Source organism: Staurois parvus, unplaced genomic scaffold (genome assembly GCF_062004578.1).
Source record: "Staurois parvus isolate SC_StPar_1 unplaced genomic scaffold, SC_StPar_1.0 ptg000006l, whole genome shotgun sequence".
In the NCBI taxonomy this organism is placed as follows: domain Eukaryota; kingdom Metazoa; phylum Chordata; class Amphibia; order Anura; family Ranidae; genus Staurois; species Staurois parvus.
The window spans coordinates 18553576-18625664 of record NW_028317802.1 but is presented as its reverse complement, the minus strand read 5'-3'; positions in this window follow the sequence as shown (position 1 = coordinate 18625664).

Sequence of the window (72089 nt, the reverse complement as noted above, 5' to 3'; positions counted from 1 at the left end):
ATTGGGCAAAATTTATTCCGTTATCTTTTTAGTAAAAAAAATAACCCAAATTAGTTTATAACCAAAAATCATAATTTTTAAACATTGTTTTTTATTTTTTTATATTATTATTTGTTTTTTTTTTACATACTCTCACCCTAGCAGTACAGTGTCACCATGGTGACACTGTACTACTTGTGGGGGGTGACGAAGATTTTTTTTTTTACGCTGATTGCTTTTACACCCATAAAGGCTGTAAAAGCAATCATTTCTCCTTCTCTCTGGCTGCATTCTTGCAGCCATTGAGAACTACTGTGTGAGCTGTGATTGGTCACAGCTTGTCACATGGTACAAGGCTGTTGTGAATAGCCTTGTACCATGTGAGCTCTGTGATCAGTCACAGATTTCACACGTAGTAAGCAATGATGTCAGAAGTGACATCTTGCTTATTACTTTGCATGTGATCACTGATTGGCCAATCAGTGATCACATGACCGGGACCTCTCACAGAGGACACAGCGGGCACCGGAACGCGGTGCTGCGCTCTCCCAGGGAGCACGCACAAGCAGGGCGGGGAGGCCATTTATAAACAACCATCCAACCCTGCACTGCTACCCTCTGGGCGTTTATATACATGGGCCAGACAAGAGGTGGTTAATGACATGATCTCAAGCAATTTATACTTCCTATACATATGTTGGACATTTTAAAGAATAACTGATTTAAATAATTCTAAATTTGTCTGTATAAAGTGATATATTTAAAAAAATTCAAACAGGCATTGACTTCACCTAGTTCAAACATCTCAGTAGTGACATGACTGAGCATACCCAGACTAGGAAACCTAAAAAGTGCCTTCACTCTGTTGTTTTTTAGGAAGTAATAAAGTAAATGCTTTTGTTCGCAAGCCTGGAAATGTCGTTGAAAAGAGTGAGCCTGTTTTTGTGAAAGCGTGATTAATGAACTAACATTATATATATATATATATATATATATATATATTTAATGGTGTACATCAATACTTGTAACTAGAGATGAGCGAATCGAACCAGGCGAACCGGAATTCGAGTCGAATTTCAGGAAATATTCGATTCGCGGCGAAACCGAAATTTTGCCTACTTCGGGTGCGCGAATCGAACATTTCCCGATCAGCCGGCAAAAGTGTCCCTGCAGTGAGCTCCGCTATTTCTGACAGTTCTCTGACAGAAGGAACACATGTTTAGCGGTTGAAACATTGTATCTATTAGTTTACATTTAGGATACAGATGTTTCAACCACTGTACATGTGAAGAAGCTGTGAGAGAACTGTCAGAAATAGAGGAACTCTGCACATACACTTTTTGCCGGCTTGGAATTATTCTTCTTTTCATCCTACTTCTTCTTCTTCTTCTTCTTCTTCTTCATCCTCATCCTCTTCTTCTGAGGATGAGGATGAGGATGAAGAAGAAGAAGAAGTAGGATGAAAAGAAGAATAATTCCAAGCCGGCAAAAAGTGTATGTGCAGAGTTCCTCTATTCTGCAGATACACTTAGAGGAGCTCTGCAGATACACTTAGAGGAGCTCTGCACATACACTTTTTGCCTGTTTGGAATTAATCTTATTTTCATCCTACATCTTCTTCTTCTTCTTCATCTTCTTTATCCTCATCCTCAGAAGAAGAAGAAGAGGATGAAGAAGAAGAAGAAGAAGAAGAAGAAGTAGTAGGATGAAAATAAGAATAATTGCAAGCCGGCAAAAAGTGTATGTGCAGAGTTCCTCTATTCTGCAGATACACTTAGAGGAGCTCTGCAGATACACTTAGAGGAGCTCTGCACATACACTTTTTGCCGGCTTGGAATTAATCTTATTTTCATCCTACTTCTTCTTCTTCTTCTTCTTCTTCATCCTCATCCTCAGAAGAAGAAGAAGAGGATGAGGATGAAGAAGAAGAAGAAGTAGGATGAAAATAAGAATAATTCCAAGCCGGCAAAAAGTGTATGTGCAGAGCTCCTCTAAGTGTATCTGCAGAGCTCCTCTAAGTGTATCTGCAGAATAGAGGAACTCTGCATATACACTTTTTGCCGGAAACCGCTGTATGGAGGGAATGTCCCAGAACTGTCATAAATAGTCTATTTCTGACAGTTCTGGGACATTCACTCCATACAGCTGTTTCAACCGCTGTATGGAGGGAATGTCATAGAACTGTCAGAAATAGACTATTAATGACAGTTCTGGGACTGTCCTTCCATACAGCGGTTGAAACATTGTATCTATTTGTTTCCATAAATGGATCCATTTATGGAAACAAATAGATACAATGTTTCAACCGCTGTATGGAAGGACAGTCCCAGAACTGTCATTAATAGTCTATTTCTGACAGTTCTATGACATTCCCTCCATACAGCGGTTGAAACAGCTGTATGGAGTGAATGTCCCAGAACTGTCAGAAATAGACTATTTATGACAGTTCTGGGACATTCACTCCATACAGGGGTTGAAACATTGTATCTATTTTTTTCCATAAATGACATTCTGCAGATACAGTTAGAGGAGCGCTGCAGATACACTTTTTGCCGGCTTGGAATTATTCTTATTTTCATCCTACTTCTTCTTTTTCTTCTTATGAGGATGAGGATGAAGAAGAAGAAGTAGGATGAAAATAAGATTAATTCCAAGCCGGCAAAAAGTGTATGTGCAGAGTTCCTCTATTCTGCAGATACACTTAGAGGAGCTCTGCAGATACACTTAGAGGAGCTCTGCACATACACTTTTTGCCTGTTTGGAATTAATCTTATTTTCATCCTACTTCTTCTTCTTCTTCTTCTTCATCTTCTTTATCCTCATCCTCAGAAGAAGAAGAAGAGGATGAAGAAGAAGAAGAAGAAGAAGAAGAAGTAGGATGAAAATAAGAATAATTGCAAGCCGGCAAAAAGTGTATGTGCAGAGTTCCTCTATTCTGCAGATACACTTAGAGGAGCTCTGCAGATACACTTAGAGGAGCTCTGCACATACACTTTTTGCCGGCTTGGAATTAATCTTATTTTCATCCTACTTCTTCTTCTTCTTCTTCATCCTCATCCTCAGAAGAAGCAGAAGAGGATGAGGATGAAGAAGAAGAAGAAGTAGGATGAAAATAAGAATAATTCCAAGCCGGCAAAAAGTGTATGTGCAGAGCTCCTCTAAGTGTATCTGCAGAGCTCCTCTAAGTGTATCTGCAGAATAGAGGAACTCTGCACATACACTTTTTGCCGGAAACCGCTGTATGGAGGGAATGTCCCAGAACTGTCATAAATAGTCTATTTCTGACAGTTCTGGGACATTCACTCCATACAGCTGTTTCAACCGCTGTATGGAGGGAATGTCATAGAACTGTCAGAAATAGACTATTAATGACAGTTCTGGGACTGTCCTTCCATACAGCGGTTGAAACATTGTATCTATTTGTTTCCATAAATGGATCCATTTATGGAAACAAATAGATACAATGTTTCAACCGCTGTATGGAAGGACAGTCCCAGAACTGTCATAAATAGTCTATTTCTGACAGTTCTGGGACATTCACTCCATACAGCTGTTTCAACCGCTGTATGGAGGGAATGTCATAGAACTGTCAGAAATAGACAGAAACTGTCACAGAACTGTCCTTCTTCTCATCCTTCTCCTTCTTCTCATCCTTCTTCTCATCCTTCTTCTCCTCCTTCGCCGAATCAGCCGAATCGAATTTTTGAGAAATTCGCTCATCTCTACTTGTAACTACTGTTACTATGCACAGAAACACCAACATAGATATTCTAAGTACTTTTTCAGTCCCTTTGTAATTTTATTTAGCTGTGTTTTTTTGCTTTGTATACAATACTTATTTTTTTGATTTTAAATAATGCAATTGCCGTGTTTTATTTAGCTGTGGTTTTTTTTGCTTCTTATACAATATTTATCTTTTCTATTTTTTTAAATAATGCTAGTACCATGTTTTATTCTTTTTTTTTGTGGAGCATATATTCTCTGCAGTGTATACACACTTATGTATGCACTGCCATGAGCATTGAGCATGCCCAGGGACTTATACTTTTAAAATATGTCAACTAATTGGTAGAAAAAACACACTTGGTGCTCAGCATCTAACAAAAATTTAAATCAAAACTCCTACAGCTGACTTCACCAACCACACACAATACCAGTGCTAAAGCAAAATTAAAAGGAACACAAACGTTGCACTGTGTTACTAAATTGGATGTGTGTTGGTTATATGTATCCCAATACAAAGGATCATAATATTATCCCAAAAAATGTGATATGCATCCCAACATCATAAATACACATAAAAATGATGAACAAAATTCAGAGGGTGATACCACTATTCCACAGTGACACATCGATAAAGAAAAAATATCAATTCATAAATCAATAAACATACATCCTGATGGAAGTCCACAACCTATATGTAAATGCCCAAATAAAATTAGTTATGTGTAGGAGGGTTCATTGCAAATCTTGCCATATGTTTTTACTTGTGAACGACAATAAGCAGCCTTATGAATTCCACACCAACACCAATTGCAGCCTCTTATCAAGTGATAAGACCCAAAATTATAGGTGGTCTTATAGCAGAATGTTTCCAGTAATCGTCCACCACCAACCTTGGAACCATATGGCATATCACAGCAACAGATTGTTTAATGGCACTCATGAACTCCAGGGTACATCAGCAGGGACTGGCTGTTTGCATCTCCACTCCCCCATGTATATTAATCCATGGCATTCCATACTGCAACCTGCAGATTTAGTGTAATAAATACTGTGCATCTACTCACATAAGTACAAAGATAATTCACATGGCTTAATGTAAATGGCAGAGCAGAGGTGACAACAGTGAATCCCTGCTTTGTTTTTTTTTGTGTCACTTTGGAATAGTGGTGTTACCCTCTGATTTTTTTTGGCCTGGGAAGGGGGGTGGGTGGATAATATTATGATTCTTTGTATTAGGATACATATAGCCAACACACATCTGATTTGATAACACAGCACCACCTTTGTACTCCATTTGAGATATATTGCTTCTTATACTGAGCATGCCCAGGGACTTAGGGCTGGTTCACACCACAGAGATGTAGTCTACATGCATGTAACGGCTTAGGCTGGTCATACATTGTACAATTTTCTTGAGCATTTTTCTTTAGATTTACTAAAAACCATATAATATGAGGTCAAACCTAAACAACACTTTTAATTGTATCCAATTAGGCAGGCCCTTGCACTACATAGCTGAAGGTAAATCTAAAGGAAATTGGGCAGAAATTGGATAGAAAATTGTATAGTGTATGGCCAGCCTCATGCAGGCCATAGACGGGTCAATTTTCAGCTGAATTTTCCACTGGAATAGATGGGAATACTGGACATGTGTTTTGGATGATGAATGTGCTTGTCAGCAATTTGGGTGAAGCATCTGTCACAAATGTGAGATTTCCTGCTCTGTACCCTGCACATGCCCAAAGACATAAAACTTGCATTTTTTTTTTTTAGCACCGAGCATGCCCAGGGACTTGGACATTTCACATTTTATGTTACACTGTACAGGTACATATGTTTAGATAACTGTTGCTTTCTTTCTATGCATGCTAATTGACTTATATCTTTGGCCTTCAGTCTAATTGATGCACATAGCCAAGGGCTAACACATTTGGAAGGAGTATTTGCCTGCTAATCAGGTGCAATCACTTAAGGCATTCATGAAGAAACTGATTGAATGGGCATGTTGAGTTGTTTGGTGTGCTAACAAGACAACCTATGTTATATAAAGGACTGCAGTAGTGGGATTTATCCGGTCTGAGAAGAGGGGGTCAGATTATGAATCAGTGGTTGCTTTATGAATGCACTGTAGCCTTACATTGTTTTGGCAATGCCTATTCTCCCCATCCTCTATCTGTAATTGCATCAGATGTAGTTTTTATATTTGAAAGGTCTGTGATGTCTCTAGTGCTTGCAAACAGGCTTTCAGAGTGCTGCTTGGTGATTCTAAAGCGTCTATCCTGCCAACCAGTTGCCCCACTTCTTGGTGCACCTCCTCTATCTCTTTATGCAGGGCACCCTCAATGTGGGCAGTGAAAAGGTTCACTTTAAACTTTTTTTTTTTTTTTTTTGGTCAGGGAAGATTTATTAAGTTATAGGTTCCAGCGTAAGATTAAAATAGTATATTGTAGTAATTGTTCTCAATGGAAATGATTTTATCTACCATAGAAATACACAAATTATCGATAAGGAGAAATCCGTACAGGATCATGCTGTAGTAAAAGTTAGCTGCTGATAGCTAGTTGGAAGCAGATGCAACATCGCTGCCATGTCTGTTTCACTTGCCTGTTCCAAAGTCTGAGGCCTCTGATCCTGCTGGGGTGTCCACCAAAGAAATAACAGGCATGGGTGTTAGAGAATCCAACCTTAAGTCTCATACAGTCATCTGTAGGTGCCTGCATTAGCACTGTGGCTACTTGCCATATCACCCTCCAGAGCTCCCACCATTCCCACAGTGGACAACTTTCCTTTACAAGCGCTCGGGAGGCTAGCTTTCATGTCTGTAGGGGCTAGAGATGATGTCAAGCTGATGTTTTAATAAGCAGGGATTTCCTGGTGGCTTTCGGTATTTCATGGAGGGCATGTTTCTTGAAAAGTCCTCCTGTGTATAATCTTTTTAAGCTTAAAGGAAGCAGCACTCAGAGATGGTGCACCTTCTAGACTCATGCAATGCTTGAAATAAGCAAATAGGCACTGAAACATCCTTGTTTATATGCATGCACATACAGTTCTTACTCTGGATGAGACACCAGCTGTTGTACGACAACAAACTGGTAATTCTGGGTGATATAATTGGCTAAATATCATGACCATTTTTGGACCATGACATCACCCAGGATCCTGGGCTGTTTGGTTTTTAATCAGAAACAAACAGCCAGGGATCTGTCCTCTAGTGGTCTAAGCACTACTGCTGAGCTAATGCTAGAGCTACTGCTGTGCTAGTTATTGGTAGTAGTGCTAGGAATAACATGGTGTTAGCACTAATGTTAATGCAGCATTAGTGACTTTACCATCTCCCCTTGCAAGGTACCCTCCCAATGTTGACATCATGTGGCCTGGCATCATTCAGGAGGGTGGTGCATGTTCACTTCCCCTCTTTCCTGGCCTCCCAAGCTCCATATCTGGGTAAGGGTCTTTTTATGAACTTTTAGGGGGACCACAAACCATTTCTTCTATAGGGTTAGCACACCATTAAAAGAAAAAAAAAAAGTATGGGTTACACCTGAATCTTGAATGCCCTTTTTAATTGGTTTATTTTATTGATTTTGAACATGGTTCTATTGCCAATGCAAATAAAAATGGTAAAGTGCACCCTTGTCTTGTTCCATGTTGAATCTAGAAAAAAGAATTGAGATTATTTGTGTACCTTAGCTAACATATTTTTGTACAGTCTTTTTTTCTGGTTACTGTAAATCTGAAACCTATTTTGATCAATATTATCCTTAGATATTCATATTTATTGGCATTAATAGACCTGTGTATATCTAAAGACACCACAAGGCTAAATATGTCAGCCTCCTGCACAGCTTACAGTACATGTTGAGGTACAACCTGCTGATGTTTGCATAGGTATCTTTGCCAACCATAAAGCCTGTTTGGTCCCCTATTTTCAAGACCATATTAGAATTATGGTTGGTTATCAGCTTGGATAGAATTTTGACAAAGCAATTAAGTAATATGGGATGGTAGGAATCACACAATTCCACAATGTTGTACATCTTTACTAGGTTTGTGGAGAAACCACGTGCTTTTCTCATGGATTTTGGCATGCCCTGAAAAAAGTGTTCATTGATTCAAAGAGTTCAAGTAATTGAGCAAGCATTGTCTTGATCAGTGTTTCTCAATTCTAAAAAGTAAAAAGCTGAACAAATGGTTTTACATAATGCAGCAACAACCACACATGTAGAACATAACGTTAGAAGTGATTTATTCTTTTAAGCAAACAGGAGGGACCAGCATGAATACATAGACTAAACAAGTATATGAAATCTTTATTTTCCATCAAATTTTCACACAGATAAAAATTGTAGCATGACAAACTATTTCCAAGAGATCATATTGTAACATATGGTGTATAGTGTATAATAATAATAATATCACCATCAAAAGATATTGTTTGGTTACAGAGATAACCTTGTATAAAACTGATGCGTTTCGGAGTAATTTTACTCCTTCCTCAGGGAAAAAAACTCTGTGCAAAGGTGATATGACAGAGGAGTAAAAGGACAAATTAATACATTTTCAACTGAACTTAAAAACAAGGCTCTAATTTGCCCCCACATCCCAGCCAGAGTGCAGGTGGGCCTCGACTACCTGGAACCCTCCCAAATGGAACACAAGGGCCACCCAAATCACATTGTACTTGTGAGCATCTAAATATTTCCAAAAAATGGTTCACATCTATACAGATGAACTAGAGGGCGTGTAGGTATACGTCTTCAAAAATGTACATTCGGTCAAGTCGCATGGACCATGAAGAAAACTGTGTACCACAATCTAGGAGAGTCCACACTGGCCCACAAAGAGCAAGGAGTGGAATGGTGTGGTGTTTTTTTTTTTTTTAATCTTGGCGAGTCAATATCGTCATGACAATGCTGGATGCCAAGATTGATGATGGAATACAAACCAACTTAAGGTTTTATAGACCAACACATGCAAAGGATAAGACAAAAGTATATATCTTAGATGCATACATCTTTACAAAAATAGAAATTTTTAATTCCTCATTAAAAAGTGCATATATAAAAATATACACTATATTGCCAAACAAATTGGGACACCTGCCTTTTACACGCAAATGAACTTTTAAAGTGTTACTAAACCCAGGATCCTGCATTAACTCTATCTAGTCTCCCACAGTACACGGAAATGCAAATATTTTAGTAAATAATAAAACTGCTAAATACCTTTTTCTGATCAGCAGTTAGAGCAGTCTTGTGACTTCTATCAGTGTTCAGAATACTGGTCAAAGCTTATAGGAGTAGTTTTATTTCTGCTCTAAGAGGATGCAGAGCCCCTGACCTCTGTCTGGACTGTGCTGATTGGCCCTGTACTGATCACATGCACTCTCCCAAGAGAGAAAAACACTCTCTAGCAATACACACCAAACTAAGCATGTGCAGACTGTCTCCACACGATATGTCTTATCAGGTGATAAGAGGGGGACACTGGAATAAGGGGATGATCAGAGAAGTCAGGATCAAACAGCTTTTTTCCCCCCCAAAAACAATTTTATTGAGAAATAAGGCACAGAGGTAACATATACAGGTTGCAATCGATTCATGTATACAACTTAGTGAAGGCCCGTATCTCTGATGGAGTTTACATCTGAAGCACATTTAGGCCCTGATTTACTATTGGGCGTGGGTGCATATTCGTGGGCGGACGCCCAATTTTTTTGGGCGACCGTCTATTTTTACCCTGCAACGAGATTTACTATTGAGCAGAGCCCATAAGCAGATGCCCAATCGAATTTACAAAAAGACACACGCCCGGAATCAGACTCACAAAGCAGACTTGCTAAGAAGCACGTCTAACACCATGAAAAATCACTGCAGAGACATGTTCACTTAGAAATTTGCTTTGCCAAATATCAGGACTTCACTTTAAACAATATCTGCTATTTCCAAAAAAATTAAAAATGTGTTAAAAATAGTTTTTCAAGGAAATTGACACAGTAAAAATCTAGACGCCCGTGCAGTGTCTTTGGCCGATATAACTGAGCATGTGCAGAACACATTTTAGGTGTCTGCCATGGGCGTTTTGCTTTTTAGCCACTGCCCAATAGTAAATCTTACTGTGGATTCCTCTGACAGCCGGCACTCGGTCTCGTCTACTGTGTTAAACAAACAGCACTAAGCATATCTTTATGTATTCTAATTTGATTTCCTTAGTTCTAGTGATTCTATTTTTGTTTCTTATCCTTTATAATTATTTCTGTAATGATTTTACTTATTTCGAAGGTCTAGATAATATTTATTTTGACAGCTGAATGTAAAAATAAAGGTCCGCAATAAAAAAAAAAAAAAACAACAGCGTGGGTCCCCCCTCTTATCCTTACCAAGCCCTTCAGGTCTGGTATGGATATTAAGAGGGAACTCCACGCTGAAATAAAAAAAAAAAAACAGCGTGGGTCCCACTCAATATCCATACCAGACCCTTATCCGAGCATGCAGCCCGGCAGGTCAGGAAAGGGGGGGGGGGGGACGAGCGAGCGCCCCCCCCCTCCTGAACCATACCCTGGCCGGTGGTTGTGGGGGTCTGCAGGCAGGGGGCTTATCAGAATCTGGAAGCCCCCTTTAACAAGGGGGCCCCCAGATCCCGGCCCCCCTCCACGTAAAGGAGTCTGCGGTACATGGTCCCGCTACTCCTTCACAAAAAAACAAAGTGTAGTGTAAAAAAAACACAGTACAGGGTCTTTGACAAGTCCTTTATTAAAACAATGTCCCCCAAAGTAGATCCAACGTCAATCGCGGCGGCAACCCAAAAAAAGAAAAAAAAAAGTTCCGCTCACATCGGAGGCTTCCAGCCTTGTGAAGAAAAGGATAGCTGACATTTCTTATATAGGTATAGGGCGGGGCCAGCCGGGGACATCATCCAAGTGACCCGCCCCATGTCACATGCTTGCTGTTCCCGGCTGGCCCCGCCCCATACCTATATAAGCACTGTCAGACTGTCTCCTGCATTCAGCTAGCTAGTTAGCCTCAGTGGAGAGACAAGGTGACATTTCTCAAATAGGTAAGGGGCGGGGATGATGTCCCCGGCTGGCCCCGCCCCTAACCTATTTAAGAAATGTCAGCTAGCCTTTATTTCAGACGGCTGGAAGCCTCCGACGAGACCGGAACTTTTTTCTTTTTTTTTCTTTTTTCGGTTCGCGCCGCCGCCATGATTGACGTTGGATCTACTGCAGGGGACATTGTTTTAATAAAGGACTTGTCAAAGACCCTGTACTGTTTTTTTTTTTTTTTTTTTTACACCACACCTTTTTTTTTTGAATGAGTCGCAGGACCATGTACCGCAGACTCATTCACTTAGGGGGGGGCCGGGATCTGGGGGCCCCCTTGTTAAAGGGGGCTTCCAGATTCTGATAAGCCCCCCCGCCCGGAGACCCCCACAACCGCCGGCCAGGGTTGTGGGGAAGAGGCCCTTGTCCTCATCGACATGAGGACAAGGTGCTTTGGGGGGAGGGGGAGCCCCCCCTGCTCCAAAGCACCCCCCCATGTTGAGGGCATGTAGCCTGGTATGGTTCAGGAGGGGGGGGGCGCTCGCTCGTCCCCCCCCCCCTTTCCTGACCTGCCGGGCTGCATGCTCGGATAAGGGTCTGGTATGGATATTGAGGGGGACCCACGCTGTGTTTTTTTTTTAATTTAAGCGTGGAGTTCCCCCTTAATATCCATACCAGATCCGAAGGGCTTGGTATGGATGGGAGGGGGGACCCACGCTTTTTTTTTTTTTATTATTTTGCAATAAAGGAAATTTATTTTACATTCAGCTGTCAGTGGGGAACCCCGCTGACAGTTGAAACATTAACACGTGGCTGTCGCTCCTACAATCCCGCATGAGTTATGTTATCAACTCATGCAGCATTTTAGTAGTGAAAACCAATGCAGCGCTCATGTTTCAGCTGTCGGCGGAGTTCCCCACTGACAGTTGAATGTAAAAGTATTGCAGGGAATTATAAACAATTTTTAAAAAACCCGGCATGGGGTCCCCCCTCCCATCCATACTAAGCCCTTCGGGTCTCGTATGGATGTTAAGGGGTAACTCCACGCTGAAATTAAATAAAAAACAGCATGGGGTATCCCCCAAAATCCATAACAGATACTTATCCGAGCATGCAGCCTGGCAGGTCAGGAAGGGGGGGGGGGGGCGAGCGAGCGCCTCCCCCCCTCCTGAACCATACCAGGCCACATGCCCATACCAAATTATTCAAACATTTGTAAACAGACCAATTAACTGAAATGGTTTGGCATTTGTACCCCAAATATGACGTTCCCTGAGGCGTTGGTAAACTGAGGTATGCCTGTATTAGTATTGCAATCCTTTGTATTGGGATACATAGAACCAACATACATCTGAACTGGCAACATAGCACAACATTTGTGTCACATTGGAGATATCTGGCTAGTTACACTGACCTTGCCCAGGGACCTAGGATTGATTCACAACACAGAAATACAGGCTGGGTTAGCAATGTAGCTCCGTGGATTAGTGGTTAGCACTACTGCCTCACAACTCTAGGGTTGTCGGTTTGAATCCCAACCCCGGCAAGGAAGTAGCATGATCTCCGTGTGTGGCTGTCTTCAAATAGATGTTCTGGCAACATCTTTGCTTTCTGTCTAAATGATCCCTAAAATGTGAATTAGAATGAGGCCTTGTCTGTTGAAACACCTTCAAAGCTGCACCTTATGTGAATGTCATACAATGAGATAAGATAAGGGCCTGGACCACTAATAGATTTGATAATGATGGTTTACACTCCATCCACTTTTGTGAAGGATTTGGCAAGCAAAGAGCTGACAGAGAGAGAAGAGCGAGCCAGTGAGATGAAGAAGACTGAGCGAGAGATACATACTGAAGAGTGATAAAGAGAGACATACAGAAGAGTGAGCGAGAGATACATACTGAAGAGTGATAAAGAGAGACATACAGAAGAGTGAGCGAGAGAGAAGAGTGAGCCAGTGAGACAAAGAAGAGTGAGCGAGAGATACATACTGAAGAGTGATAAAGAGACATACAGAAGAGTGAGCGAGAGAGAAAAGACTTGGTTGGTGAATCCACACATCAAACTTGTCACAAATACTGGCATGGATTTTTCCACCAAATGCAAAGCAGACCCTTATCCCAGCAGGCAGGTACCGCACGCCTTCAAAGATTTATTTCCTTTGTTGATTTACCTGCTTCGTTCACACTAGATGCAATTGAAAATTACTCTTTAAGTTGCCAATTTTACTGTGTTTTCGAGAGAATTACTAACTAGTTGTGTCTTCAATTGTGTGTAGCATTGCGATTTCTATTTGAGTCTAGATGTTAAATTGCTAGTAAATGGCCAAAATTTTCAAATACCTTTTGAACTCTCGCTGCAACAAATGGCGTATGTTAATACACTCACATTCACATTAATTGTATCCAATATCAGGTACGATGTCAATTCACAAATCGCACCTGAAATTGCACACCCTGGATGTGACTTGTCATGTGATTGGCATGGCCAGCAGCTTGCTCTTTGCATGGCAAATTGCACACAATGTTACTGGGGGCTAACACCAATGTCACATCTAATCCGATGCAGCAATTGCCCAATTTACAGTGAAGTTGCACGAGTTCACAATCCAATTGGATGTGAACAGAACCTACAGTGGCCAATAGGGTGCGACTTGGTCTACAATTTGCAAGTCGCCTGTCATGCCAATTGCATGGCAATAGCAAACAATGTTACTGGGGGCCACCCAGTCACATTAAAGCAGATTTCTAAGTGGTGTTATTGACACCACAGTCACATCATGTGACTTGCATAGAAGTTGCATGATTTCAAAGTCGGGGTACATGGTGATTTCAAGTGCAATTTGCAAGACATCCGACACCGATCTCTCAGCAAATTGCATGAAAAGTAGTGTATTCATTACTTTATTATTACTTGCGGCTCCTACCAAGTTTGAACCACAACAATATGAATGCTCCAATAACGTGCACATTGGGTGGGACTTGGCATGTGATTTGCACAACATGCAAGTTGTAAATCGTCTGCAAAGTCGCACCCTATTGTCTGCTATTAGAGCGACCATATGGGTACGTTTCAAACACTGATTTCCTAAGTAGTACATGTTCTACTTTAGTGGCAATTTGCATAGAGATCTGTGTCAGATGTCTTGAAAATTGCATTGAAATGGTCAACTTTACTGTAAGTCGCATGATTTGTAAATCAGCTTTGCCCAGAGTGTAATGTTTGGTGATGTTTGATTTCTGGAGTGTTTTGCCAATTGATGGGAAATTCACCATACTAGTCAAATCGATTTGTCATTTTCAGTATTGCATACAAGATGTGGTCATGTGACTGTCTTAACTCATGTGAGAATCTGGAGGGAATTGTGACCATAGTAGCAATAAAGGTTGCAATTGGGGTTCCCTTTCACATTCCTGTTCAATGTTCTGTTGTATGCTGCACACGTACATTTCACTGTATATATCTTTCTGATTTGTGGGGCCTGTATACCAAGGGTTAATGCAGGTAGGAAGGGGATTCATCAGGTGCAAACACTTTCACTGACCAAATTAAGGTCTGTGGTGGGTGTGGCTTTATTGGGTGTGGGGCCTTGTTTGGCATGCTCCAAATACAACCTAGCTTATATAAAGATGTGCAGTAGTGAGTGATTTGGCCTGTTACTAGGCCGGGTGGTTTTTGACTAAGTCCTTGCTTGTAGAGGAAGAGATTTTGTGCTGAATCGCCCCAGACACCACTCAGGCTGTGTTTGGAAGTGGGCTGGAAATGTTTGCATATTTTTGGCCTTGTAAAGTGTGTTTGTGTGTTATTGCACAATGATTGTGTTTTTTCTCTTTGCATTGAAAGCCTCACACATGTCAATCGTTTTGTTTAAAATCTGCTCGTTTTTTAATTTTGCTTGCTTATTTAGACTCCAATGCATTTTTCTGACAAACCTGCTGACAAATGTATGTGTAGGGGATTTGTAGAGGTGGGAGGGTTTTTTTTATTTCACATGTGTTTCGTTTTCTTGATATTTTGATCTGTAGACTTTTTTTTTGTGAATGGATCTTTATACTAAGTGATTGTGTAAGTAAATCTTATGTGCACAAAAATGTTACTTGATTCATCTTCCCCTTTGTTTCCTGCTATAACCTGTGCACGCACAGTTCATTAGAAGTATCTTTAGATTGTAAGCTCTTATGAGCAGGAGTGTTTTATTTTTGCCACATCAATCCTATTTTTGTGACTCACCAAGATATTGACTGTACCTACTTGTTCCTGCTGACCAAATAAAAGATATATTTGATCAATAAATGTTTGACCGATGTTTTTGTGTTTATTTTATGTTCAATATGTGACCAACCTTAATAGTTACTTTGTATACTTATATAATCTGCTCAAATGTAGCTTGTAAGAGCGTGAATATGCAAGTGTGTGCAAACTGGCTTTTTCAAAACCAAAAAAAAAAAAAAAAAACCCGCTTGCACCACAATATTATGTACTAATGAATATGTCACATTCACTGTGCAGCCAGCTACAGGTTTTCTACAATTTGATTTACAGTAATAAAATAGTCCACACTTTGTTGATATTTGGCCTTTGGCAACAAATATATATTAGCCAAGGTTAAAAAAACAAATCAATAAGAAACACACATTCGCGAAAGCTATCATAGCCGCGCATAGAAATGCACAATTGCAAACAAATAAGCGCCAAACAGGTGTCCCCCATGGCGCATGAACAGCTATCCTCCTGGAAGTTCGTCATCACGTGCGCGCGCACCCGGAAGTGGTTGTGGGGAGTGTAAGTGGATGAGAAGTGGTTGGAGGTTTTGTGTTGGTTGAAAATTTTGATAACTTTATTGGCATTTGGACATGGCGAGAGCACAGTTCTCAACTGAGGAGATGATCCTTATATGTAAAGTAACTGTGGCCATTGCAAATATGTTAATAACGTGAGGGACAGGTAATTGCAATTTTGTGGGTGCGGCCTAGCAGAATCTCACTTGTTGCACATGCTACTTATCTGTACATTAGCTCCTGGGTATTGATGGGTCAATGATATTAACCACTTGCCTACTGGGTACTCATACCCCGTTCCTGTCCTGGCCAATTTTCATCTTTCTGCACTGTTACCCTTTGAATGACAATTGTGCGGTCATGCCACATTGTACCCATCTGAAATTTATATCAGTTTTTTCAGACAAATAGAGCTTTCTTTGGGTGGTATTGACTTGCTGCTGTGTGTTTTACTTTTTGCTCGATAAACAACAAAATAGCTCATAATGAATAAAAGTCTGTTTATATTATAACATTTGGTAAACTGGTAATTTAGCAACACTGATGTGCGTTGATGAGGCAGCACTGGTGGGTGGCACTGCTGGCCACAGGTGGGTGGAACTGTTGGGTGACACTGGTGGGCACTGATCATCGGTGCTGACCCCTGCTCTGATAACTGCTGGTTCTCGGCAGTACTTTCCACACATTCTGACAGCGTGAGGAAAGTGCAGCCAAGACCCGGCAAATGCATTTCCCGGTGATCAGCGTGTCATTGGACATGGCTGATCACATGGTAAAAAGCCGCTGTGATTGGCCTTTTACCACATCACATGATCAGCTGTGTCCTTAGGACACAGCAATCACGGAGAGCGCGTTCTGCCAGGATGTCATATGACGCCCTCCCAGAGCTGCCTGGATGCAGTGTAGCATTATACAGCTATCTGCGGTCGCCAAATAGGTAACCAGCTAGGCCTTCATGGCTAATCTTTGAATATCTGGACATGTATACTGCGTATAATGCATTACATTCTACAATGTGTTGGTGTACATGGTATTACAGTGTGCAATGCGTTGCTGGACTCTGCATGACAGTGGACAGCGTATCACAGTGTGCAATGCGTAGCTCCAGCCTGCATGACAGTGTACAGTGCATTACAGTCTACAATGTGTGGGTGTACACGGTATTACAGTGTGCAATGCATTGCTCCATCCTGCATGACAGTGTACAGTGCATTACAGTCTACAATGTGTTGGTGTACACGGTATTACAGTGTGCAATGCGTTGCTCCATCCTGCATGACAGTGTACAGTGCATTACAGTCTACAATGTGTTGGTGTACACGGTATCACAATGTGCAATGCGTAGCTCTATCCTGCATGATAGTGTACAGTGCATTACAGTCTACAATGTGTTGGTGTACACGGTATTACATTGTACAGTGTATTACAGTGTGCACTAAAGCATTTTACACTCATGCACTGTACACACTAACGCATTTGACATTTTTAGTGTGCAATGCCTTCGACAGTACAATGCATTTGCAGTATTGGTGTATGTTTATTAAGCACAGATAATTAATCTAATTTTAGTTATCAAGGAGAAGTCTTCTCTGTCCCCCTGTTTATGAGGTGGAGGACAATTGTTTTCCGAAGAAGAGAGGAGACTTTTTTCAAGGAGATCTGTATAGATTTCCAGAGATATGTGTAGATGGTTGAGGGGCTGCATGTGATCTCCGGAGATAATTGTTATTAACGATCACCTGAGTTAAACCAGTGAATGAAAAGTGTAAAAAAACATGGATTGAAAATAATCTGCACTGACCACTGTGCTTTGTCAAGCCACATATTGGCACATTCTGGTTTCACACAGATGCGATGTGAAATTTGCAGTGTTTTCTGTGCAAGCGCTGCACCGCATCACAACCGCAACCCCTTCATGCCACCTGCTGCGGCTTTCTAGGTGAAGTTAACAACACACCAAAATTGGTATTGCGATTTGCCAAATTGGATCGCATGCCTATTCACACCCATGTGCATACCCTGAAAAAGGGACCTGCACATTTTTGGCCCGGATGCGGTGCAATTTGAGGTGTGCAAAATGTTTGTCTCTAATTGCAACACAAAACGCACACAAATTGCATGTGATTTGCCCAGGAGTGCGGTGTTATACCACAATGCATGTATGTGAAGCCAGAATAAAAGTATGTGTATTTTGTCTACTTTTACTTGCGCATGTTAACATTATGTAAGTGCATTTTTCTTCTGTTTAACATGCTATAGAAATGGAACATGCATTTGGATGTAGTGTTTTTGTATGTACATTTTGGAAGTATTCTAAACACACATTGACCCTAGGGCCACACCATATCTTAAGCCGCGTTTGTCAGAAATGCTGTATAGTACATTTAAAGCGGATTTACACTCCACCTATCAAAAAATACCAGTCATCGGCTACAAAAACGGTAGCTGCTGACTTTTAAAAAGCAGCCACTTACCTTTCCCTCGGTCCTGTGGTGTGTCCCCCGCAGCTCCTTTCACCGGCTGTCCTGGTTTCCAGGAGGACGGCATCTTCACTGTGGGAACCCGCCTGTGACAGCTTGCGGCTTCACAGCCGGCTACCCACTGTGCATGTGCGAGTAGAGTTGCGCTTCATGAATGGTCACATGTCAAATGTCCCCAAAGACTACAAGGAGGGAGGACACCTTCCGTTTCCAAACGTCTAGGCGATCGTACCAGAAGTAGGAGCGTGTACCTGTCAAATTTGGGGACCCGCTCCCCAAGGGTGCTAATCCTTAAGAGGGAATGGGGGAGCAGTCCTTAAAGCGGAACTTCCCCTTTTGGATGGAGCTCCGCTTTAAGATGATTTCCTATGGGACATGTTTACACATGTGCTTTTTCACATGGCTTGTTTTTTGGGAAAAGGTCAGAGCCTTTTTGGAACTCCAAAAGTGTCATGTTTTCGTCAAAATACTTAAATGGAAACACTGCAGACAAGAATGTATTTCATGTTGTCTGCGTTTTGCCGTTTTAAATCTGCCTAGCAACAAAAATGAAAACAGTAAGGCACAAAAAACAACTCAAAACCCAATGCAGAAACGGCTACAACACGACCTGTGTTGCCTTAGGCACTTGAGTGCACACTTGGCCACAGGTGATTTTAACAGGCGTTTTTGGGGTCAAAGCATGTGTGTTTGCATTTGTGGAAAGTGTATTTTTGATTTTATTTTTGGTGTTTTGTACATATACTTTGGCAAACTGCACATCTGCATTCAACTTTGTGGTGAAAATTAACCAAATGTCCCAGCCAAAATGACATGCATTTTGCATGTGTGGCCAGAACACACACAAAAATGCTGTTACAAAATAATCCAAAATACAGGCTCAAACAAGACAACATGCACATCCAAATTTCAAACAACGTTTTACAAAACATATCTAATGACCAAAAAGCACCAACAAAGTGGATTAAAAAATACACCACAACGAGAATTCAAATGTCCAAACAAGCAAAAATTGCCCTTTTGTGCCCATGGAGTGTTGTGTTTTTTTTCAATGCTCATTTAGGTGCGTGCCTAGCATACTTGTTAAATGCTAAAATGTGCAGCAAAATGCATGTTTGCTAACAGCACTTGGGGTGCCATTAACAATGAATGGCACACAAAAGCACAATGCGTATTTAAAGACCATTTGAGCACAATTTAGAAATGCTGCAACAATTGTGCAATTCTGCCAACAATTATGCAATTCTGCCAACAATTATGCATTGCTCAGGTGAGAATGCATTGAAAATAACAATACAATACAATTATACTGTATGTATACACACGTAGATATAGTTCATGTTTTAGCTTGCCTTTTGGGACAATTATCCCCTGCTTTGTGTCTGATATTTGGTATGTTTGATTACACAAACCTCTCACATTTAAATTGTTGACCTTTTTTTGTCACCCATAGGTTCTGCTGTTACGCAAGTATGACGGTGGCTGTTCTAATTTTGCCAAGAAGACCAACGTGCACCACATCAAACATCGGCTGTGGCAGAGATTCCACCATCGCTCCACTGTGCTGCAAGTCCAGCACAGTTGGAGCGATGTGAAGTGGCGCAACCCGCAATTTTTGAAAAGTTGCCCGCCGAATCTCTGGTAATTCAAGTTGTTATTAAAAAGTGTATTTTCAGTTTTGTATTGTGAAAAATGTTTTGCTACATTCATTCTGAATTTGTTTGGCAATAATGTTGTCTTTGTCGACTTGTTCTAGCCACAGCTGATGGGCGGTGGTCTGCTTGGCAAAAAAGCCTCACAGGAGGACAGCCACTGTCCACTTTTGCCAACCACAGGCGGGGCATCGCCTGTGGAGACTCCACATTGTGGAAGGTAAGCACAAGCTGTAGGAGCTTGGACCTCATGACTTTGCCATTGTTGGCATCTCCACACTGATATCCACTGACTGTGAATTGTACATTAATGCCACACACATTGCTTGTAAATGACATAACTGTGACGGAAACGTAGGCAGGACAGAACACACGGAGGATGCTAAACACACCAAGCGTTATTTTTATATGGAAAGCACTCAATCAGGGTAGGAATTTAGCATCCGGGTACCCAAAATGGGGAGGAGAGGGAAGTAGCTCCAAACAATTGTAATTCAGCCCATGATAGGGCAATTTGTGTAGCGATGGCCCAAGCATGTATTAATCCAAGCAGGCAGCTCCAGCAAAAGTAATAGGGAGGTTTAATGGGGCAATCCATGCAAAAAATGTATGAGAGTTCCACGGGACAGTACAGGCAGGGAAAAAAAAGGGGATCCAGGGGGTAGTTCAGACAGGAGGATTGGGGCACTCACGATTTAGGCAGGAGTATGCTCGGGCACACAGCAGGTAGCAGGCAGGAGTACCCTTGCACACAGCAGATAGCAAGCACCTCTAGCCCCCCAGGTATCAGCAGAGTACTCAGCGGGTTCTTGGAGCTGGGGAGGTCTGGCCTCAGCTCAGACCTCCCAACAGCTGCTCATGGCAACATACCGGGGACCAACAGTGGTTTGGGTCCTGCTCCGGTCTTCTTAAGCCAGAGCAGGACGCTTCCCGGTTGTCCTGGCAATGGCAGGCCCAGCGTCAGGTCGCCGGGGCAACAAGGCACGCCCCGCTCACTGGGGCCGCACTCAGGGAGCATGGCCTTTGTCTCTGGCGGGCGCAGAGTGCGGGAAGCCTCGTGGCTGCGCTGTGCCCACCGGGGGGGGACACAGGGACACCCCGGCGGCCTGTGCCATTCGGGCCCAGCGGGGTAGCCGACTCCTTGGCAACTTTGCTGAGGAGAGGTGCTACCCGCACCACAGTGGATGTTTCCTCCCCTCCTGAACAGCCTTTGATGTAGGCTTGTGCAGGACCCTAGGAATCTGCAAGGGGAAGAGAGGGGGGATGATGAAAGGAGAGGAAGGGACAGCAGGCTGGAGGGGGACTGTGACAAGAACCTTTTGTTAATCACTAATAGAGCTGTGTTTGGTGTCATTTGATCCCCAATGGCTGTTTGTTTGTTTGATGCGGGATTTTTGCCTAAAAATATTATGGCTTAGATGTTCACAAACATATCCCATCAAAATCGCAGTCATAACATTTTTGTTTTTACATTTGACAGAATTGGACTTCTTTTGACCCATTAAAATTACAATATGTGTATGTTATGTATGCTGTTTGAAAGTTGCAGAGTATACAAATTATGGAATATTTTGGACTAAAATGCAACTCCATGATGTACAGCCAATCTCATTTGGTGAGGCCCCATAAGATGACAGAACATGAGAAATATTCTACAATGCATAGTACGTTATTAACACATTAACACATAAATACAGTATTAGAGAGGGGACATCTGGGGGGATTTTTGGTTAGTTTTGGGGATGGGGGAATTTCAGAATCTTGGCTTGTCCTTACATTGGGAATCATTCTAACGGAAATGTTTAACATTGTCTTGACTTGCTTACATTACTGCCATGTGGCCTTTTTGGTGATCTGGTATATATAGTCTACAGCCAATCATATTGACCAGGGTGCTGTGATTGGTCCAAATACCATGTGATAAGTGTGGTCCAATCCCATTAGGACATCCAAGAGTTCCTAATATGTAAATTGACATTGTGATCATGTCATTGCATAGCAAATACATGATCAACAAGATTAACAAATCATCCTCCTACCATGACTTGCTATCTGCTGTAGTGCGGTGGACAAAGTTGTGGAAGAGGATGCAGTCTGCCCCAGTGGATGTACATCCAAAGTCAAAACACAACAAATTAGGGACACAAACGCATTGTGCCTGTATGTGTGGCCTGACACCAGGAAATGGACAGTTGTCATTCAGCCCTGTGGCCTTAGCTTTGGCACACAGGTTTGTGAGAAATGACTAAACTTCTGCCATGTTTTTAGGTTAGTAATGTTCCAATTCTGTGTTATTCTTTTTGTAGAACAAGAGAGTGAAGAGGAGGGCCACCGCAAGTGCCTTGAATGTGATTGGCTGTTCTCTGTGTGCATTATGTAACTTTGATGTGTGCAATGTGTTTGTTGTGTTCTATCTTGTTGTTTATGTAGCACCAGCTATGTTGGAAGAGGGGGATGAGGAGGAGGAGGGCACATCCTCTCAGGCTCACTGTAAGTGCATTGAATGTGCTTGTCTGTTCTCTGTGTTCCTTGTTGTCCTTGGCTCTCTCAAAGGGGTTATTGTTGTCCTTTCTTGTTTGTGTAGTTCAAGCAAGGTTTTCTCCAGAGGAGGCCCACCAGCCACCTCCAGAATTTGGCCCGCAGCAGGAGGCCCCCTCACCTCCAGCTCACTGTAAGTGCCTTGGATGTGCTTGCCTGTTCTCTGTGTGCATTATGTCAATTTGATGTTTGCAATGTGTTGGTTTTGTTCTTTCTTGTTGTTTGTGTAGCTCCAGCCATATTGGAAGAGGGTGAGCTGGAGGAAGAGCAGAGGGAGGAGTGATCTCCCCCTCAGGTCCACTGTAAGTACCTTCAATGTGTTTGGTGATTTTCCTTCTGTACAATCATGCTGACCATAGCTGTAGGCTAATTTGACTGCTTAATATTGGCCGGACTGTAGTTTCTTATCTAAGTCGGCCTTGTTTTTGTTTCCACTACTGCAACTTACCTAGGTGGATGAAGCATTGGTCCAATACTTCATCTGTCCCCCTTAGGTTGTAAGGGTGGTAACTGTGCTGTGATGGAGCGTAGGCAGGACCAAACACACAGAGCAGATGGTAAACACACAAAGCTTTCTTGAATTAGGACAGTCACTCAATTTGGGTATGAAGGTAGCGTCCAAGTTCTCGGGGCAGGGGAAGAGCAGGGATGGCTCCCCAAAATATTGTAATTTGGCCCCAAGAAGGGCAAACTTAGAGTCTCTGTTAAATTGTAATCCAGGCAGGGAAGGGAAAGGAGGGAGAGTTCACAGCCCTTCCATACAGGGGGGAAAACAGGGGCACAAACATTCACAGTTCCGGCAGGGGTTTTCCTGGCTCACAGCGGCCTACAACAGGGGGCGACACTTATCAGCACACAGGAGAGGGTCCACTTCTACAGCACACTGCAACACGTGCAATCCTGGCCTCACAGTATTAGGCAGTGTAGCAGCGGGTACTCCTCCTGAGCCCCGAGTATTAGCAGAGTGTTCAGCGACTAATAATCTTGGTATCCCCAGAGTATTATGCAGAGTGGCTGCGGGGGTCTCGCCTCAGCGCAGACCTCCCAGCATCTTTGCAGCAGACAAAACACCTGGGAGAATCCTGCATCGGCTCCCTGTTGCCCTGGCAACGTCCAGCCCAGCGCTGCATTGCCCGGGCAATGAGGCATGCCCTCTTGACACGGGCCTTGCTCTCTTTGTCTCCGGCAGGTGCAGGAAGCCTCGCACCCGTGCTAGAGCCGCCGGGGGGGCGCGCAGCGACAGGACGGCGGCCCTGCTCCGGAACCCCCTGGTGGGAGGCTATCCCTCTCCTGGCTATATGGCCAGGAGAGGTGTGAGTCCCACCACAGGGGGTCACCTTCCTCCCATGGGGCTTTGCAGGATGGGAGGAAGTGACAAGCAGCAGGATGGGAGGAAGTGACACTTCTCATCCTGTGCAGCCCAACTTCAAAGGCTGCTACAGGATGAGAAGGGGGTGGGTGAGGGGACACAGGCACCAGGAGGGGGTGGGGGTTTCTGGGAGATCAGGCATGCTGTGACATCTGCAATCACATGTTTGCTGGCAGCTCAACCCCCCAGCACTTACTGTGCTGTGGAGGGGGAGGCACTGGCAGGCTAAAACTCTTTGTTATTCGTGGCTAGGCTGATCCAGTTGCTGCTCCAGAGTCTGCAGTATATCATGACTTGAAAGTCGGGATCTTGATCCAGTCTGGCCATGCTGTGTGACTTCAGTGGATAGAATGCAGCTGTCCCCTGAAAATGTGTCGCAGGAGTGCCAAATGAACTACACTTCACACTACACAAAAATCTTGGGCTGGACTTCCTTTTTAATCTATGTATGTCAGGCTTAGATTGTAACTAAACCCCGAAGCCCGCATTCACTCTATCTGGTCTACGCAGACCCTGCATTGACTATATCCGCTCTCCCTGTACCCAGAATTCACTCTGGTCTCCCGCAATAAAACAGAACATGGCAGTGCAAGTATTTAAGGCCATAAAAAAGCTAAATGCCTTTTATCATTAGCAGTTAGAGCAGTCTTGTGACTTCAGCAGAGCTCTGTTAAACTTTGAGTATTTTTCTTTCTGCTCTAGGATAATGTGAATCTTCTGGCCCTCTATGCGAACAGTGCTGATTGGCCCTGTGCTGATCACATGCACCCTCCCCAAACCTACACCCAAAAAGTATAGCAATGCACAGCAAACTGAGCATGTGCATGTGATTACGGATTCAGTCTGTATCAGTTGGTCATTTCAACAAGAGGAGGGGCAGAGAAGACAGTCACAGGATCAAACAGCCTTTTTACACAAGACAGAGTATTAACCCCTTAGGTTACACAGCGAGTATAACAAGGATGCTTTACTGCATATTTACACTGCTTTGACTGTTGTGGGTTTAGTAAGACTTTAAGTAATATTGCTTGCTTCCTTATCACACATGGTCAAGCAGTTTTGAGAATACAGCTTCCAATGTGGATTCTAGTGAAGTGGCCAGGCAGTTATTAGCTCAATATGTGTAGGCCTGTACACATCCATACCTTTCGGAGACCAAGTTCTGCTCTCTAGCACAGCATGGGATGATAATTGGCAGCAGGTCAGTATTTTTAGAGCCTGAGGAGGATGCCAAGCAGTGGGGCTTTCATGCTGCGAATGCATGAAGGCAAGAAACTTTGGCCTTTTGACTAAATTTCCAATGACCATCCAACACAGGAAATGTGCCCCCAAAATACACTAGCAGAGGGGTGGGAGAGCCTATCTCTGAGGAGCTTCTCGGCTATTAGTGTTTGGGAAGTGTTGAGTTGTGTGTCTTTGAATATCCAATGGTTAAGGCCTTTCCCTTGTGTCAACCTTTGAAAAGGTTGCAGCTAAGGGCACAGTGGCTGTTAACACCACAACCCCTTACAATATCCGACATAAAGATTGGACTTTGTTCATTTTCATGTGTGCACCCTCTTCTATTTGGACGTTCATGAGCCAGAATTTCACGTTAGACTTTCTTGGACTTCCATGGCTCCCTAGGGTCATACACTATCGAAACTTATCTGGAGTTAGTGTGCACCTTGTACTTCAAGTCTGAGAGAATGTAAGGCTTGGTTTTAACAGTGTGTGTGTTTGTAGTAAACTCTTAAGTTTACAAAGCCTAGAATTATACTGACATGTGGAGCTCTTTTGCTTGTGTTTTTTTTCAAGTTAACTGACACTCAGAAAGGGAGTGGCTGCACTCCAGAGCCCCCAGGAGGCAATGGATGGAGGAGGAAGAGGTGGAGTCTTTGGAGGAGGGCCAACTCCCCTCCAGTTCCCCTGAGCCCCAGGACCCAGGTATGTCCCATTTGTGTGAATGTGATCAACTTTACAATATTTGCTTTTGGACAGTGTCTGTGTGGGGGTGTCACATGAGATGTGTTGGGTAAAGGGTGGTAAGCCTGGCCCCAGACTTATTTTTTTTTTGTGATTCCCAATCTGCTCCAAGCTGCAAATGCCACCTTGCAGTGTGCATGTGTTAACACTCGAAGGGGCATTTGTGTTTTGGCATAGGGGAGGAGAATATTGTATGGACTAAGCCCTTTTACAGCTAGACTGTCAAAGACTTAGACCTTGTGATGTCTTCCTGTGAAGCTTCAGGTCTTCTGACGACCTGTGACCTTTGCTTTGGGATGATGTAAGTCACTCTATTGTAGACCCCAAAAAGGAAAGTGGGAATGGCTGCAAGTAGAGATGAGCGAAGTATTCAAAAATTCAATTCGGCTGATTCGGCGAATTCGAGGAATAAATTTGATTCGAGGCGAATATATTCGCTGCGAAATTAACTTATAAAAAGGGTAATTCTAGGCTTCAGAGAGCCTTTATATTAGTGCAGAACACTGTACCCTTAATTTAAATGCCCTTGGAGTCTGCTGGGGAAGAGAAATAATACTGTCAGTCAGTATGACATGCAGATGAGTGCCGTCGATCTTAGAATCACCGCACACTTCACTCATTTGGGCAGTCACGGGGCCAAAACCAGAGTGTGGAGCCACAGTGTGGCGGTGGAGGCAGCATCAATGGGAGGCCATACAGCAACCTATGACAAAATGGAACCCACCAGCAGTGTGAGGAGACCTGAAAGTGGCACATGGCAGAGTGTGGCGATGGAGACAGCAGCAATGGGAGGCCGTACAAGGACCCATGAGACACTCTGGACCTGGCAGCAGCATGAGGAGGCGGTACAGGGGCCCATGACAGATTACGGGCCTGGCAGCAGCATGAGGAGTCGGTACGGGGGCCCATGGCAGATTACGGGCCTGGCAGCAGCAATGGGAGGCCCGTAATCTGCCAGCACCCTATGACAAAATGGAACCCACCAGCAGTGTGAGGAGACCTGAAAGTGGCACATGGCAGAGTGTGGCGATGGAGACAGCAGCAATGGGAGGCCGTACAGGGACCCATGAGACACTCTGGACCTGGCAGCAGCATGAGGAGGCGGTACGGGGGCCCATGGCAGATTACGGGCCTGGGAGCAGCAATGGGAGGCCCGTAATCTGCCAGCACCCTATGACAAAATGGAACCCACCAGCAGTGTGAGGAGACCTGAAAGTGGCACATGGCAGAGTGTGGCGATGGAGACAGCAGCAATGGGAGGCCGTACAGGGACCCATGAGACACTCTGGACCTGGCAGCAGCATGAGGAGGCGGTACAGGGGCCCATGACAGATTACGGGCCTGGCAGCAGCATGAGGATTCGGTACAGGGGCCCATGACAGATTACGGGCCTGGCAGCAGCATGAGGAGTCGGTACGGGGGCCCATGGCAGATTACGGGCCTGGCAGCAGCAATGGAAGGCCCGTAATCTGTCAGCACCCTATGACAAAATGGAACCCACCAGCAGTGTGAGGAGACCTGAAAGTGGCACATGGCAGAGTGTGGCGATGGAGACAGCAGCAATGGGAGGCCGTACAGGGACCCATGAGACACTCTGGACCTGGCAGCAGCATGAGGAGGCGGTACAGGGGCCCATGACAGATTACGGGTCTGACAGCAGCATGAGGAGTCGGTACGGGGGCCCATGGCAGATTACAGGCCTGGCAGCAGCAATGGGAGGCCCGTAATCTGCCAGCACCCTATGACAAAATGGAACCCACCAGCAGTGTGAGGAGACCTGAAAGTGGCACATGGCAGAGTGTGGCGATGGAGACAGCAGCAATGGGAGGCCGTACAGGGACCCATGAGACACTCTGGACCTGGCAGCAGCATGAGGAGGCGGTACGGGGGCCCATGGCAGATTACGGGCCTGGGAGCAGCAATGGGAGGCCCGTAATCTGCCAGCACCCTATGACAAAATGGAACCCACCAGCAGTGTGAGGAGACCTGAAAGTGGCACATGGCAGAGTGTGGCGATGGAGACAGCAGCAATGGGAGGCCGTACAGGGACCCATGAGAGACTCTGGACCTGGCAGCAGCATGAGGAGGCGGTACAGGGGCCCATGACAGATTACGGGCCTGGCAGCAGCATGAGGAGTCGGTACGGGGGCCCATGGCAGATTACGGGCCTGGCAGCAGCAATGGGAGGCCCGTAATCTGCCAGCACCCTATGACAAAATGGAACCCACCAGCAGTGTGAGGAGACCTGAAAGTGGCACATGGCAGAGTGTGGCGATGGAGACAGCAGCAATGGGAGGCCGTACAGGGACCCATGAGACACTCTGGACCTGGCAGCAGCATGAGGAGGTAATACAGGGGCCCATGACAGATTACGGGCCTGGCAGCAGCATGAGGAGTCGGTACGGGGGCCCATGGCAGATTACAGGCCTGGCAGCAGCAATGGGAGGCCCGTAATCTGCCAGCACCCTATGACAAAATGGAACCCACCAGCAGTGTGAGGAGACCTGAAAGTGGCACATGGCAGAGTGTGGCGATGGAGACAGCAGCAATGGGAGGCCGTACAGGGACCCATGAGACACTCTGGACCTGGCAGCAGCATGAGGAAGTGGTACGGGGGCCCATGGCAGATTACGGGCCTGGCAGCAGCAATGGGAGGCCCGTAATCTGCCAGCACCCTATGACAAAATGGAACCCACCAGCAGTGTGAGGAGACCTGAAAGTGGCACATGGCAGAGTGTGGCGATGGAGACAGCAGCAATGGGAGGCCGTACAGGGACCCATGAGAGACTCTGGACCTGGCAGCAGCATGAGGAGGCGGTAGAGGGGCCCATGACAGATTACGGGCCTGGCAGCAGCATGAGGAGTCGGTACGGGGGCCCATGGCAGATTACGGGCCTGGCAGCAGCAATGGGAGGCCCGTAATCTGCCAGCACCCTATGACAAAATGGAACCCACCAGCAGTGTGAGGAGACCTGAAAGTGGCACATGGCAGAGTGTGGCGATGGAGACAACAGCAATGGGAGGCCGTACAGGGACCCATGAGACACTCTGGACCTGGCAGCAGCATGAGGAGGCGGTACGGGGGCCCATGGCAGATTACGGGCCTGGCAGCAGCAATGGGAGGCCCGTAATCTGCCAGCACCCTATGACAAAATGGAACACACCAGCAGTGTGAGGAGACCTGAAAGTGGCACATGGCAGAGTGTGGCGATGGAGACAGCAGCAATGGGAGGCCGTACAGGGACCCATGAGAGACTCTGGACCTGGCAGCAGCATGAGGAGGCGGTACGGGGGCCCATGGCAGATTACGGGCCTGGCAGCAGCAATGGGAGGCCCGTAATCTGCCAGCACCCTATGACAAAATGGAACCCACCAGCAGTGTGAGGAGACCTGAAAGTGGCACATGGCAGAGTGTGGCGATGGAGACAGCAGCAATGGGAGGCCGTACAGGGACCCATGACAGATTACGGGCCTGGCAGCAGCATGAGGAGGCAGTACAGGGGCCCAATGCAGATTACGGGCCTGGCAGCAGCAATGGGAGGCCCGTAATCTGCCAGCACCCTATGACAAAATGGAACCCACCAGCAGTGTGAGGAGACCTGAAAGTGGCACATGGCAGAGTGTGGCGATGGAGACAGCAGCAATGGGAGGCCGTACAGGGACCCATGAGAGACTCTGGACCTGGCAGCAGCATGAGGAGGCGGTACGGGGGACCATGGCAGATTACGGGCCTGGCAGCAGCAATGGGAGGCCGTGAAATCTGCCAGCACCCTATGACAAAATGGAACCCACCAGCAGTGTGAGGAGACCTGAAAGTGGCACATGGCAGAGTGTGGCGATGGAGACAGCAGCAATGGAAGGCCGTACAGGGACCCATGACAGATTACGGGCCTGGCAGCAGCATGAGGAGGCGGTACAGGGGCCCATGGCAGATTATGGGCCTGGCAGCAGCAATGGGAGGCCCGTAATCTGCCAGCACCCTATGACAAAATGGAACCCACCAGCAGTGTGAGGAGACCTGAAAGTGGCACATGGCAGAGTGTGGCGATGGAGACAGCAGCAATGGGAGGCCGTACAGGGACCCATGACAGATTACGGGCCTGGCAGCAGCAATGGGAGGCCCGTAATCTGCCAGCACCCTATGACAAAATGGAACCCACCAGCAGTGTGAGGAGACCTGAAAGTGGCACATGGCAGAGTGTGGCGATGGAGACAGCAGCAATGGGAGGCCGTACAGGGACCCATGAGAGACTCTGGACTTGGCAGCAGCATGAGGAGGCGGTACGGGGGCCCATGGCAGATTACGGGCCTGGCAGCAGCAATGGGAGGCCGTGAAATCTGCCAGCACCCTATGACAAAATGGAACCCACCAGCAGTGTGAGGAGACCTGAAAGTGGCACATGGCAGAGTGTGGCGATGGAGACAGCAGCAATGGGAGGCCGTACAGGGACCCATGACAGATTACGGGCCTGGCAGCAGCATGAGGAGGCGATACAGGGGCCCATGGCAGATTATGGGCCTGGCAGCAGCAATGGGAGGCCCGTAATCTGTCAGCACCCTATGACAAAATGGAACCCACCAGCAGTGTGAGGAGACCTGAAAGTGGCACATGGCAGAGTGTGGCGATGGAGACAGCAGCAATGGGAGGCCGTACAGGGACCCATGACACACTCTGGACCTGGCAGCAGCAAGAGGAGGCGGTACAGGGGCCCATGGCAGAGTGGCGAAGCGTAAGCAGCTTAAATTGAAGGCCATACAGAGGCCTATGTTAAAAATAATAACATGTTTGGGGCATGATTCATGGCGGATTTAGTCAGTTGTGTCAGGAACTGGTTGTTTTGAAATCCAGACTAATCCACGCCTGATTCATTTTCACAAACGTGAGTGTCTCCACACTTTGGGTGGACAGTCGTGTCCTCCGCGGAGTTACAATACCTCCTGCCGCACTAAACACGCGCTCCGATGCCACGCTACTGGCCGGGCATGACAGCCTTTCAAGGGCAAATTCAGCTAGTTGGGGCCAAAGGTCAAGTTTCGTTGCCCAGTAGTCAAGGGGATTGTCTACCTCGGTTGGCAGGGTGCTGTCCAAGTAGGCCCAAACCTGTTGTTTGAGGTCCTGCTCCAGGTCCACCTGATGCTGCTGCTGCTGCGGCTGGTTAGTAGTTTCCTCACTGCGCTGGTGAAGAAAGCTACTCATCATCGACTGCAGACTGAGGCAGCTGCTGCTGGTGGAGCTGCCACTGCTCCTACCACCCCACCCCTCCCCTGCTGCCATGGCAGCGGAACGCGAGCGCACAGGGCCCACAGTGTCTGAGGATGGACGTTGGCGCAGAAAGGCAGAGACCAGCTGACTACATAGGTGGTTTTTATAGTACGTTATTTTGGCCTCCCTCTCAGCAGGTGTGAGAAAGGCCACCATTTTTGAACCGTAGCGAGGGTCCAACAAGGTGGACAGCCTAAAGTCATCCCTCTGTCTGATGGTTATTATTCGGCTGTCGCTACGCAAGCAACCGAGCATGCTATGGGCCATTTGTGCCAAGGAATGCGAGGGACTCCCTGCCTCCATCTCCACAGCATACTGCCACGGTGCGTCTGGGTCCTCTGTCTCCTCCTCCTCTACCAGATGCTCCTGCTCCTCCACTCCTGTCCGCTGAGTGGAAAAACCACCCATTTCACTCAATAATTCCTGAGCACCAATGTCCTCCTCTACCTCCTCCTCTTCTTCCTGTCCTGCCCCCACAGGGGTCATGTGGCGTTGAGATCTGTGCGCCACGTCTACCGCACCCTGACCAGCCATTGTTAACAGCATTTGTTCCAGAACGTGCAACAGAGGAATGACGTTGTTCCTCCCATAGTCCTGCCGACTTACGAATAGCGTGGCCTCCTCAAAGGGCCTAAGCAAGCGGCAGGTGTCACGCATGAGCTGCCAATGGCTGACATCTAAGTTACACAGGGGAGTACCTTTATCCGCTTGTAACATCAGGAAATCGGTGATGGCCTTTCGCTGTTCGTAAAGGCGGTCTAACATATGTAGGGTTGAATTCCACCTTGTTGCAACGTCGCAGATCAGGCGATGCTGTGGAATTCCGTTCTGCCGCTGCAGCTCAAGGAGGGTGTGCTTTGCGGTGTAGGAATGGCTGAAATGCATGCAAAGTTTACGTGACATTTTAACCACTTGAGCTCCAGAGGATTTACCCCCCTTAATGACCAGGCCTCTTTTTGCTACTTGGCGCTGCACTAATTCAACTGATAATTGTGCGGTCATGCAATGCTGCACCTAAACGAAATTTACGTCCTTTTTTTCACACAAATAGAGCTTTCTTTCGGTGGTATTTGACCACCTGTGCGCTTTTTATTTTTTACGCTATAAACAAAAAAAGACCAAATATTTTGAAGAAAAACAATATTTTTTACTTTCAGCTATAAAAAATATATAGTAAACTCAAAGTTGGTTATAAATTTAGGCCAAAATGTATTCTGCTACATGTTTTTGGTAAAAAAAATCCCAATAAGCGTATATTGATTGCTTTGTGTGAAAGTTATAGCGTCTACAAACTATGGTATAGATACTGCAATTTACGACATTTTTTTGCTATACAGCGCTGCGCTAGTTTAACGGACAATTGCGCGGTCATGCAATATTGTACATAAATGAAATTTATGTCATTTTTTTAACACAAATAGAGCATTCTTTTGGTGGTATTTAATCACCTGTGCACTTTTTATTTTTGGCGCTATAACCAGAAAATTTTTGAAGAAAAATTTTTTTTTTTGAAAAAAACAATATTTTCTCATTTTGATCATAAAAAATATCTAAAAAAACTAAAATGTCATCATATATTTAGGCCAAAATGTATTCTGCTACATGTTTTTGGTTAAAAAAATCCCAATAAGTGTATATTGATTGCTTTTTGTGAAAGTTATAGCGTATACAAACTATGGTATAGATAATGGAATTTACACAGCTTTTACTTTCTGACTGCCCATCACATTTCTTGAGGTGCTAAAATACCAGAATAGTACAAACACCCTCAAATGACCCCTTTTCGGAAATTAGACACCCTAAGCTATCTGCTGAGAGGCATATTGAGTCCATGGAAGATTTATTTTTTTCCACAAGTTTCTGGAGAATGACAAAAACTTTTTTTTTCTTTTTTTTTTACACGAAGTTGTCATTTAAATGATTTCTTTCTCGCACAAGCCATGGGTATATGTGGAATTACACCCCAAAATACATTCTGCTACTTCTACTGAGTATGGGGATACCACATGTGTGAGACTTTTTGGGAGCCTAGCCACATACAGGAGCCTGAAATCCAATGACCACTTTGAAAGCCTGAAGGTGCGTAACTTCCTCATTACACTTCCTCACTACCTATCACAGTTTCGAAGGCCCTGACATGCCAGGATAGCCCCAAACCCCACCAAATGACCCCTTTCTGGAAAGTAGACACCCCAAGGAATTTAAAAAGAGGCATGGTGAGTATTTTGCAGATCTCATTTTTTCTCACAAGGTTTTGAAATATAAAAAAAGAACAGAAAAAATATGTTTTTGTTTTTTTTCTTCATTTTCCAAAAACTTGTGGCAACAAATGAGATCTGCAAAATACTTACCATGCCTCTTATCAAATTCCTTGGGGTGTCTACTTTCCAAAAAGGGGTAATTTGGGGGGGTTAGGTGCTATCCTGGCATTTCAGGGCCTCCGAAACTGTGATAGGTAGTCTGGAAGTGTAATGAGGAAATAAAGCCCTTTAAAAGCCTGAAGGTGCTTATTGGATTTTGGGGTCCTGTACTTGGCTAGACTGCCAAAACGTCTCTCACATGTGGTACCCCCATACTCAGAAGAAGTAGCAAAATGTAATTTGGGGAGTAATTCCACATATAACCATGGCATGTGTGAGCAGTAAATAATTTAAGTGACAATTTTGTGTAAAAAAAAAAAAAAAATTATTTTTGTCATTATTCCAAAAACTTGTGGTAAAAAAATAAATTCTTCTATTGATTCAACATTCCTCTTAGCAAATAGTTTGGGGTGACTACTTTCCAAAAAGGGGTCATTTTGGGGGGTGGGGGCGTTTTATGCCCAGCATTAGAAGTTTATGCCACACTTCATTCACTCTTCTAACCACCTGAAGACCAAGCCTTTTTGTTCACATGAAAACAATCAGTATTTTTTGCTAGGAAATTAATTTAAACCCCCAAACATTATATATTTTTTTAAAGCAGGCACCCTAGTGAATAAAATGGTGGGAACTACAATTTTTTATGGCACATAGTACTCGCGCAGCGATTTTTCAAATGCAATTTTTAAAAAAAAAATACACTTTTTTTACTTTTAATGCACAAAAACACAATATATTGGCCAATTATTTGTTAAAATATAAAAGATAATGGTATGCCGAGTAAATAGATACCAAACATGACATGCTTTAAAACTGCGCATGCCACGTTCAATGGCGACAAACTGCAAACATTTTTAATATCCATAGGCAGCGCTTTAATAGCCTTTAAAAGCCACCATTTTAGATTTACAGAAAAGGTCTACTGTTAGAATTACTGCCCTTGATCTGACGTTCACGGCAATACCTCACATGCATGGTTCAACCTCTGTTTACATAACGGCAGAGTCAAGGCTTGTGCACACAGGTGTGCACACATGGGAGGGGCAATTTTTTTTTTTTTTTTTTTTTTTTTTAGAGTTATTTTGATTTTTTTAAAATTATTTTTACATTGTACCATTCATTTTTTTTTTTTTTAATCACTTTTAATGCTATAACAGGGAATGTAAATAACCCCTATAACATCAATGGGCATTGTCACATATTCTTTTTTGAGAAATCTGGGGTCTATCAGACTCTAGATATCTCCTCTGCTCTTACATTATCTAATCAAACCAAAATCGGTGTGATCAGATGCTTTCCCAATTTACAAATGGCGCTGTTTATATCCTGCGAAACTGAAGTGATGAAATGCTTGTAGCTTCCGAATTCTTAGACTATAGAGATGATTGGCATCATTCTGGTGTCCAATCAGCTCTATGGTCAGCTGGCAGAAACACCGGCTGCATTCTCAGGTTCCCCCGATGGCACGAAACTGCCCGAGAAGGCCGTGGAAGGCAGCGGGGGAGGGGGGACATAATCTTCCACTGCTTGTAAAAGCAATCTTGCAGCTAATTAGCCACTAGGATTGCTTTTACGTGAAAGTCGATCACCGGCTGAAAAAAAACGATACCAGGATGGTGCCTGCAGCTGTAGGCATCATCCTGGTATAACCATTCAAATCCAGTGATGTACCAGTACGTCGCTGGTCCTTGTTGGGTATATATGCTATGTTCTTTTTTTTTTGTATGCAGCCTGTGGACTGAATGAAAAAATGAGAAGAAATATCTGCCAGAAAAAGTGTGTGGTATGCCCACCATTAGAATATACCGCCCTGCATCCACCCACTTCTAATGGTGGGCACACATTAGGTCACACTTTGCCACAAGTGCCAGTTCCACGATTGAATAAATGTCTAAATAGTGGCACGCTTGAATAAAAATTGTCCACGTATAAGTGGTACCCCGTATGGAGAAATGATGACACCAAGTCCCAAACTGCTCCCCATGTAGTCTGGGCATCCGGGGGGCTCCACGTGACTATCTTTTCCCTCGTAAATCCAAAACTTATAAGTATAGCCTGTTGCCCTCTCACAGGTCTTCTACATCTTGACCCCATATCTGGCACGCTTGCAGGGGAGAAATTGTTTGAATGCAAGGCGGCCAGAAAAATTAATAAGGGACTCATCAACGCAGATGTTTTGCTGGGGAGTATAGACATCTGCAAACTTTAGGGTAAGGTGATTTGCGAGGGGCTGAATTTTGTGGAGCCGGTCAAATTCAGGGTTACCCCGAGGATGACAGAGTGTATTGTCGCTGAAATGCATAAAACACATTATACTCTCATATCTATGCCTGGCCATGGCAGCAGAGAACACGGCATATGATGAATGGGGTCTGCGGACCAATACAACCGCAATTCATTTCTTTTAGTAATGCCCATGTTGAGGGTTAGGCCCAAAAAAAATTTAAATTTGAAAACCGTAATGAGTTTCCATGCGAATGGTCTGGCAAGGTTTGAATTTGGGTTGGCGGCGATAAATTGTTGTGCATATAGACTGCTTTGATCCACAATCAACGCATACAGATATTCCGTGAAAAACAGCTCCAAAAATCAAGGAGGTATGTGAAAGACCAGGATGTACTAGACCGCTGGTACTCGCCAGTTCACCAAAAGGTAGAGCGGCACTAGTACTGGCACTCTGCTGCATATGAGAGTCATCAAAATTTACCGACAAGTGCTAACAGAGATCAGGCCTGATTCTGGGAACACTGCGGTTTTGTGTGCAATGAATCAAGTGACAGTGATCTACTGACACTGCACTTGCTGGGGGAGAAGGGGGGGTAAGCGTAGGGGCTTAACGCAGGTGTTGGCAGGTGCAGGGGCTGATCCCGCTAACGCTGCGTTTTTGCGGATGCTATACTAATGTGAACGCTGGTATAGTGCTGACCTGATCAAAGATATTGACCCATTCAGACACTATACTAGCAATGGAGGTTTATTGTACATGGGAGTGCTCCTGGCAATCAAGGGGTTAAATGTGATGACTGGTGTACTGTCGGGCAATATGACGCTATCTGGGAGGGGTGTGAAAACCACGGGAGCGCGAATTACGTATATATATATGTGATTTTGCGTACCCATGCCGCCCTGTAGCAGTATTTCTGCTGTAGGGTGGTAAGGAAGCGGTTACAGAAGAGATTTGTGTTATGGCGCTGCGTTACTTTAACTGACAATTGGGCGGTCATGCAACACTGCACCCAAATTAAATTTACATCCTTTTTTTCCCACAAATTGAGCTTTCTTTCGGTGGTATTTGATCGCCTGTGCGTTTTTAATTTTTTGCGCTATAAAAAAAAAGGCTGACAATTTTGAGACAAAAAAACAATATTTTGGACTTTTTGCTATAAAACATGTCCAGTAAAAAAAATTAAAAAACCTAATTTTGGCACAAATTTCATCCAAAATGCATTCTGCGACATGTCTCTGCTAAAAAAATCCCAATATGTGTAAATTAATTGGTTTACATGAAAGTTATAGCGTTTACAAATGGCGGGAAAGATACTGGGATTTTTTATTTTATTTATACTAATAATGGTGGCGATCAGCGACATATTGCGGCGATCAGCGACTTATGGCGGGACTGCGGGACTGTGGTGGACATTTTGACACTGGGGGGGAACTGACTTGGGGTCACTGACATCCCCAGTGACACCAATACAGTGATCAGTGAAAAAAAAACCCACTGAAACTGTAGAAATGGCAATGGGGAGGAAGGGGTTAACATTTTTAGTGTTCACTGTGTGAGGGGAGTGTTTTACTAGGGGGAGGGGGTGTGTGCTGGAGGGGGGGGAGGGAGGGGGGAGCTGATCGAGGCAGAGAAACCCTCTGCAGCTTGTCACAAGCTGAGCAACTGACAGATAACAAGGCTGTGTGTAAACAATGCAGCTGTGTTATCTGTCAGTAATCACAGCTCATCGCGGCCAAAAAGCCGGTAATCACTGGCCGTGACCCGGCGGCTGGGACCCGCTGATGACACCCGCGGGACAGGTAGGGCGTGCACGCGCCTCGCGTGCGCCCCCTACCTGTTTTGCAGAACCGCGTTTTAAAACGTGGTTTTGCCTGTGAGTGCCGCCCTGCCACCGTATATCTACAGTGGCTGGGCGGCAAGTGGTTAAGGATGTCTTGCAGTGGGATGGTGGATTTTAGGAACCGCTTGACAACCAGATTGAACACGTGAGCCATGCATGGCGCATGGCACAACCTTCCTTGATGCAGAGCAGACACCATGTTCTTTCCGTTTTCGGTCAACATGGTTCCGATTTTCAGTTTGCGCGGAGACAGCCATCTGTCGATTTCTCTGTTCATTACACTCAGAAGTTCCTCCCCTGTGTGACTATGTTCGCCAAGGCATACCAGGTGCAGCACAGCGCGACACCGTTGCGCCCTGCACATGTGATATGCCGGTCGGGTAATGGGACTTGGCACGGGGGTGGCGGCTGAGGACACGGCGGAAGAAGAGGTGGTAGAGGCGGACATCTTTGCTGGACCAAGGACGTGCAAACGTGGAGGCAAAAGCGGCGTGACCTGTCCAAGTTGCTGGTGCGGCTGTGCCGGCACTACGTTCACCCAGTGGGCCGTAAATGACATGTACTGTCCCTGACCGTAGTTACAGCCTCACACGTCGGCGCTGCCGTGCACTTTGGCAGAGACCGACATGCTCAAAGACTGGCCCACCATGTCTTCTACATGTGAATGCAGGGCTGGCACTGCCTTTTTGGCGAAGAAATGACGGCTTGGCACTCTCCACCGCGGCTCGGCACAAGCCATCATTTCTCGGAAAGGTGCTGAGTCCACCACTTGGAAAGGGAGGGACTGCAGCACCAGCAACTTGGACAGGAGGATGTTCAGCTTCTGCACCGTCGGGTGCGTGCTCGCAAACTGTTGTCTCTTGGAAACGGATTCCAAGAAAGACTGCTGACGGAATCCGTGAAGAGGAGTAGCAGGAGAAGGAGCATCTGAACGAGCAGAAGATGCCAACGAGCGACAACTCCCCTCAGCAGAGGTGTTGGAGCCTTGACTGGCTGATAGAGGGCGATTGACGACGGGTGACGGAGCAAGTAACGGAGCGGGTGATGGAGCGGGGGCTGGGGCAGGCAGAACCGCCGTATCTTTATCACGGTTTTCCCAGGCCACCGAATGGCGACGCTGCATATGCTGACGCAACGCTGTAGTCCCAACATGGGCCCCCTGGCCACGCTTGACTTTCTGGCCACATAGTCGACATACGGCTACGTTTACTTCCTCGGGCAGCTTGACGAAAAATTGCCACACCGCCGAGTAGGAAACTTTGCCCCCGCTACTCCTCACTGGCTGACTGCTACTTCCTCCGTGCACACCGGCACCACTACTGGCCGTGGTGGTAGGCTGCAGTGGAGCTGGTGCTCTACTCCGTGGCCGTTTGCCTCCACTGACACTGCTGCGACCCTGCTGCCTCCTGGGCAACCCACCGACTGTTTTGCTCGCTGCCAAGCTGCCACCCTCTTCTCCTGATGATGCGGAAGCAATAGCCTGATGACGACGAGGCTGCCAAGTGCGATCAGCCTCATCATCATCATCAATTAGGGTCTCCGCGTCACTACTAGCCCCCTCGGCTGCGTGTGGGTCAGGAGACAGACCTGTCTCTAGACCGGCTACCGAGCCACTCTCCTCGCCACTACTTCTTTGCCTGGCCGCTGAAGAGGCGGATGTCTCCCCCCGTTCCTGACCGCCCTCTGTTAGCTCTTCCTCACTGTACAGTGGGGCTGAGCCCACAGCATGCGATACTTCGCTTGGTGAGGGAACACCAAAGGACAGGGGCAGGTAGAGGACACGTGATTTCAGTGGGCTTGCTCCCGGGCCATGCCAACTAACGGTTGTGTCTGACGTACCCACCGACCGTTGGCTGTAGGTGTCAGAGGTGACCTGGGAAGAGGAAGACGACCGAGTCAACCAATCGATGACGGCAGGGTTGTCGGTGGAGACACGACCGCTGGATGACACCGGGAGCACTGGCCTCTGGCTGCGACTAGTGCTGCCTCGACCCCTTCCTCTGCTGCCACGTCTGCTCGCTCCTGAAACATTGCCTCCTCTGCCACTCCTCTGCGTGTTGTCTGACATACTCTTTAATTCAATAGTGGTTGTGAAGCAGAAAGTAACGATTCTGTGTCCCCGAGTAACGATTCTGTGTCCCCGAGTAACAATTCTGTGTCCCTGAGTAACGATTCTGTGTCCCTCAGTAACAATTCTGTGTCCCTGAGTAACGATTCTGTTATCCCTCTAAACTTCTGTTCTCTTTGTTCTATCCATTCATCTGCTACATCTTTTTCTGAAAATATTTTTCTTCCGCACTTCTGACCTTTTAGTTATAAAGCTTACTTTCTGGAAGTGTTGAACTGTTCTTTAAAGCTCTTTAATGCAAAATAAGCACCCTTGTCTCTGAAGAGCGCTATTGTGTGTGTTTTAAATTTCAGTATATCGCTGCCTGCGTTGCCAGTGGTATACCAATGCTTATGCAACCATCATAGTGGTATTGCTGATATTGCCAAGTTGCCTCTTTCTCTGTGCAAAAAGGAGGTGTTGGCAGTGTGAAGGGTTAATTGCATCATTAACCTGACCCAGTAACAATTGCTCCCAGGCTGTCGGAACACAGACTGTGGTCCATTAGCTGGGAAAGGTTTGTGCAGGGTGCAGCATTGTTACGTACTTGACAGCGCTGTTTTAGATTGGCTAGTCCTTCGGTCACCAGTTTGTTGAGACGGGCTGGGGTCTGATGATGCAATCAACATTAACTATTTAGAATTACTGGCCGCAACACTAAACCTAAAACACCTGTGTTGGATTTCCTACATGACCAACTCCACATTATTAGCCCAAACACATTTGACAATATGCAAGACACGTTCAGCCACTTTGAACAAAATGATATGTTTATTTAAATATAGGCGGGGGGGGGAGGGAAGGTCATGGTCGGGCTCCTCGGCTGGCTTGGGTGCCTCGGGCTCCTCAGGCGCCTCGGATGGTTCCTGCTGCTGCGGGGGGAGGGGTATGAGGGCAGGGAGGGGTATGAGGGCGGGGGAGGGGTATGAGGGCAGGGGGGTGGGGGGTATGAGGGCGGGGGGGAGGTGTCCATGGCCTGGGAAAGGGTTTTGGGTGGAGGCAGAGGAAGGGGATAAGCTAAAGTGGTGCTGGATAGTGGTGTAAATTGGTTGTGGGGCTGTGAAAGAGTGAGAGGGAAGGACTACAGAAGAAGGGGTTGAATGTGTGGTTAGGAGGGGTGTGTTGGTAGGGGCATTGAAGTGTGTAGGATGTGTTTGGTAAGGGAGGTAGTGGTATTGTGTGGTGTGTGTAGGAACAATGTGAGGGGCTATGAAAGTGGGGGTGTGGCCAAGGGGCAAAGTGGAGTGTGAGGAAGATGAAGTGTGAGGGATAACGGGTTGATCCTGCACCTGGGGATTTAGGGGCTGGGGTGAGATTTGAGAGGGCTCCTCCAGAGTGAGCGACTCCTGAATAGGCACCTCAATATGTAGTTCCCCTGCTGCTTCCCCACCACTTCCAGCAGGGGAACTGTGTAGCACCATTGGCATTGACTCCAAACGACTACACAAGGGTTGTGAGCCGCTGGTTGATGGTGCATTTTGATCAGGCCCTGCTTGACACAAGGCTCGGATATCATGCAGCAGGTGATTGTTTTCCTGCAGCAGTGTGGTATTTTGCAGCATGATTGCAGTCTGAGCCTCAAATGCAGTGGCAATTCGAAGCAGGGTTGAGTGTTGGAGCTGCAGTAAATGTTCAAAATCAGGAGGGGGACTATAATTCCTCCTTTGCTCCAATAATCTCTCCAGATTGGACACCAGCCTTTCCCCAAACACAAGAAGGGGGCTGTGTTCAGGTGGATGAGGTGCCAATCCAGCTGAATCCAATGTTGGCTGCAAGGAGAAACAAACAAAAAAATGTATTCAAAGAGTGTTTAACACACAGCACAAGCAAACAGTAGGACAGGGGGCTCATCCGACAACAAACACTAGCTCATGTTCTTGTCCCACCCCTAGGACCAGGTATTGACAAATGCCTTTCCCTGACATATTACACTGGATGAACATCTGGCCAAAATAAATGATTTGGCTGCTTTACCCAGACTGATACCTTCCGGGTCTGTAATGTGATTGGATTTGGATTTAGACAAAGTGAACAGCTAAAATTCCAAATTGTCACATGCATATCACTCTCTCCAGCTCATGACTAAGCAATGATCCCAAAAAAGTAAGTTACACATCACGTTGCCAAATCCTGCCCAGCCAGGAACAGTTATACTCTAAATGGGTAACTCATTATGGATAACATCTTTAGCATCTCTTACCTGACGTTGAGGCAGCTCAGATGTCGGTGATGGACTTTGCTGAACTATTGGAGTGCCTGAACGTCCCTGCATCACAAAAACAAAAAAATGGCATGAGATTTCACAAATACACATGCAACATGCATTTGAATATCCCCACCCAATTACAGCAGTTCCCATACCCCAACATCAGATGCAGATTGTTCACCCACTCTGTCAGCTGGGGCATCCAGGTCAAAAAGAGCTGAAAATAAATTTCAAGATGATTAGCAACAGACACAAGTTTGGCTGTATGTATGATCTGACATTTTTGTAAAAGGTTTGAGGGTTTGCTCATTATGTTTTTCACAACAGTTTATCCAGAGAAATAGGACACTGGCAGCTACAAGCCACGAGACTGTTTGGGAGTAGAAAGAGGCATGGTAAGGCTCAGGAGCAGGGGCCACAAGAATTAGTGGGCACCTTTCCTGCCAAACAAAGAGGCAGATGTGTTAGGATGGCTACAATATGCCAATAAGCTACTGCAGGCTTTTAGACCTTGGCCTTCAAACATTTAATCCAAAGATATAACATTTCTTAAGGCAACATTCCAAAAAGGCTTAAATACCAACCCAAAATGCTCTAATCAAATATAAAGGTGCCACAAAATATTTACAAAGCACAAACGCATGTAAATGCATCCCAAAGAATTGTTGATATAACTGTGGATCTGAAGAGATCAAGACCAATGCATACAAAAATCCTTGAATCACTTTTAAAACATAGGTCTCATGACAACTCCATGTGAAAAAGAAAATTATTATCTCATGTGCCAGTCTAAAAATATCCAATAAGATTAAACAGCCTTTCCAGACAATTTGAAGCTCTTTGAGCTACAAATGGCGGGACTACTCAATATTGAACCATACGGACTAAGATTGAAATGCCATTCAAGTTCATGTGTGCAGAAAGGAAGGCATCCCAGCAGTGTTGTCAATATAGTGAATTTGTCAATGAACAATAGATTAGTCTTTATGATGCCTTTTGGGTTTAAGGCGACTTCAAAGCAGAGGATCTGGGTGGATAGGTCTGGCAAAGAAATAGATCTTCCTGCTAGTCATGTGATGTGCCAAGCTCAAGCAGTCTAATTATTGGCCTCATGTTTACATGAGAGGCCAAAAACATTATTTAATTTACTTTGTTTTGGGGGGGGGGGAGGGAAGACACAGTAAAAAATATTTGCCCCTGGAGATTCCTTATTCGTGACTTGGAAAATTAGCAATTGTGTGTGCTTTTAATTGTGATCTGGCTGTGTTTTTTTGCTTGGGGAAAATGGCTCCAAAAATACTCAGTGTTGGTATGTCTTTGATTTTGCCTCTGCATTTTGAGCTATGGTAAAATGGACGCCATCACTTTAAGCTTTACAATTGGGTGAGTAGCTACATTTCTAGATGTTGACCTCTAAAGTTTTACTGGGCTTATGTCCCAGATGACATGATGAAACAAGTCAGGAGAGGGGCCCACTAGATATTACTGGCAGACGTGTCAGCACAGATATTTTTAAACCACTTGCCTACTGGCCAGTTAAAATTCCTTCCTGGGCTGGACAACTTTCATCTTTCAATGCTGTTACACTTTAATTGACAATTGTGGTCAGGCAACACTGTACTCATCTGACATTGTTTTCAGACAAATAGTGGTTGTTTTGGGGGATATTTAATGGCTACTGTGTGTTTATTTGGTGTTCGTAAGAACACATAACCACCTAAGAATGTGGAAAACTATGTTTCTCTTGTTTTCTCTTATCAAATTCTTCAAACAGGTAAGTTTTCACCTTCACTGAGCTGTTGATGAGACTGCAATGATGAGGTGGCACTGATCTGCACCAATGATGGCCACTGATAGGCGGCACTGACTGGTGGCAAGGCTGGGCATTGATCATCATGGCAATGATCATCATTGCCCTGATGATCATTGGCGAGAAATCCTCTACAAATTGTCAGTTGTTAGCAGTACATTCTTCACATTGACAGCGTGAGGAAGGTGCAGGCAAGAACTGGCAATTGCATTGAGCATTGATCTGCCATGATCAAATGGTAAAGGCCACAGAAGTTGGCAGGTGTGAACCCCCAGGGGCATGCAGGTGGTCGTCATTTGATTACCTCCCTGGACTGTAGGCCAATGACAACTACAGTGCAGGTGACAGGTGTTTAAACACTACTCTGGAAATCACCATCCTTTAGGTGCCCAATAAACTCATTGAATGGAAATGTATACAAGCATGAGCTCTTTTACTTTGTCCATGTATTTGCCTGGAGACCTGCAGCTTTAAAATGCTACTTACTGATCACAATAGAATTTGAGAGATGTTGCCAGTTCTGCCAACCATAGTGTTGGCCAAAGTGTGTTTGACCTTCCCTTTGTGTGGGCAAAAACCTGAAGTTGAGCGGCACAATTGGGAAGTGATGGGTCCCTGTAGTGGAGCACATAATTTCCTGTATATTGAGCAGGCATGATATATGCACACCAGACACATTGGATATTCTGGGACTGTCAGAGTTGAGCATTTTGACATTGGTCAGATTACGTGTATGTGTTTACATGTGTGGAATGTGTTTGTGCCTGGGCGAATTTCTGAAGTTACGAGGGCGAGTCTGATTTGAAACGCTCAGGAAATGTCAGCTAATTAGTGATGTTTGGAACTTTATTACTCTGTTTGTTCCCACATTTGGTTTTGTGGTGTTACCTGCTTGTATTGGTCTGGGGAAACTGGGCCCACAACATGTGGCAGGGATGAGACACATTTCTGTGTGGTAACATTTTTTCACATTGATTTCTCTACGGTTTTGAGTGCAGTACAGTGAGGAGGCCCAAAGAAATACAGCGTGTTGTGGAGATATATTTGTGTTCACACAGAGTTTAGCATTTGGTTTGTTCTGCATTCCTCAGAGGATGCTCATTGGCTCATCCTGAGTGATTACGATTGTTCTAAGCAAGCACATTAATACATACCCAGACCTTCCTCCTGGTCTGACTGCAGTGGGTGGAGCCTCTCCTCCTCCTCCTGCTGATGTTGTGCTGTGAATAGGACATTGACATGTAAGATGTTTGATGTTTTAGCAGCTTGTTCAACATTACGGGGTGCATTCCCAATGAGTACTTACCAGGAGTGAACACCTCTGGATCAGCGTATGCGTGATCCGAGACGTCTGAGGGGCTAGCAGGGGCAGCACCTGGCTCGGGCTACAACTCAAGACAAAATTAACAACAAATGTAAAGCTACACTATTTCACACACTTTGCTTTTCAATAAGATAACACAACTTTATAGACAATATGGACATGTGTAGTGTACTTACCACTCTGCAAGTCATCAGAATCTGCACGAGCCGTCACCCCCAAAATCGTGGACATGCTGATGACTGGGAGAAGTTCTCATTCGTCCCGAGACAGGTGCTCATAATAAGTGGGATCCACACCTTCGTGGGTAACATGCCCCTGCTTAGCTCACTCAGCCAACTTTGACTTCAAATGACGTCTCAGATCACGCATACGCTTCTTGATATTTGGGAGGTTCCGGCGTACCATCCCCACTGCATTCACAACCACCGCAATCTCCTCCCACAGACGGTCCTTGGCCGCCTGACCGCTGTGGGAGGAGCTGGACCCCAGAATGCCTTCTCACCTTTCCATGAAGGCAGTTATCAGGGCCCAGTTCTCTCTGCGGGAGAAGGGTGGAAACCTGGCCTCAGTAGGGGCCTGAGGCCGGCCCCAGCCCCGTCTGCCTCCCCTTGATGTCCCTTCACCAGGACTAGAAGGGGAGGCAGCAGCCGCAGCTTCCACCTCTTCTCGGAGGGAAGCCTGGCTCCTTCTGCCACCAGCTTGGCGCCCCCTCACACCAGAGCCAGACCCCCGGCCCTCCATGCCCCCCTGCCAAATGGCCCAGGGGAAGACTCAGTGCCCTGACGGACACCACGGCCCCCCCTGGGTCCATGGCCTCTTCGTCTCACCATGGGAGGACAGGTGGGCAGGGGGTCTGGCTGGGTGCTGTTTGCAGCAGCAGCAGGAATCTATCCAACCAGAAGATATCTGAAACACAAAAAGTGACATAAGGGCAAGGGTTAGGTGTCTGGCCTCCAAAGACAGCACATGCCCTGGAGGAAGGACCACACTTACCAATATGAGTAGCCCCTGCCTGGGGGTGGGGGTGGGGGTGATACGTCAGAAAACTGCAAAGGGAGACAAAAGACAGGAGGGCCAAAGTCACGCTTCCGCTCTCCATACACAGCACATGCCCTAGTGGGGACCACAATTACCAATATGAGTAGCCCCTGCCTGGGGGTGGGGGTGGGGGTGATACGTCAGAAAACTGCAAAGGGAGACAAAAGACGGGAGGGCCAAAGTCACGCTTCCGCTCTCCATACACAGCACATGCCCTAGTGGGGACCACACTTACCAATATGAGTAGCCCCTGTCTGGGGGTGATACATCCGAAAACTGCAAAGGGAGAAAAAAGACAGGAGGGCCAAAGTCACGTTTCCGCTCTCCATACACAGCACATGCCCTAGTGGGGACCACACTTACCAACTCGCACTGGTGTGATGTTGAAAATTGTGGGGAGAATAAGGTCAGACGTTAAGAGCAAAAGTCTTGCCAAAAATGCAATTTTTGGCCAGGCAAACAACACATTATAAGATAAGTGAATGCTTTGGGCACTGGCACATTACAGGTGCTACAACCAGCTGAAAATGAGCTAAATGAAAAGCACATATACAATCCCAAAAATGTGTAAATTGAGTAGAGAAGGATACATTTGTTTTCACATAATAATTGTCTAGCATATTTTGAGCTGTTTCTAGTAACAAATATCAGTGAAATTATACTTTTAAACAACTTTGTAAGCTTACTTTCTGATAGCTTCCTCCATACATCTGATGCAGGAGAAGACTGACTTTCCACATGCTCTCATTTATAGTCGTGCGCCAGTGACGCATATTCATGCGCGTCATTTCCATGTGCGTATAAATAGGCGCGAAATCTGCCTAGTCTGTTGGTTAGAGATGGTGGGTATGAGTTGGCAGGAGAGGCTTGCTGAGTTGGATGAGGCGTGCGATGAGTGTATCAATGTGGCAGTAGATGTTTTCAACCAGCTTTTTTGTGCTGTTGCTGCTGCACAGCAGGAAACTATGCCGCAGGCTTTGGTGCCCTTGCGCCAACCAAGGCTTTTTTTTCAAAGAGCATATTTGAAGAATATGCGGGACTCTGATATCCGGCGTTGGTTCCGTTTAGGACGAGAATCAATTCTGCACCTCTATGACCTCATAGAGGAAAGGATTGTTTCGACCACGAGGCGCAGTTATGCTGTACCCGGGATGGTCAAATTGCTGGCGACCCTCTACATTTTGGGTCGGGGCAGCTTCCAAACCACCTCTGGACTTGTGGTTGGATTGAGTCAGCCAACCGTGTCCAGGGTTTTTATGCAGGTCATATATGCCATTCTTGACCTGGTGCCACAATTTATTCACTGGCCACAAAATGAAGATGAGTGGAATGGCGTGAAGGTGGATTTCTACTGTTGGGCACAAATGCCACGAGTCCTGGGTGTGATAGATTGTACCCATGTTGCAATAAGAGCACCCAGGACAGAAGAAAGAGATTATCGCAACCGCAAGCAGTACCATTCCCTCAAAGTACAACTGGTTTGTGACGCCAGACAGCGGATTAGGAGTGTGAACTCAGGTTTTCCACGGTCGTGCCATGATGCTTTCATCCTCCAGCAGTCGGGTGTATTCCGAAAATTCGAAAGTGGCCAAATGCCAGATGGCTGGCTTCTTGGCAAGTTATTGTGTGTGTTTGTGGCTACACGGCTATAATATTGCATGCATGTTACCATAGCTGATATAGGCCCAGGCCCTGCAGTTAGGAGGCACCATGCTTGCCAATCATAGCAATGCCATGATCGTAAAGCTAACCTTTGCACACATACATATAGCTCTTTCTTTAGCCCCACTGAGAACTGTGCTGGGAACACCCTCTCAGCCCATCCAAAGATTCAACTTACGCCATATAGATGTGGACTCTAGGCCCTAAACCAAAAACAAGGGGATACATATATGCACCAATCAGCAGATAATGTGGGAAAGACATAAGTAAGGTCCATGTATTCCAACACTGACTTCATGCTTTAAAGTACTTTGACATTCACATTGTACAAAACGTGGTCACTGTACAATGGAGACAGGCTATCAATTGTGTCTAGGTAGGAACCAACCTCAGAAATGATGTACGGTTTGAACGTCTATATAATGTATGACCATACTAATGCAATGACTTGACCACATTTGTTCTTTTTTTTGCAGGGGATGCCGGCTATCCGCAGCTGACGTGGCTGATGGCTCCAGTCAGGTACCCCCAGAGCCTGGCCCAGAAACACTACAACAAGGCTCAGGCCAAAACCAGAGCCATCATCGAGCAGACAATAGGTCTGCTCAAATCCCATTTCTTGTGTTTGGCCAGGCCTGGGGGGGAGTTATTATACTCTCCTCAGAAGTCTTCCAGGATCATCCTTGCCTGTTACCTCCTACACATCTGCCAGGCGAGGAATGATTCCTGGGAGACTTCTGAGGAGAGGGAGCCGGAAGTCCGTCAACTGCGTGTGTCCCAAAGCTCCAATACAGATGATGGGATGGCCACGCGAGCTGAGCTGATCACCCGCTACTACTGCACATGTACGTATTCTACCATAGGTAGATTAAATTTGTTGCAGTTGCAGTCAATTGGGTCCTTGTTTTGGTCTTGTATAATCGTTATCTTAAATTAAGTTATATATTTTCAAGCCATTGAATTGGCTAGTATATCTGAGGTGAGAAAATATTAGTCTTAGTAACAGACTACAATATTACCAAGAATGATCCACACAAGGATGGCCAAGTACAGGTCTTATTTATTGAACAAGAAAGTAAAAGTTTGACAGAGCATATGGAAATTGGAGAGCAAAGATTAGACCTAATGTAAGTTCGTCCTCCAAGTTAAAGGTTTTCCATTTGATTTGTTCAAGAATCAAACTCAGCAGATATCAAAAAGGTAGCTGCTGACTTGTCAAATACAGACACTCAACTCTCCCTCCATCCAGCAGGGTACTCACCATGACTGGTTTTATCAGCCATCTTCTCGCCCTGGCACCACCATCTTCAATGTGTGCCCCTGTCTGTGACAGCTTTTGGCTTCCTAAGCAGGTGCCCACTACACATGCTTGAGTAGCGCTGCACTTTAGGAATGGTCCCGTAGTCTTCAGGGACCAGACACCTCCAAGAAAACAACGGAGGGGGTAGTAGGGCAATTTACAATTGCAGCACAAGCGGGAGCAGGTACCTGTCCCATTCAAAGACTCTATACACAAAGGTGACAATCCTTAATCAGGAGCGGGAGACATGCATTAAAGTTGAAATTCCCCTTTTGGGTGGAGCTCAGCTTGAAGTGTCTTTTCTATCACTGGCTCAAAAATGGTAATAGGGGCCAAATCTGCCAATGAGATTTATACTACTCGAAAGCCAACACCCATTCAATGCTCGTGAACCAGCCCATATTGTTCTCTGGCCATGAATTTTAAATTTGTAAATTAGAAGGGGGCATCACTTTCAAACCCCAGGACGTCCTTTGCTACCCTGAACCCTACAAGAAGTAAGTGATTTGCTCCACCAGGGGGGCCCACTCTATTGGCAGGAATATTCATGTCCCAGGGCAGCATCACAGGCCACATGGGTCACACTTTTGGGTGCAGCAAATCAGCCATTTTGCACAGTCACACCACTCGTGTCTGTGCTCCGGCTTTTATGCCCTCCCTAAATCACAGGGGTGACCTATGCAAGAACATCCTTTGCTACAAGAGGTCACTAATGGTAAGTCATCTCACAAACACCCTGCTGTATCAACTGATTTGCTTGTTGCCTTGCTACAGCCGTAAATGGCATGTTTGCAGACTCTCCCTCCCACGGACACAGATGTTAACCACATGCCCTCCTGAGGATTTCACCCCTTCCTGACCAGGCCATTTATAGCATTAAAGCAATGCGTTACTTGAACTGACAATTGTGTGGTCATGCAACGCTGGCCCCAAATGAAATGTAAATCCTTTGTATCCCAGAATTTTAGCTTTCATTTGGAGTAATTTTGTGACCTGTGTGTTTTGTAATTACTTGCGCTAGATCACCCAAGCCATTCACTTTTGTGACTCAAGCAATCTTTCTCCCTTTTTGAGATTAAACATGTCCATTTCTGTAGTGAAAAATGTATTCTGCTCCATGTCTTTGCTGCCTAAAATCATAATACATGTCAATTTTGTTGCTGCTGTGAATGTTCGAGTGTCTACAAATGGCAGAATAGATCCTGTTTTAATGGGGTTATTTGTATTAGTAATGGTGGGGAGCAGCAATGTATAGCGGGACTGCGGCAGACATTCTTGCCACTGGGTGGAATTAACTTGCTGTCCCTGACATCCCCAGTGACACCAAAACAGTGATCACTGCTGACCAAAAAGCACTGGCACTGTACTAATGGCACTGGGCAGGAAGGGGTTAGCATGTGGGGCGAGGCAAGGGTTACCTGTGTGCTGTTTTACTCTGTGCTGTGTCTGTGTGCTTCACTGTAAGGACACTGCTTAGGATGGCTGTGCTGGGCACATCCATCCAAAGCAGTGTGCACAAGCTGACAGGGAGGAGAACTGTCTTGTTTACATGCAATTATCCTCCCCATCAGAGATGCTCGGGAATCATCGGGCACAGCCGAGTCATCAGTAGCAAGGACCCAGGGATTGACAGCCGAGGAAAAATGGCAACATGGCCAAGGTACGAGCACCCATGATGCCCTGTAGCAGGATATTGGGTAGAGGGTGGGTGCCAAGCATTGGTTGCCATTTTAGCCAGTGTGTAGTCAACATGACAAGTTGTCCTGGCCAATCACACATTACATGAAGAAATGCTGTGGCTTTGGGCAAGAGAGTGAAGAGGAAGTAGAACAGCTGGCCAGTTGGGCCTATTGTCTGTGCCACCTATAGATTTCTGAAGGAAAAAACCTCTGCTATGTATCTAAATGTGTTTATTTTTCTTTCAGCTGATTAACTGCTGGAGGGGAAGGCAGATGGCGACCCTGGGAAGCCTGTTGCAATTCGCTGTCTGACGTCACAGGTGGGTTTGGAAAAGTGATCTTAACAATTGTTCCAAACTACAATAATTAACATGTAAGACTAATGCCGGCCATAGACGGGTTGAAAATCAGATAATTTTTAGAACGTTGGTAACGTCGGCCCATCGAACAATTGATTTTTCTTTTTGGGTTTTTTATTTTGAAGATCAGCTAATTTTCAACCCGTCTAAGGACTGCTTTACCTGCTCTGAACAGCCGCTTACCACAGAGCAGCCAAGATCATTCATTTAGCTGCTCCCATGCCAGCATTCCTTGGCCCCTCTCTCCTGTCCTTTGCTCTCCGAACAAGCACCTTGTTTGGTGTGAGCCCAAGAACACTCCTTCACGAGCCACGTAGACCAGAGAGGCAAGCTTTTCAAGCACATCATGAAATCAGGATGGGGCTCCACTTCAAGTAAGCATTAGTGTGCCTGGGGGAGGGGGGGACCTTGGGCCTTTCCAAACACAGTAGATGCTCCAAGAATGTTTCCTTGAACTCTTGAAATGGTTAAAAAGGAAAGACACTCTAGATAGCCTGCACTGAGAATTGACTGTCATGATGACGTGTCAATGATTATTTGCTCTAATTTTTTAGGAGTGGTACTGCTTGCGGTTGAAGCTGGTAGAAATCCACCTTCACTTGTGGCCAGTGGATATTTTGTGGCCGCGGGCAAGAATTGGCATCGAGGACCTGCATAAAGACCCTGGCATGCCAGAGGTGGTTTGGAAGCAGCACAGCAATTTGACCATCCCTTTCCTCTATGTTGGTTTGAGGGGTGCAGAATTGCTTCTCGTTCGTGAACGGACTGTCGCCGGATATCAGAGTCCCCATATTTTCAAGATATGTTTTAGCCATGTTGGCTTTTTTTTATGTTGAGTCAATTAAAGACTATTTTTTGTTACCTGAAAAAAAGTGTCAGAGATCCTCTTGATCCTCGAGACCTCAGATGGCCAGATAATATGCAATCTGAGGAAAAGTCAGTGCAATGTCCTCCACAAGTAGCTAAAGTCTGTCATAGGAGGACCTACCAGAACAATGCATTCATTTGGAGTGGGCCAGGCCCATACAGTACATCATGGAGGCTTGCTATGAAGGAACATTCACGTTTGGATACTTGAGCTCATGTGGTTTGTTTCCAAATATTTCTGCCCATTGCAGCGTATTGACTATTGCAGCTCAATAAAGATCAGGCATACAGAAAAGTGTACCTTGTCCATAGAATAGCCACTGGGAGGTCCTATCTGGGCACACAGATCGGACCTATGCATAATTGTGGAAAATGCCAATTCGGTCTGCTTTATAATATGAAGGGGTTAGTTCACGCTTGCTTCAGGGGAAACATTACAACGAATTTTGTTATTTTTCATAGGAAAACGTGGCCGATCCCTAGATGCATTGAGGTACATAGCAGAGGTTCAAGATACTCCATAGAAGAACTTATTGTTCTTCCTAACTATACAGGTGGCACAGACACAAGCATACACCCAGGGCCACTGTTAGATATCACGGGGCCCCATACAGCATACCTGACAGGCCCCCACCACCAGAGAAAATATCCAAATTATATATATGGTAAAAATACACAACATTTTCTTCGTGGACACAATCACAAACAAATTCCTGTTCAATCCAAATGATAAACCTGTACTGAGTTAATAAATCAAACGTTGTGTAATTGAGGGCTCATTCACATGGGTGCTGTGGCCTGTAGAGTGTGAATCAGTGTTTGGTTTTTGTGGCTGTCGCCATTAGCATGTTACACTATGTGAATACTGCAGATCCTAATTTGACAAGCATATGGTTGCAGGTGTACAGCCCTGAACACACAGTGAGCATTCAGGGCTACTTCCCCACGCCTTCACACTTGTCAGATTAAAACCTGTGTTCATACAGCTGCTGTGTCCCCATAGTGTAACAGGTGGCTCTAGCCACATAAACAACCCACTCATTCATGCTGTACAGGTCAGAGGACCTGTGTGAATGTGGCATTTTGTGTTTGTTATATTTATTTTTTCCCAAAGCCCATTGAATTCAATGGGCTGCTTAACATGTGGAAACATGCCAAAATACTGCAGGCATGTTATTTTCCAAGTGTGCTGCACCTAACCGTACAGTAGTGTGGTGCCATGCGGTTTTGTGGCTGTGAATGGGGCTGTTTTTAATAGACGTGTGTAGGTGCAATAACGTTTTCATCATGGTACCTGCACACATCTACAGAGGGCATTGCATTTCTTTGCTGTGCTGGAAAATGTGTGTTCTTGCATGCATTTCTGCACCACCAATGGTGTGAACAAGTCCTAAGGGCCAGTTCACACTATAGAAACAGTCTAGATGTGTTCCTGATGGGTTTTTTTCACTTTTGGCATGCATGTTTAGTGTGTTCCAGTACATTTTGGATGCGTTTTGGACACGTTGACATTGGATTTTTGTATCCCTTCCACTTATTTTTTTCTATTTTCTTTGTATTCAGTGTAGTTAGGGACATGTGCGTTTTAGTACATTCAAGGACGTTTCAATGTGTTCCAGTACAGTTCTGTGCAGAAACAATGCAGCGTGGTCAACTTTGTTTACAGAACCTGCAATGCACTGAAAATGCAAGCACTGATGTGAACTATGACATTGACAACCACATAACCTTCTTTCTGTGCGTCTGTGATGCCGAAAAAGCAACTGAAACACATGTAGTGTGAACTGGCCCTAAAGGTTATTAGAGGTCAGGGAACGGGACTGACCAGGAATTGTGAATTCAATCAGACTAATGGTGAAATACAATCAGCAATTGTATAATAATGTGAGATCTGAGCTGTAGCTGATGGAAAATGAGACACATTCACTTGATCAGTAAATAGATAGTTAAAGAGTGGGGCGGTGATCCATAGATTTGCATATGGGACAGGTGATGATTGAGGGGGGAAGGGAGTCAAGTTGTATAAGGAGACAGATTTAAAAGAGAAAAAAGTTACAATGAAATATACACAGCATGAAACGTGCACATTTCTTAATTGGCAGAAGAACAGTACATAGGTAGCATTCATCCACTTTATAGTCATTAGGCAAAGTCATAATTGATTGATCAATATTCCTGGCACTGACACAACCCAGAAAATTGATCTCCATTTTTTGGGATGTAGCCATGACTGGGATTAGAACCCATGACCCAAGTGCTGTAAGTTCTGAGCTCTAACCACTAAACCACTGTGGGAGACACAGTTTGAGCTATAATGTAGAATAGTTACATTGTTTAAAAATGATAGAGCGAGCGCTGGTCAAATGATATAGACTACTAAAATGGTATTACACAAGATAAATATAACCACGAACAGTATTGCATGAACTCGTGAAAGGTCATCCACCCTTGTGACAGTGTACTACACTATTGAGCACCTTTCTGGCTACTGTGGCTGAGCTAATTCCTCCCCAGGACCATTTGGGCACCCACCCTGATGGATGGATGGATGGATGGATGGAGCTGGATGACTAACCCATAGCTGCCAGCATACCGCTGCACCCCCAGATGTGTGATGTGTATAACCCATGAACATTAATACTTTTGTTCTGGTGAGTGTAGACCAGTCCCAAGGGTGGTTTACCTTTTACGAGTTCATGCACTACTGTCCGTCACGGAGAGACCACACGTGCCATTCATAGGCACTCTCTGAGTTGGTACTCTCACACGAAGGACATTCCATTATTCAGGAATGATTCTATGAACTTATTTTAGCACCATTTACCATTTTACACCATTGTTGCAATTCTTTGCACTTTTTGGTTTTTACATGCGTTCATTATTAATCACATTCATTTATAGCGCTGCACTTGTCTTTAACATAGAATAGTTACGTGATTAAAGAGAATGAAGATATATAATTATATTGGGAAATTAGAAGTATATAAATTATTTGAGATATAAGTGTGAAAATGTTTAACATTTGAATATAGACTGTATGACATTCATTAGTAAATGCATTAGTTTCCTGATCAGTTTGGAGAAACAGCAAAAAAAAAGAAAGAAAAAAAAATAGAAAATTCTAATACAGGTGTACTATTTATTACATTCTAAAGATTCTCTTTTGCTATCAGAAAAACGCCAATATTAATAAAGCCCGCGCTTGTGCGCCATCTAGTGAACATATCCGGTATTGCACCTAAAAATGTGCCAGATGGGATACCACATTTACTAATAGCAAAGTAGACGCTCATTAATGAGCTTGCTAGATGCTGCTCAGACGACTGATTGATTGAACTGAGTCTGCCTGAATGGTCAGACTCTGCTAGTAGACTCACATCTTAGTGAATCAGGGCTGCAGAGTCTAACTTTTGCATACAGCAGTCAACATGGCACAGCTACCGTATTGATACACAATTTTCATATACGTTCAATTGGTAGGCTTTCTTTTAATATTTATTTATATTAATGTTTTGCGAAAAATATAGATAGATCGATCTATCCATCCAGTATGAAACTCAACATGTTTATTGTACTGCCTATGACATTTCAGGTAAAAAAAAAATTAATTAGTAATATTATTTTACAAGATTTATATAGCACCAACAGTTTGTGCAGTGCTTAACAATATAAAGGGAAACAATACAGCAACAATACAAGAGTGAGTTTACAATCTAATAGGGAGGGGCAAGTGGAACAAAAGCTGATAACTGTGAGGAATGAACTGATGGGAAGAATAAAGATTGTTAGCTAAAGGCAGAATAGGCTTGCCGAAAGAGATGAGTTTTCAGGGATCGTCTAAAAGTAGACAGAGTAGGAGATAGCAGGATAGATTGGGGTAGGATTGTAGATGCTCTAGATAAGTCCTAGAGACAAGCATGAGAGGAGGAAAAAAGGGAGCTAGAGAGCAGGAGATATTGGGAGGAGCAGAGAGGATGGTTTGGGTGATATTTGGAGACAAGATTGGTGATGTAGCTTGGAGCAGAGTTGTGAATGGCTTTGTATGATAATATTTTGAATGTTATTTGTTGAGCAATGGGAAGTTAGTGGAGGGATTGGCAGAGGGGGGTGGCAGACAATGAGTGGTTGGTAAGGTAGATGAGTCTGATAGTAGCATTCTTGATAGACTAAAAGGGGATAGCTGTAAAGATGTAGGCCCATGAAGAGGGAGTTTCAATAGTCAAGGTGAGAAATAGCAAGGGAGTGAAAAAGTTGCTTAGTGGTTTCAACGGTTAAAGGGCAGCATTGTGGATATAAAGTCTACAAGATTTGGACAGTGAACAGATTTTGGGCTGAAAGGACAGGTCAGAGTCCATGATTACACCTAGTATCCTGACATGAGGGGAGGGACTGATAATTGGATGGATTGATTGAGTTTGAGGAAGTGGTGCAACATCCATGTTAATATGTCATTTAATAAGGTTAGTAATGTGAGAAGAGACTGAAGGGGGAAGATGGGGAGTAGAGAGATAGATTTGGATGTCATCAGCATAGAGATGGTACTGGGATTGGTGGGAGTTTAACAAATGATCAAGGGAGGGGGTGTAGATGGAGAGGAGGAGGGATCAGAGGACATAATGAAAAAAGGCAAAGGCACTTCATTAGTATAGGTCAGAACAAATGATTATTCACCAAAATGTGGTGTCAAAACACCATCCAGTATTTAAGTTGTTGGAAATTTCATAGATAAGCAGAAATAGGAAGGATTCATTGTTCATGATTACACCTAGTACTGTGGCATGAGGGGAGGGACTAATAGTTGTATTATTGATCTTGATGGAGATGTCAGGGGAAGGGGCATGGGCAGAAGGGAATATTAGGAGTTCAGTTTTAGAAAGATTGAGTTTGAGGAAGTGATGCAACATCCATGTTGATATGTCATTTAATAAGTTAGTAATGTGAAAAGAGACTGAAGGGGGGAGGTGGGAAATAGAGAGATTTGGACGTTATCAGCATAGAGATGGTACTGGAAGCTGTGGGAGATTAACAAGGGACAAAGAGAGGGGGTGTAGATGGAGAAGAGGAGGGATCCAAGGACAGAACCTTGGGGAACCCCTACAGAAAGAAATTGGAGAGGCGGAAACAGAGTTGTGATCTTTGCTTGAAAGTTTATATGTAGTATACCATATATCATGGCCTCAAGTTTCCCAAATGTTTTCAATTAGTTGCTTCAGATGTTATTATTCTTATCAGATTGTAAAACCCATTTCAGTCAAAGTACCATTTTCTTTTTCATGACTTAATTTATTCTATAAAAAGGGTAAAGGCAGTAAGCTAATGAAAAAAAGGCAAAGACACTTCATTAGTAAAGGTCGGAACAAATGATTATTCACCAAAGTGTGGTGTCAAAACACCATCCAGTAATTAAGTTGCTGGAAATTTCATAGATAAGCAAAAATAGAAAGGATTCATTCTGAACTGAACACCTTTATAATTAGAGAAATAGCAAGACAAGAAGGCTGAGCTGGCCTAATTCTACCAGCCAGATTGTACTGTTCATTATATCCTGAAATAGTTTCACTTCTGCAAATTTTGTATTAATTTTTAAATTCTCGGCTATTTTCATTGTTCAATAAAACATGACAATCTGCATCGGAAATCATCTTGAAAACAATTAAGTAATCCATTGTCATGAATAAAACATGCTACTGTATTTTTCCCTGACTTTGCATAGCCAGTTTTGTTGTAGGCTAAAAGCCATGAGAATTTGCATCCTTACTGTCAAAAGCTGATTCAGGGCTATGCAAAGACTATAAACAGACATGCCAATTCCTGTTATGTTATTTTTAATGTGAAAGGGCTGCTGAATTTAATACATTAGGAATAGAGATGAGCAAATCAATTTCCTTGAATCAAAATTTGGCCTGAACTGCACAGATTCACTTTAGATATTGTAAACTTGCAAGTATTTTATTGTTCTTTTGGCTGAAAACTACTGAGCATGTGCTGTATTTTATCCTAAAGTTGGTGAAACAAAGCAGGTATATTGGCAATTAGATAGTCAATCTCCGGTACACACTTTTTGGCAAGTAAATAAACAAAAGAAAAAAAGTGTTTTATACATACTGTATATAAAGCTTGCTATATCAATCACGAAAAATGCTACTGTGGGGCAGCGAGTTTCCATAGTTCATTCTTATTTTCTTAACATTTCTAACAAAAAGCTAAAACATTCAATTGTTGAATGTATATATTTAGAATATCTTACTAATGTGAGAAAAATATTTCTCTGGGAATCTGAGTCATGCAGCAACAAGTGTCTCATCCTTTCATGCATGCTGTCAGTTAAATTAAAACTGTATATAACATTGCTGTCAATTTTGGGAAGAAGCCAGCCATTCTAAAAATACTATCCTCAGTAAAAAAAAGAAACCTGGCAGAGGATCTGGCTGTGGAAGACAACATATCAGTTCCACCTTCACACAATAAAAATGTCTTGAGTAGTAGAAAAAGCAGCACCAACAGCAAGAAACATATTCAGAAGAAGCATCAAGGAAGAACTGCTGCTGCAAGACTTATCACATGGTAGCAACATGGCAATTCACACTTCTGGCTTTGTCAATTGGAAAGCGTGTTTGTTTTCACAGTCTTAGCAGTGTTATAAATCTAATGTTCCAACTGGCACCTTTACACGTCAGAACTGGTAGCTTTACACATCATCCTTCAGGTATAAGATACATATGTTGTTGCAGGGGCTAATTGGGTTTTTTACATTTTGGTTTGGGTTAGTGCTAGGGTAAAAAAATTAGAGTTTTAAGTGTGAGTTTCTCAGATGCAGGTGCAGGCCCCTTTTCAACTCCATTTTCCACCACTCCCTGGGTTCCTGTAAAAGTGAAGGGAAGATCCTCAGTTTGTCTCCATCAGCAGCTCAAGGAGTCTACCCCTGATGAGGTAGGGGTAGCTAGGAAAATGATCTGCAACCAGGTCAGAGTTTTTCCACTGTCAGAACTGTTGTGCTGTTAGCCAGGTAGGAGCAAAATAGCATGTAGCTTCTCTGGAAGGCCCAGTTACTGTGGAGAACCTCCCCCCTCTTTTGTTACCAGAGTACTCCAGTTCATGTGGGGATGCACTTTTATCTTTGTTCCATAGATCCCTCCAGCTGTTCACCTGTGTTACCAGAGCTACTCCTAGACTTCACCAAGCTGGAAGCTTGTTTATAAGGATAATCACAAGTAGCTGTTTATGTTCTGAACTGTTTTAGTGAAGTAATAATTCTGAGCTAAACTCTCTGTTGTTTTAGTCTTATAGAGAATATGCTATGTGGCCACATGTCACCCTGTCTGAACCACAGAGTCATTATTGGGGAGAGTCCGTGTTTTGCAGCTTTCATAAACTGCTTTGTATTATTCTGCAATGCATGCATGCTCTATACCATCCTGAACTTGTTTTGCATTATTGTTTCCAATATTACACCTGCTTGGTAAGCTGTAAGTTACTGTTAATTCTCTATCTGATCATTTGGTGAATACTAGAGATGAGCGAAGAATTCAAAAATTCGATTCGACTGATTCGGCGAATTCGTGGAAAAATTTTGATTCGAGTCGAATATATTCGCTGTGAATTTAACTTAAAAAAGGGTGTTTCTAGGCTTCAGAGAGACTTAATATTAGTGCAGAACACTGTACCTTTAATTTAAATGCCCTTGGAGTCTGCTGGGGAAGAGAAATAATACTGTCAGTCAGTATGACATGCAGATGAGTGCCGTCGATCTTAGAATCACCGCACACTTCACTCATTTGGGCAGTCACGGGGCCAAAACCAGAGTGTGGAGCCACAGTGTGGCGGTGGAGGCAGCAGCAATGGGAGGCCATACAGCACCCTATGACAAAAATGGAAACCACCAGCAGTGTGAGGAGACCTGAAAGTGGCACATGGCAGAGTGTGGCGATAGAGACAGCAGCAATGGGAGGCCGTACAGGGACCCATGACACACTCTGGACCTGGCAGCAGCATGAGGAGGCGGTACAGGGGCCCATGGCAGATTACGGGCCTGGCAGCAGCAATGGGAGGCCGTACAGGGACCCATGACACACTCTGGACCTGGCAGCAGCATGGGGAGGCGGTACAGGGGCCCATGACAGACTCTGGACCTGGCAGCAGCATGAGGAGGCGGTACAGGGGCGCATGACAGATTACGAGCCTGGCAGCAGCAACTTGGACAGGAGGACGTTCAGCTTCTGCACCGTCGGGTGCGTGCTCGCAAACTGTTGTCTCTTGGAAACGGATTCCAAGAAAGACTGCTGACGGAATCCATGAAGAGGAGTAGCAGGAGAAGGAGCATCTGAACGAGCGGAATATGCCAACAAGCGACAACAGGGGCCCATGACAGATTACGGGCCTGGCAGCAGCATGAGGAGTCGGTACGGGGGCCCATGGCAGATTAGGGGCCTGGCAGCAGCTATGGGAGGCCCGTAATCTGCCAGCACCCTATGACAAAAAATGGAACCCACCAGCAGTGTGAGGAGACCTGAAAGTGGCACATGGCAGAGTGTGGCGATGGAGACAGCAGCAATGGGAGGCCGTACAGGGACCCATGAGAGACTCTGGACCTGGCAGCAGCATGAGGAGGCGGTATAGGGGCCCATGGCAGATTAGGGGCCTGGCAGCAGCTATGGGAGGCCCGTAATCTGCCAGCACCCTATGACAAAAAATGGAACACACCAGCAGTGTGAGGAGACCTGAAAGTGGCACATGGCAGAGTGTGGCGATGGAGACAGCAGCAATGGGAGGCCGTACAGGGACCCATGAGAGACTCTGGACTTGGCAGCTGCATGAGGAGGCGGTACAGGGGCCCATGGCAGATTAGGGGCCTGGCAGCAGCTATGGGAGGCCCGTAATCTGCCTGCACCCTATGACAAAAAATGGAACACACCAGCAGTGTGAGGAGACCTGAAAGTGGCACATGTTTGGGGCATGATTCATGGCGGATTTAGTCAGTTGTGTCAGGAACTGGTGGTTTGAAATCCAGACTAATCCACGCCTGATTCATTTTCACAAACGTCAGTCTCTCCACACTTTGGGTGGACAGTCGTGTCCTCCGCGGAGTTGCAATACCTCCTGCCGCACTAAACACGCGCTCCGATGCCACGCTACTGGCCGGGCATGACAGCCTTTCAAGGGCAAATTCAGCTAGTTGGGGCCAAAGGTCAAGTTTCGTTGCCCAGTAGTCAAGGGGATTGTCTACCTCGGTTGGCAGGGTGCTGTCCAAGTAGGCCTAAGCCTGTTGTTTGAGGTCCTGCTCCAGGTCCACCTGATGCTGCTGCTGCTGCTGCTGCTGCTGCTGCGGCTGGTTAGCAGTTTCCTAACTGCGCTGGTGAAGAAAGCTACTCATCATCGACTGCAGACTGAGGCAGCTGCTGCTGGTGGAGCTGCCACTGCTCCTACCACCCCACCCCTCCCCTGCTGCCATGGCAGCGGAACGCGAGCGCACAGGGCCCACAGTGTCTGAGGATGGACGTTGGCGCAGACAGGCAGAGACCAGCTGACTACATAGGTGGTTTTTATAGTACGTTATTTTGGCCTCCCTCTCAGCAGGTGTGAAAAAGGCCACCATTTTTGAACGGTAGCGAGGGTCCAACAAGGTGGACAGCCAAAAGTCATCCCTCTGTCTGATGGTTATTATTCGGCTGTCGGTACGCAAGCAAGCGAGCATGCTATGGGCCATTTGTGCCAAGGAATGCGAGGGACTCCCTGCCTCCATCTCCACAGCATACTGCCACGGTGCGTCTGGGTCCTCTGTCTCCTCTTCCTCCTCCTCTACCAGATGCTCCTGCTCCTCCACTCCTGTCCGCTGAGTGGAAAAACCACCCATTTCACTCAATAATTCCTGAGCACCAATGTCCTCCTCTACCTCCTCCTCTTCTTCCTGTCCTGCCCCCACAGGGGTCATGTGGCGTTGAGATCTGTGCGCCACGTCTACCGCACCCTGACCAGCCATTGTTAACAGCATTTGTTCCAGGACGTGCAACAGAGGAATGACGTCGTTCATCCCATAGTCCTGCCGACTCACGAATAGCGTGGCCTCCTCAAAGGGCCTGAGCAAGCGCAGGTGTCACGCATGAGCTGCCAATGGCTGACATCTAAGTTACACAGGGAGTACCTTTATCCGCTTTTAACATCAGGAAATCTGTGATGGCCTTTTGCTGTTCGTAAAGGCGATCTAACATATGTAGGGTTGAATTCCACCTTGTTGCAACGTCACAGCATGAAGAGTCGGTACGGGGGCCCATGGCAGATTACGGGCCTGGCAGCAGCAATGGGAGGCACGTAATCTGCCAGCACCCTATGTCAAAAAATTCAACACACCAGCAGTGTGTGAGGAGACCTGAAAGTGGCACATGGCAGAGTGTGGCGATGGAGACAGCAGCAATGGGAGGCCGTACAGGGACCCATGAGAGACTCTGGACCTGGCAGCAGCATGAGAAGGCGGTATATAGGGGCCTATGGCAGATTAGGGGCCTGGCAGCAGCTATAGGAGGCCCATAATCTGCCAGCACCCTATGTCAAAAAATTCAACACACCAACAGTGTGAAGAGACCTGAAAGTGGCACATGGCAGAGTGTGACGATGGAGACAGCAGCAATGGGAGGCCGTACAGGGACCCATGACAGACTCTGGACTTGGCAGCAGCATGAGGAGGCGGTATATAGGGGCCTATGGCAGATTAGGGGCCTGGCAGCAGCTATGGGAGGCCCGTAATCTGCCAGCACCCTATGTCAAAAAATTCAACACACCAGCAGTGTGTGAGGAGACCTGAAAGTGGCACATGGCAGAGTGTGGCGATGGAGACAGCAGCAATGGGAGGCCGTACAGGGACCCATGACAGACTCTGGACTTGGCAGCAGCATGAGGAGGCGGTATATAGGGGCCTATGGCAGATTAGGGGCCTGGCAGCAGCTATGGGAGGCCCGTAATCTGCCAGCACCCTATGTCAAAAAATTGAACACACCAGCAGTGTGTGAGGAGACCTGAAAGTGGCACATGGCAGAGTGTGGCGATGGAGACAGCAGCAATGGGAGGCCGTACAGGGACCCATGAGAGACTCTGGACTTGGCAGCAGCATGAGGAGGCGGTATATAGGGGCCTATGGCAGATTATGGGCCTGGCAGCAGCTATGGGAGGCCCGTAATCTGCCAGCACCCTATGTCAAAAAATTCAACACACCAGCAGTGTGAGGAGACCTGAAAGTGGCACATGGCAGAGTGTGGCGATGGAGACAGCAGCAATGGGAGGCCGTACAGGGACCCATGAGAGACTCTGGACTTGGCAGCAGCATGAGGAGGTGGTATATAGGGGCCTATGGCAGATTAGGGGCCTGGCAGCAGCTATAGGAGGCCCATAATCTGCCAGCACCCTATGTCAAAAAATTCAACACACCAGCAGTGTGAGGAGACCTGAAAGTGGCACATGGCAGAGTGTGGCGATGGAGACAGCAGCAATGGGAGGCCGTACAGGGACCCATGACAGACTCTGGACCTGGCAGCAGCATGAGGAGGCGGTATATAGGGGCCTATGGCAGATTAGGGGCCTGGCAGCAGCTATGGGAGGCCCGTAATCTGCCAGCACCCTATGTCAAAAAATTGAACACACCAGCAGTGTGTGAGGAGACCTGAAAGTGGCACATGGCAGAGTGTGGCGATGGAGACAGCAGCAATGGGAGGCCGTACAGGGACCCATGAGAGACTCTGGACTTGGCAGCAGCATGAGGAGGCGGTATATAGGGGCCTATGGCAGATTAGGGGCCTGGCAGCAGCTATGGGAGGCCCGTAATCTGCCAGCACCCTATGTCAAAAAATTCAACACACCAGCAGTGTGAGGAGACCTGAAAGTGGCAGAGGTGTTGGAGCCTTGACTGGCTGATGGAGGGCGATTGACGTCGGGTGACGGAGCAAGTAACGGAGCGGGTGATGGAGCGGGGGCTGGGGCGGGCAGAACCGCCGTATCTTTATCACGGTTTTCCCAGGCCACCAAATGGCGACGCTGCATATGCTGCCGCAACGCTGTAGTCCCAACATGGGCCCCCTGGCCACGCTTGACTTTCTGGCCACATAGTCGACATACGGCTACATTTACTTCCTCGGGCGGCTTGACGAAAAATTGCCACACCGCCGAGTAGGAAACTTTGCCCCCGATACTCCTCACTGGCTGACTGCTGCTTCCTCCGTGCACACCGGCACCACTACTGGCCGTGGTGGTAGGCTGCAGTGGAGCTGGTGCTCTACTCCGTGGCCGTTTGGCTCCACTGACACTGCTGCGACCCTGCTGCCTCCTGGGCAACCCACCGACTGTTTCGCTCACTGCCAAGCTGCCACCCTCTTCTCCTGATGATGCGGAAGAAATTGCCTGATGACGACGAGGCTGCCAAGTGCGATCAACCTCCTCATCATCAAGTAGGGTCTCCGCCTCACTACTAGCCCCCTCGGCTGCGTGTGGGTCAGGAGACAGACCTGTCTCTAGACCGGCTACCGAGCCACTCTCCTCGCCAGTACTTCTTCGCCTGGCTGCTGAAAAGGCGGATGTCTCCCCCCGTTCCTGACCGCCCTCTGTTAGCTCTTCCTCACTGTACAGTGGGGCTGAGCCCACAGCATGCGATACTTCGCTTGGTGAGGGAACACCAAAGGACAGGGGCAGGTAGAGGACACGTGATTTCAGTGGGCTTGGTCCCGGGCCATGCCAACTAACGGTTGTGTCTGACGTACCCACCGACCGTTGGCTGTAGGTGTCAGAGGTGACCTGGGAAGAGGAAGACGACCGAGCCAACCAATCGACGACGGCAGGGTTGTCGGTGGAGACACGACCGCTGGATGACACCGGGAGCACTGGCCTCTGGCTGCAAATAGTGCTGCCTCGACCCCTTCCTCTGCTGCCACGTCTGCTCGCTCCTAAAACATTGCCTCCTCTGCCACTCCTCTGCATGTTGTCTGACATACTCTTTAATTCAACGATTCTGTGTCCCTGAGTAACAATTCTGTGTCTGTCCCTGAGTAACAATTCTGTGGCCCTAAGTAACGGGTCTGTGGCCCTCAGTAACAATTCTGTGTCCCTCAGTAACAATTCTGTGTCTGTCCCTGAGTAACAATTATGTGGCCCTAAGTAACGGTTCTGTGGCCCTCAGTAACAATTCTGTGTCCCTGATTAACGTTTATGTGGCCCTAAGTAACGGTTCTGTGGCCCTCAGTAACAATTCTGTGTCCCTGAGTAACAATTCTGTGTCTGTCCGAGTAACAATTCTGTGGCCCTAAGTAACAGTTCTGTGGCCCTCAGTAACAATTCTGTGTCCCTGAGTAACAATTCTGTGTCCCTGAGTAACAATTCTGTGTCCCTGAGTAACAATTCTGTGGCCCTAAGTAACAATTCTGTGGCCCTAAGTAACGGTTCTGTGGCCCTCAGTAACAATTCTGTGTCCCTCAGTAACAATTCTGTGTCTGTCCCTGAGTAACAATTCTGTGGCCCTAAGTAACGGTTCTGTGGCCCTCAGTAACAATTCTGTGTCCCTGATTAACGTTTCTGTGGCCCTCAGTAACAATTCTGTGTCCCTCAGTAACAATTCTGTGTCTGTCCCTGAGTAACAATTCTGTGGCCCTAAGTAACGGTTCTGTGGCCCTCAGTAACAATTCTGTGTCCCTGAGTAACAATTCTGTGGCCCTAAGTAACGGTTGTGGCCCTCAGTAACAATTCTGTGTCCCTTAGTAACAATTCTGTGTCTGTCCCTGAGTAACAATTATGTGGCCCTAAGTAACGGCTATGTGGCCCTCAGTAACAATTCTGTGTCCCTCAGTAACAATTCTGTGTCTGTCCCTGAGTAACAATTCTGTGGCCCTAAGTAACGGTTCTGTGGCCCTCAGTAACAATTCTGTGTCCCTGAGTAACAATTCTGTGGCCCTAAGTAACGGTTCTGTGGCCCTCAGTAACAATTCTGTGTCCCTGAGTAACAATTCTGTGGCCCTAAGTAACGGTTGTGGCCCTCAGTAACAATTCTGTGTCCCTCAGTAACAATTCTGTGTCTGTCCCTGAGTAACAATTATGTGGCCCTAAGTAACGGTTATGTGGCCCTCAGTAACAATTCTGTGGCCCTAAGTAACGGTTCTGTGGCCCTCAGTAACAATTCTGTGGCCCTCAGTAACAATTCTGTGTCCCTGAGTAACAATTCTGTGTCTGTCCCTGAGTAACAATTCTGTGGCCCTAAGTAACGGTTCTGTGGCCCTCAGTAACAATTCTGTGTCCCTGAGTAACGTTTCTGTGGCCCTAAGTAACAATTCTGTGGCCCTCAGTAACAATTCTGTGTCTGTCCCTGAGTAACAATTCTGTGGCCCTAACTAACGTTTCTGTGGCCCTAAGTAACAATTCTCTGGCACTCAGTAACAATTCTGTCTGTCCCTGAGTAACAATTCTGTGGCCCTAACTAACGTTTCTGTGGCCCTAAGTAACAATTCTCTGGCACTCAGTAACAATTCTGTGTCTGTCCCTGAGTAACAATTCTGTGGCCCTAACTAACGTTTCTGTGGCCCTAAGTAACAATTCTCTGGCACTCAGTAACAATTCTGTCTGTCCCTGAGTAACAATTCTGTGGCCCTAATAACGTTTCTGTGGCCCTAAGTAACAGTTCTGTGGCCCTCAGTAACAATTCTGTGTCTGTCCCTGAGTAACAATTCTGTGGCCCTAACTAACGTTTCTGTGGCCCTAAGTAACAATTCTCTGGCACTCAGTAACAATTCTGTCTGTCCCTGAGTAACAATTCTGTGGCCCTAACTAACGTTTCTGTGGCCCTATGTAACAATTCTCTGGCACTCAGTAACAATTCTGTCTGTCCCTGAGTAACAATTCTGTGGCCCTAAGTAACAATTCTGTGGCCCTCAGTAACAATTCTGTGTCTGTCCCTGAGTAACAATTCTGTGGCCCTAACTAACGTTTCTGTGGCCCTAAGTAACAGTTCTGTGGCCCTCAGTAACAATTCTGTATCTGTCCCTGAGTAACAATTCTGTGGCCCTAAGTAACGGTTCTGTGGCCCTAAGTAACAGTTCTGTGGCCCTCAGTAACAATTCTGTGTCTGTCCCTGAGTAACAATTCTGTGGCCCTAACGTTTCTGTGGCCCTAAGTAACAGTTCTGTGGCCCTCAGTAACAATTCTGTGTCTGTCCCTGAGTAACAATTCTGTGGCCCTAATTAACGTTTCTGTGGCCCTAAGTAACAATTCTCTGGCACTCAGTAACAATTCTGTCTGTCCCTGAGTAACAATTCTGTGGCCCTAATAACGTTTCTGTGGCCCTAAGTAACAGTTCTGTGGCCCTCATTAACAATTCTGTGTCTGTCCCTGAGTAACAATTCTGTGGCCCTAACTAACGTTTCTGTGGCCCTAAGTAACAATTCTCTGGCACTCAGTAACAATTCTGTCTGTCCCTGAGTAATGCTTCTCTGTCCCTAAGTAACGTTTCTCTGTCCCCAAGTAACGTTTCTGTGGCCCTAACTCTGTCCCTAATGCAGAGCGGTCTGCCTCTCTTGAATGACTGGAGGCAAATGAAGAATTCTAAAATGGCCGCTATTTATAGCTCGACCATTACACAGTGCTGGCTGCCTGGCTGCTGATTGGCTAATGCGATCACATGTCATTAAGGAATGCATTATGGGTCAGCGCGCCTTGTCTGCGCGCCTTCCCAGACATCCCCGCTCCGTCGCCGCACATGTCCGCCGCCAATTTAAGAAAAATTTCGATTCGCGCGTCCTAAGTAGGCTATTTTTCGGATTCGGCGCGAATCGAAAATTTTCCAATATTCGACTCGAATTCCACTTCGCCTACTTCGATTCGCTCATCTCTAGTGAATACCTATTCTGTTAAAGGGTAAGGTGGTAGACAAAGAGGTCGATTTATTAAAGGCAAATAGACTGTGCACTCTGCAAGGGCATATGCGTCAGATTTTAGTAAATTTAGAGGAAGCTCTGCTGACTTCCATCATCTAATCATGTGTATGCAAAAATGCTGTTTTTTTTATTTTCCTTGCATGTGATTAGGCATTCTTTACAAGGAGAAGGTTCTCCTCATTTACTATGCTCTGGAGCAAGTGCCCAGTCTATTTGCCTTTTAGGAAATCGACTCATAAGTGTAACACTTGAGAGCTAGGATAAATTTTTGGTTTAGAATGTGAATTACGTGTTCGGCCAGGTTAAAAGTTTAGTTTAAGGTTTAGGTTAAAAAATGTAGGTGGTAGGGAGGAGGATTTAGACCTACAAGTTTAATTCTCTGACTTTGTTTTAGGGTTTGGAAAAGAAGTTGGATTAAAGCTGAATTTGGTTATAGGCAGATATGGTCCAAAATACTAGAAACGTGTATTCTTACTTTTGATCTTGGGTTTATTTATGTATTTCTTCCAGATCTGTGCAGTAATCCAGTATGAAAATGTGCCTCTGTGCTGAAGCCTTATGTAATGAAGACCAGTCACTGCTGCTCTCTCTTTGTGCAGAATGACTGGTCTTGTATCTGCTTTCCTTTATCTAGTTTTCTGCAGGTAGCCTACAGCTGGAGGACCTGCTTGGTCCCCTTTCCCCCCCCACCTCAACAGCTCTGCTCCCTGCAAGGGCTATGTGCAGCACAGGTATTAGGCCTAGTTCACACTAGCTTTGAAAGCAGGCGTTTAAGGGGTGGTTTTTTTTATATTTAAATATTTTATAAAATTTTCCAAATTTTCAAATTTATACAAACAAACTGTACACAAATAAACACATAAAACTACCACAGATTGATTGTCATAATATCTGGTTATTTAACCAAAAAAATTCCTAAACATTTTCCCTCCCCTCCCCCTCCACCACCACCCTCCAACCCCCCAAGACCTCCGCTCTGCCTCTTTCCCACTTCCTCTGGAGATCCCAATTCAGAAACATATCCATATTCTTTCTCTATTACCTTCCCATATACCGTATTTTTCGCACCATAAGACGCACTTTTTCCCCCCCAAAAAAGGGGGGAAAATGTCAGTGCGTCTTATGGAGCGAATATGGAGCGGCCGGTCCGGTATTTCCACTGCCGCCGTGTCAGAATACCGGGCCGGCCGCTCAGCTCTACAGCGGGACCTTATAGAGATGACTGCTGACCTTTGGGGAGGGAGGGGGAGCGGGTACCTGAATTTGACAGGTACCCGCTCCCACTTCCGTGGAGTTGTTCTTTCATCTTACCCGTTCTTCTATCCAGCGGCGCGGTCTTCCCGGCTTCTGTAGTGTGGGCATGACAGCCGGGTGCCAAGTGCGCATGCGCAGGAAGCGGTGCTTTTTGTGAATGGTAAGGCGGCACCTGGGACACATGACAGATCCCAGAAGCCGCCGGACCAATCACAAAGCGCAAGTGCTTCTCGCTCCTGCGCACTGGGCACCCGGCTGTCATGCCGAGCGCCATTACAGAAGCCGGGAAGACAGCGCGCGGCTGGATAGAGGAACAGTTAAGATGAAAGAACAACTCCGCGGAAGTGGGAGCGGGTATCTGTCAAATTCAGGTACCTGCTCCCCCCCCTCCCCAAAGGTCAGCAGTCATCCCCTGTACTATCCACAGTATCTGGTCATCCCTGTGCTGTCCGCAGTCTCTGGTCATCTCCTGTACTGTGTCAGCAGTCTCTGGTCATCCCTGTACTGTGTCTGCAGTCTCTGGTCATCTCCTGTACTGTGTCCGCAGTCTCTGGTCATCTCCTGTACTGTGTCCGCAGTCTCTGGTCATCCCTGTACTGTGTCCGCAGTCTCTGGTCATCTCCTGTACTGTGTCCGCAGTCTCTGGTCATCTCCTGTACTGTGTCCGCAGTTCATTAGTTCAGAATTTTTTTTTCCTGTTTTCTGCCTCTAAAACCTAGGTGCGTCTTATGGTCAGGTGCGTCTTATGGAGCGAAAAATACGGTACTCTAGGATTAACTCTGACTCCTTAAAATCCTCCCAACTTTTCCACTTGGCGCGAAAGCTCTCCATCTTATCTTCACTCAAGTGGTAAAGTTCTTCTAATCCATATATCTGGTCCATCCTATTTATTTAGTCCTTTATTTTTGGTACCTCCTGTTTCTTCCAAAACTTGGGAATCAATCCCTTTGCTGCATTAAAATAATACAATAAACCATATTGTTTATATTTCTTAACCGATCGCTTAGTACCATGGAATAGGCAAGTCTCTGGGTCTTTTAAAATATCAACCTCGGTTATTTTCTGAATCATGTCTACTATTTGCCCCCAATACTCTTGAATTTTTGGACACTCCCACGAAATGTGATACATTGTACCTCTATCCCCACATCCCCGCCAACACAAAGGTGAGTTATCTCCATTCAATCTGTGTGCTACACTCGGTGTGATATACCATCTTGCTAAACATTTATAATTCATCTCTACCTCCTTCATATTTACATTTTCGTGTATAAACTATATATTTTCGTGTTTAGACTACATATTTTCTTTTGCTTTTCCAAATCTACTGTTAATCCTATAAACGCCTTGAGGGGTGTTTTTAATACTCCTCAAATTCCTATGAAAATGATACTATGGGAAGCACACAGTGCTGTTCACATTATCAAAACATGAAGGGTTAGCGTTGCGTCGCTTCAAGATTGAAGCCTCACGTAGTATCAGGAGGAGTTAAAGCCTTTCAAGTCTATGGTGATGATGCTCCTCAAATGCCCTGGCAGTCATTTGTTGGGCATTTGCAGGGCTTTTGCAGGGCATTTATACCATTTAGAGTTTATTATAGGCATTTGTGGTGTGGGTCAATGCTTGTAAAACATCTCAAAACCACTCATAGGGTGTTTGGGGAGCATTTTTAATGCTTGTAAAACGTTAATACTAAAGCACATTAACGCCTGTCTAACTCCCATACTAATGCTATAGGGGCATTTTTGAACAGATAGAAATTTAGTCAAGTGTGAACAAGCTCTTACGCTGCTACTTTTACAAAGTAATACAATGAGTTTGGAAAGGAATTTGGTAAACACTAGATGGGATTATATAATTTGTGTATGCTGAGGAATATACTGTATTTGTATTAAAGTTTTGTTATGCCTGGAGTTCTGCTTTAGGTATCTGTTAGGATGTATCAGAGTTTAGGGAGTTTAAGAAGTGCTTTAAATTGCTTGCTTTCTTTTCTGAATGTCCTGCTCAAAGAATTTCTATGCCAAAGTTTTGGCCTAAAAAACAAAAACACATTGTCCTTCCTTCCTTTCATTATCATCTTCCTTCACAATCAAAATACCATCATCATTAACTGCTGCTAGTGTACAGTACTTTTACTGGCAGAAATCCTAAAAGCTGCATGTGCATCTTTTTCTATCTCTTCCTAACCTATGCAATCATTAATCATAAAATTTATGGATGGACATCTAAGTTCTAGCCAAGATGCCGGTAGTGTAGCCAATTCTTGTTAGTAAGTTGTAGTGGAAGTATAACACTTTGTTCTTTACAAGACATATTCTTGCTAGTTTCATGACACCATGACATATTGCAAATTGGAAGACATAACAATATGATTCTATGAGCACAAATTTAAAAATAATACATAACAGTTTTTGTGTAATTTAGTGATATATAACATAATTAGGTTTCCTAGCTATTTTTAACACCATATTTACCTTGTAAGGTCAAAAGTGTATTTAGCTGTAATTAATAATTATTTAATAAATTACAACTTAATATTAATTTAATGAGAACCCCACTGAAGTCAAAGAGAGGATAACCTTGTAAAAAATTATATTTTCATGGCTAATAGGCAAGGAATTGTTAAAGGACATGTAGAACTGAGCATTTGCTGGGAAGAAATGTACCAATGCAAGAAAAGCAAACAAACATTTAGCAGCTCTTTCAATAAGGCTTAAAGTGAAACACTTAAAACGCACAATTTCTTTAAATAACTTGCTTGCCACTAAAAGAAATTTCCTTGCTTGATTTTTATTGGTGAAAAAATAGCATGGGGATCTCCAAAATCAACGATTTGGCCAATAACTTGGGGGGAATGTACCAATGAAAATAAAACATTTGTCTAGGAGCAATTATTTTAATGAGAATAAATAACATGACTGGGGGGATTGGGGGGCTGCTTGCAAAGTGGTACACTTTTACTATGTACCAAAGCAAAGGTGACATTTACACAAAAATACTATTGAAATTGCTGGCCAATAAATGACATTTCCAAACCAAGTTGTGATGTCTGTAAACATAGAAACCAGCATCCCATTCATCTATACCAGACCTTTATCCTAGGTGAGGGTCTGGTGCTGATTGTAAGGGAGACCCCATAAAAAAAGCAAAACAAATGGTGTGAAGCTCCACCTAAAAGTACATCCCAGGCAAATTTTCATTGATGAGGGTAAATTTTAAGGGGGACCCCACACAATTTCATACCTGTGGGGGGACCCCATACAAAAAACAAATTCACATCAGATCCTTATCTGAGCTATGTGGGGTGATCACAGTGCCACACGATGTGCAGACAAATCCACAAATGGCCAAATTGGCTCCTCACCTCCTTA